The sequence below is a fragment of the Pinus tabuliformis genome, chromosome 2_1 (assembly GCF_031772625.1).
Source record: "Pinus tabuliformis cultivar Carrire ecotype Pingquan chromosome 2_1, CPIR1, whole genome shotgun sequence".
NCBI classification, from domain to species: domain Eukaryota; kingdom Viridiplantae; phylum Streptophyta; class Pinopsida; order Pinales; family Pinaceae; genus Pinus; species Pinus tabuliformis.
In genome coordinates, this window is record NC_142299.1 from 323,393,242 (window position 1) to 323,465,330 (window position 72,089).

Consider the following 72,089-nt stretch of genomic DNA (forward strand, 5'->3'; position numbering starts at 1 on the left):
AAGGCGAGCTCCATGCTCCCTCTGAAAAATAACTGTACCTACACCTGAGACACTATACTTCTCATCATTACCCATCCCTATGAGTATCTGGAGATCTTTCTCCTCCAAAGTACTGAACAATCTCTTGTCATTGGTCATGTGGAAAGAAGCTCCACTGTCAAGAAACCAACCACTTCCCACCATGGATGAAACCATGCATGCGAAGAGTGTGAAGTCCAACTCAAACTGTGAAGCAAGTGCTTCACCTTCAGATCCTTCCCTGGATCCCTTCTTGGATTTCCTCCGTGGACAATTTGCAGCATAATGGCCCACCTCATGACAACGAAAGCATCACACTTTTGATTTGTCAACCTTCTTCCCATCATTGGAAGAAATGGATTCGAAAAGAGAACCCTTCTCCTTCCCCTTCTTTGCTTTGGCAGCCAAAGTGTAATTTTCTTCATCAGATGCCTTTGATGAAGATCCGTCCCTGGTATTCCGCCTGATCTCCTCTTGCACAAGATCCGACCAAAGTCTCTCCCATCCTGGAAATTTCTCACGACCATTGACAGAGTCCTGATAGGAATTCCAACTCTTCGGAAGACCAAGGAGAGCCAAGCTCACCAAGTCCTCATCATCAACAGTTACCCCCACACTTCCCAGCTCATCCCGGCATTGGGTGAACTTTGTGAGATACCTAGGCATACTGTCTCCATTCTCACACTTAATGTTTCTGAGTTTATCCTTGAGTGCCAACTTCCTCTGGTCGCTCTTGCTTTGGAATAGATCTGTCAACGCTTTCCACATCAAGTATGGAGAAGCCTTTCCATGCAGGCTGGACACAATGTGATCCTTCACGCCCTCCAACAAAATCCTTCGACACTTTGCTGTCTTCTTTTGCCAAACCTCAACGTGAGTAGCATCAGTAGGCTTTGGGACCTCAGCCTCTATGAGCTCCTTCAGACCATTGTCATCTAACACCACCTCCATCCTATCTTTCCATGCAATATAATTTGAGCTGCCTTCAAGAGCATACTCCAATCGCAATCCGTTGAAAGACATTTCAACTTTGACACCAAGAAAACACTGCTGCAAATTCGAATTCCACCAGCGCAAAACTCAACCGCTTCTGATCTAAAATTCATGAGAACAAAGTATTTCTCGTACAGAGATTGACTGTATGGGCATTCACCGGATATCTCACCTTCCAAAATAAGGATGAATCCAGATGCTGCCTGGCCCGATTACAGACTCTGCCTGAAGAAATAAAATGTAATCACTTTCTGAATAATAGATCTGATGGTCAACCTCGCTCTGATACCATGTATAAATTTTGAATAATATGACACTTATTCACAGAGACTATCCTGATTATACACTATTGCGGAATGCATGCATAATACATAACCTCCTCTACGTTGATCATCAATTTTGCGGAATTAAAAACAATGAAACATCAATCGCATGCGCACATTAACACAGTATGTAATCGGGGAAAGCATACAACTGAAAACCCCCAACTATCTGTATATTATATTGATTGAGAACATGTAACAATACATAGTACAATACTCCTCACAAGTACTCAATACTATCTCCACCTGTTACACACAAACTAGCTCAGACCTGAATCAATCACAGGTTCAAATCTCCTCCATTGCTTGCCTGCCTCCACTGCGCAATCTTGCATGAGAATTATGATGAATGGATGAAGCAAAACTCGTATTTCCTTGGCTGAACCACACAATCCTCATTGGCATAACTCAATCCCATTGATTGTGCAAGATCTCATGCACAACTATAGTCACAACTGATAGCAATCTCAACCTCTAACACCTGTCTCCACTGAACTGTCCATGCACTGAGTTAAGCGATGTATTCTTTAGTTGCTTTATGAGTTAATAAATAGTGAATTAATTAATAATTAATTCACATCACTCATCACTAGTGTATTTTCAGTTAGACTAAATACAACTAGTTTAACCAAGTCAAACTGAACACAACTCCATCAACTCCTCAGTCAACTCCACCAAACTCAACCACATGAGTTCTAACTGAAGTCCATCATGCAATAGCTCAACTGACCCATAAGAAAGGCGTATTTCCTTCTGACAGTTGCATGTGCCACATCCGTAGCTCGAACTGAAGTGCTCCAAGAGGATAAGATAATGTTTATAGTCCAAATATTATTAAGAGCTAATAATATTCGACTGTTCTATTTTTAGCCCGGCAGTCTAAAAATAGACTCCGCCCATATGTCTAAAAATAGAAGTCCATCTATTTTTACCAACATGACCAATCATCCACAAATAGCATCCTGCAACTCATAGACCATGATCCATATGTCTAAAAATAGACATAGTCTAAAAATAGACTTTGCACCAAAAATAGCCTCCGGGCCCACTTAGTGAAGGAGACTCCTTTCCACTAAGCTCCATCATCTTGTTGCATTTTCAACAATAAATCACCACAAGGATAAGGCTCAACTCAACTACCACATTACATTCTTGGCACAAAACATCCACCTTCACTATTGATTGCACTTAGAGGTATGGAAATTATGAGGATTTATGTTGAGGTAAGGCTGGAAGCATCTGGGATGAATGGAAAGACATATAACCTATGGATGAAGCATCATTGTTGTCCATGATGGCTCTTGAATTTGACACTCTATTTGTAAAGACATCATAGACAAAGATGGATATGGAAAGTTCCCTAGTGTAACTGCAAATCCCAGGCTATGGTGCCTCCTCCTTCGTCGATGACTTTTACCTTTCTAGTTGATTGTTGTTCAGAGCCTATGACTTATAGGGCATTAAGAAACCATTGACTATGGTGGGTGGATGTGAATTGCTTGGTCTCTAGTCTATTTCTAATTGGCGGTTGGATACCTCGCGTCTGTGTTTGGACTGAGTTTTGGCAGGGAAGCTCTAGTAAGAAATTTGGGAAAGGTGTGCCTGCAAATTTAGCATTCATCCATCTGTGCTAGTCTCAGAGGAAACTAACTCCTTGATAGGACAAAGGAACTTATGGGGGGCATTGTTTGACAACTTCAATCTCCATTGAAACAAATTTGGGTCCAATGTTGCAAGTTTCATTGTTGCAACCACGTAAGGGCACTGGTTGCAAATCTAGTTTGGATGGGATATATGTTTCTTGATCGAGCATCACTGCCCATATGACACAATCCTAGGAGAGAGATAATTGGGCATGTCAGGACTTATGGGGGGAAATCATTGAGAATGAATGACTGAGTTGGATGAATTCACCTTTGAGGGGGAAGAATTTGTTGAAACTGATGAGTAGTGAGAATGGAAAATTCACCATGTGGAAAGGCCAGGAAGGCATTGTGGGAACCAACAACTACGCCTGATATACTAGTTGTAGTTGCAAGGGAAAGGTTGTCTAGTTAATGAAGAAATTGTATGTCTTTCAACTTGATTTTATCATGATGAATTTGAATCTCAAGGAGAAGATGGCGTTGAATTGTGAAAGAGATGGAGAAGGTCCAAGTCCTGACAGAAAATAGTGCTAGACAGGGGGATGAATCAGAGGCACTTCACCGATAGATAGTAGAATTGCAATATTAGGTTCAAATGATGAGTACTAGACTAAGTGATTATGACAATATGAATCGGAGCCCAATAGAATATGGTATAGATCTCAATAGACCTCCATTGGAGGTAATGAATCACCTCAATTGAAGTATGTATTCATTTTTTGCTGGGCAAATTTTTTAGATTGTATACCTCTAGAAATGTATTGAATTTTGAGGCAATATGTAGCCTTTCAAGGGTGATAACAAACAATTTTAGATATAGGGACAAGAAAGAGGAAAGTCCAAATGTAAAATTTCCTAAGTATTTCTAATGACCATGCACAAAGTTAATATAATCTATACTCAATTTTGTTTAAAAAAAAAGCTAATCCTAAAATTATGGGATAAGTATGATTATAATATAAATAAACAAATTTACTGTGAAAATACACATATTTGGAAATAAAATGAAAAACCCTTCATGAGATTAGGGAACATTAATGAGAATAAATTTAGGGAACATCAATGATAATAAATTATGTAAATTTAGGAATTGAAAATATGATTAAAAAATAATATAAACTTGAGAAATAACTATTGGATAAGTAAATATAGTGTGGTATTGAAGATAAATAAATTAAATATTGACAAGTTATAAATGATTTTAAAAAAGAAAGGGGGGAGGGGAAGAAATGAAGATAATATGTGATTGAAGAGAAGTAATGAGAAAATCCAAAAACAAATCAACACAAGGAGATAATGAGAGGCTTATTTTATTGATTGAGGGAATGACTAATAGGTTTATAGGAGTGGCTAAGTTTATAGCCATCTTCACAATTGAAATTATTACGATGTTTTTTATTTCAACGACTTCCCGAATGATACATATGGAGATTTTGGTTTGGTCAAAATAGATAACATGTTTAGATTTATGAGATTGTTCTATGATAGTTCATTTGGAGATATGGTTACGACAAGTTTTAACAATCTATTCTTTAAGGTGGGATTTGAAAGATTTTCCAATTTGCAAAATGTAGATTTTGCCATAGGAACCCAAAATTTGGTAAACACTAGGGCCAAGCATAATGTCAAATTTTTCTATAACGTTTTTGAAAAGATGTTTAAGTGTTTTGTAGGGATTAAATATGGTTTCGATATTCTTTCTAGCTAGGATTTTGGAGATTTGGAATGTGGTTCCTTGGATGTAGGGAAGAGAGATGAGATTTGGGGATGATAAGGTAGACTTTGCAATTTAGAATTGTAGAGATTAAAGAGATTTATAAATTTGAGATAGATGAATAATTATTTACCTTAAAGACATTTGTAAAATAATATTTTCCTTTTTCAATAAATTAAGAAAAATATTCACTAGAAATAAAAATTTCAAACCCTTACATATAATCTATATTAAAAAATAACATAAATATTATGAAAACTCATATTATCAAATTTAATATTTATTTTTATTTAATATTAATTATTTTATTAGCATACATATAGTACGTCTCTCATTTCTTAACAGATTACACACACACACACACACACACACACACACACACACACACACACACACACACACACATAAATATATATAACTCTCATTTCTTAACAAATTATATATATATCCCAATTCCTAATAAATTATATATATTTCGACCTTATATCATTAACAATCATCTTAAGCCAACCAAAATCTGACTTGGTAGTTAAGACAACAAAAGTGTGCCCATCTCATAATCTTCGTGCAGAGAAAGTTGCATGGATTTTTCAATAGTATATTTTTACTTTTTTTAAGGATTATTATTTTAATGCATTATATAATGTATGAATAGTTTTAACTTACTCTCTCTCTCTCTCTCTCTCTCTCTCTCTCTCTCTCTCTATATATATATATAACTGAAACAAGTATGTTTTATTTATGATTTGGTTGGGTTGGAGCTTAATCAACCTTGTTACACTGCAATATCTTACATCTTAATACATCTTGATGAACTCTGTTTCTCAGGTTAAGGAACACTTGCTTCAATAATACTATTGTCATTGAAGTTGAGTTCGCCCGATGCAAGAAGGTAGCCTTTGTTTTCCATTATATCCGCTTCACTATTCGAGCTTCTGAGAATGTGGAAAATTTGAAAGGATTCAAAGTCCTTCAGTATGGTCATTAGCCTTTTTAGAGACTTGTTGAGTGTGGCATTGTTGAACTGGTCCTGCATATTGATCTTCTTGATGACGATTTCTAAGTCTTCAAATGCTTGACAATCTTTGATGCCTCTTTCCCAAACAATTTGGTAGGCTTTTGTGAGGCCAAGAAGTTTTGCCTGGTTATTTGTACGATGACCAAGCCCCCAGCTGAAGCAATCTTTTCTAGTGCTGTCTGGCTAGTAGATAACTCTACCAGCGCCCATTGCCCCAGGGTTTCCCTTGGAGGCTCCATCGAAGAAAATTGTAGTTTTGAGTTGATTCCTCCACCAAAGTTGGAAGCTGGCTTCTAGACCTCTTAATCTCCAGTGAGGGTTGGGAAGGGGGAGGGTCAGAGATTTGCCTTTGGGAAGAGGGCTAAGATGATTCAACCAACTCTTTTCAAAAGGGAGGAGAGAAGAATATGATTTTTGCGAATGCTGAAGAACAGATTCTAGGAGAAGAGCTTTAGCTTTAGCAGCTATTTTTGCAGGGAAACAAGGAGTATTATTGAATGTCAAGTCGTTCCGGGTGAGCCAGATTTTCCAACACGCAAATTTAGGGATTGAAAGCCAAATGTGATACCACAGAGAGTTGATGGGAATGAGATGAGGATAATTTTGGAACCATGTGGAGTAAAGATCAGCCACGATGCATTGTTGGGGTAGATTAACTTGCAGATCAAGAAGTGTTATTTTCTAGACTTCTTTGGAAAAAACGCAGTCTAGGAACAGATGAGGGGCTATCTCTCCAACATTTCTACACATGATGCATCGATGAGGTCCAGCAATGTTTCTTTTTAGCAGACTGTCATCTGTCAATTGTTTGTTATGCATGAGGATCCAAAAAAAAAAAATGCTAGGAGAACACATTTTATCTTTTTTTGGCTGCAGAGCGATATAACCTACTGTAGTGGTATAAGTGCCGATGTCTCCCCAGCCCCAGCTATCTGGACTGTCACGATGGATGGGCGCAACATTGGAGAGGAGCGATTTCAACGCTGCCAGCTATGGAAGGAGATGCTCCGATACGATTGGGAAGCTCCAATCTCACCAATTCCCTTTACAATCCCACTCTGTTATGTCAAATAGCTTGCAATACCCTACATCTAGAAGCCAGCATCAGAGGTCACGAATTTCATCATGGGATTTAAGGGGAGCGCTATTCATTATACGATCTTCCCACAAGTAATTTTTTTTTCCATTGCCTAGAATACAATAGAGGTGAGACTTAAAGCGACTGATGTTGTTTCTGCATAAATTCTAGGTTAATGTTCCAGGGGAGGTGTTGTCAATAGATAGATGCCTGAGAGAGACCTCCTGTGCATATTTTTTCCTGAGCGTATCATTGACTAGATGAGTAGGGTCAGAATAGATTTTCTAGAGAAGCTTGCAGCTGAGGGCGAGATTGGAGAGTGCAGGGTCTCTTATCTGGAGTCCTCCATCCGCTATTGGGCGTTTTACTAGATCCCAGTTTGCCAAGTGCATTTTTCTTTGATTGCCTTTGCCTCCTTGCCAAAGAAAGTTTCACAGAAGGCAGGAGATTTGCTCCATGATGTGTTTAGGAGCAAGAAGAAAAGAGGCTTGGTAGATAGGAAGGGCAGAAAGCATAGATTTTATTAAGATTGTTTTTCCTCCCTTTGTGAGCCAAAACCCTCCCCAAGAGGCGATCTTGGATTTGATCTTGCTGATAATACCTTGCCACAAAGTTCTGATATTAACCCCGGAGGTGAGTGGTAGGCCAAGATATTTGATGCTGTCCTAATGGGCGTAGCCCTCGAAGCCAAGGATCTGGGCTATACTGTTCAAATTGCCTTGATCCACATTCCATCCGTAGATTGAGCTCTTTCTATCATTTATCATAGCTCATGAGGCTCTGTAATAGCTTTTTAGGACAAAGTCGAAAGATTTAGCTATTCTCATAGAGGCACCACCAAGAAGGAGGGAGTCATCTGCAAAGAGGGCGTGGTTTATAGGCTTTTGGGCATTGGAAGTGCGAATTCCGGGAAGGTCACTAGAATTTATTTCTGCAGTAAGCTTCCCGCTGAGGGAGTCCGCCATTAGAATATACAAGAAAGGAGATAACGGGTAGCCTTGCCTCAATCCACGCTGAGCTTGGAAGAAGGATGCTGGTCGGCCATTGACTAGAGGGGCAATCTAAGGATTATCAATATAGGCTTTGATGAGATTGATGAACTGAGCAGGGAAGCCGAAGGATTGGAGGACTTGGAAGAGTAAGGATTGGTTGACCCTGTCGAAGGCGTTGGGCATGTCGAGCTTGATCAAAATCCCCTTCTCTTTTGTCAGTTTACTGGAGTGGACAACTTCTTGGACTTGAATGACATTATCCAAGATGTGTCTACTCTTAACAAATCCCCCTTGAGATCTGGAGATTAATTTTTCAAGGAGGGGTTTGACTCTGTTTGCAAGGATTTTGGCCAAGATTTTATAGGAAGCGTTACAAAGTGAAATGGGCCTAAATCTGCTAAAAGTTTATGGATTGACCTCTTTTGGAATTAAGGCTAGGAAGGTTGAATTGATGCCTCCCCCAACCTTGGCTTTGCTGAAGAAACCTTGTATCATTTTCAACAGGTCTGTTTTGATGATGTTCCAAAAGACTTTGTAAAAGTGTATAGAGAAGCCATCTAGCCTAGGGGCCTTATCTGATTCCATTGCCCATATTACTTTGATAATTTCTTCTTCAGATAGTGGTTTTAGAAGAGCTTTATTGTCCTCTTAATTGATGAGGTGAGGGATATTAGAGAGAAGTTCTTCAATATCCTCTTTTCTACCTTCATTCCCAGGCCCCTAGAGGTTTTTGAAATGATTTTCAGCTGCTGATTTAATTTGGTTGAACTTTTTGCAGATCTATCCTTCTTCATTATTTATCTCAGTAATATGGTTGCGAGATAATCGAGGCTTTGTACTGTCGGTGGAAGAACGAAGTGTTTCGGTCTCCGGCCTTGAGCCATAGGCTACGAGATTTGAGCCTCCAATACTCTTCTTCCCGTCTGAAAGAGCAGTGGATGTTGCTTTGGAGTGCAGCCTCTTTATTTAGAATTTCCAGAGTGATGTGAAGGTCTTCTATTCTGATTTGCAGAGTTTCCAATGAGTGAACAACTTCATTTCTCTGTGAGTAGGGTTTTTAGATGGATTCCTTAACCACTCTTTTAAAGCTTTTTTTGTGGCTTTTAATTTTTGTTCCCACACATAGCTGGGAGATCCATTGATGGGAATATCCCAGGTTGATTGAACAGTGTCAAGAAAACCTTCTTTTTCAATCCAAAGAGGGCTGAATTTAAAGGGCATTGGGCCCAGGTCTTCCTCAGGAGCCATAAGGAGTTGAATTGGCTTGTGGTCCGAGGTGAGTTTGGGGAGGATTTTTGTGGAGATAAGAAGATTTTCCAACAGCAAGGAGCTTTGAATCAGAAATCTATCCAATCAGGTAGAAATGTGATCAGTCCCAGTTCGATTATTGGTCCAAGTGTATGTGCCTTTTACAGGTGCAAAATCTAAAAGGTCCCTCTGCTGCATGAGTTCTTCGACCAAGGGTAGTAGTTGGTCTCTGATGTTGTTTCCCCCCCTTTTTTATTTTGGCTTCATAACAATATTGAGGTCTCCGGCCAGAATGATGTTGTTGGGGGAATGAAGGTCTAAAAAGTCGGAGAGAGAATTCCAACATTCTCTTTTTTTTCAGCATAAAAGACAAGGACATATAGATTGAATAGGGCTATAGTTAACTTACTTTCAAGGTGCTTTAGCTCAATGTAGATCCAGTGCCGGGTCTCATGCGAGTTAAGCAGATGGAAGTGGTCATCAATCTAGAGTGTCGCAACTCCTCCTAAAGATCCCCTCGAGCTAACTGCTTTGCTTGCATTCTTTTTCCATTTTGACTTGCTGATTTCCATGAGGGCTTGCCCTTCGATTTTGGTCTCTTGGAGCAAGAGGATATCTGTGGGTTCTATTTTCATCAGATATTTGACGGCTTCGATTTTTGGTTGGGTCCTCAGACCTCTGCAATTCCAAGAGACTATACGCATGCACAATGCAAGAGCTCAGAAGAGCTAGGTCACGCGGCTAGAGCATCCTCTAGGTCAGGAAAAACGTAAAATATCAATAGATTTAGCATGATACCTAACTTACTATATTTAGAGGTACCTAGATAGTACATTTTAAAAATTTTAATAAATTATTTTTTATATATATTATATTTAATTTAATATAATAAAAAAAATGTTTATTAATAAAATTAGTTTAGATTTATTTTAATTTTAGATTTATTAAGAATTCAATATTTAGAGATATAAATATATTTTTAAATTTTGTATTCAGAAAAGGAGATTTACATCTTGAGAGATTTGACTTATTTGGACACTTAATAGATCGAGAGTTAAGATGAATCTCGGTTGGTTATATATATATATATATATATATATATATAAGCCACAAAAATATGGGTCATCAAAACCTGGAGTCTAAATACTACTAATGATAAATTGACTCTATGACCTCAATTTTACCTTAATTATAATAACAATATTTATAAACATTAGTTTGTCATAATTTTTTTTATTTTTATTTTTATTTTAAATAAGTTATATTATTATTTAAAGTTTTATTTGATTAGTCAACATGTTTATATAACATGAAAATACATTTTTTCCATAATATTGAGTTTATTATAATAGGCTATATTTTAAATAATTTTGTTATAATAAATTATCAAATTATATAATAATTTTGAGTAAGTTTAATGATTAAAAATATACATATCTTTTTAAAAAAATCACACGCTGAGATCTATAAATGAGTAGAATATATATATTTTTGTAAACTTAAATAATTAAATCGATGTATAAAAATATTTAACTTAATTATAACTTTAAATTTAATTATTATTATTTATTATTATATTAATTATAAATATAATTTTTTTTAAGAAAATATAAATAACATTGTAAATATCATAACATTCATATCAGTAATGTTATTTACTTATATTTAACACCCACCCATCAAAAAAATGTTTTTTAAAAGTAATAAATATTATAATAATTGCACTAAAAATCATTATGATATCGTAATATGGTGAGTGATATCTTTTGTTGTTCGAATTAAAATCCTAATGGATTCTTGTGAAAGTTAGCCTACACATAAATTACCAATAATTCTAATTGAAGGAACTTGCATTACTAAACCTCAATTGAAATCATTTCTATATTTTTTTCCATGTGAAAAGAAAGCTTTATATTAAATCACTGAAAATGTTGAGCTTACTAGTAAGAAAATGGCACAAATTTAAAAGATGGTTATTATCCTTGGAGCGGCAGGGTATTACACATTCAAAAATGCGTTGACCTAATATTATTTTCAGTTGAACAAAAATTAAACTAAAATTTTATAAAGTAGAAATTAAGGAAGTTAAAATATATATATATATATATATATATATATTTTTTTTTTTAATTTCTGATTTTTGGGCAGCCATGGTATGCCATGCTCTTGTCACATATACGTTATGCTCTTAGAAACATGTCCAATGGCATCAAAAATTAAATTGAAAAGACGTTGCAGTGAAATCATTAGTTTCAACTTTGGTGAGAGCACGCGAGATGAGATCATGGTTGGGATTTCAGTTCGATGGAATATATGCAACATCATCTTTAATGCATCATTAATACTCTTGCAACGTTTTTAATGCAATGTTAATTCTATTTCAATGTTTAATACTCCTCTAGGGATAGAGTATGAGGGTAGCATTAATACTTCTTTGGCATTAATACATTCTTTATAACATGTGAGGGCAACTTTCTTTACAATGCATTCTTTTAATAACGTTTTTAATGGTGCATATACAATGTTCATAATGTATTGGCTAATGGTTAATGTTTAATAGTTAATGGGGCAACATTCATTTAATGATGGTTTCATTCCAATGGCAATGCGATGTAAATAAGAGAAAGTTAGATACTATTAATCCATTAATATCCAAATATATATTATGGAGAGTGTTACAACATGGAGAGCATATTAACATTTCCAACGTAATGATATAATTCATTGAAAATACTATAATTCATTGAAGCATTGGTTATCATTGGAGATGCAAAAGCATTCTTTTCAACTTTGCTGAGAGCACGCGAAATTGGGCCAATGACATCGAAAATTAAATTGAAAGGACGTTGTAGCGAAAGCATTAGTTTCAACTTTGCTGAGAGCACGCGAGATGAAATCATGATCGGGCTTTCAGTTCGATGGAATATATTTTTTCCATCCTGCAAAATCTAAATTTTATGCATTTATTATTATTATTATTATTAAATTTTCAAAAATTCTAAATAATTAAATATTTGTTTGCATCATTGTTATTAACTTCCTGTCCCTCTAGATCTATCCAAATGCAGGTGGATTCAAGCTCCGTGTGTGGACCAATTTTTTGAACTTTGATATTTTATGGAGGCCTGGTAATTTAGCTATTTTTATCTCTCCATTGCAAGATTTTTTTCTCCTTGGAAAAATCGTAATTTTCATTATGTAAGAAAATTACATGTTGTATATGCATGATGCATATGCTATAAGTGAGGCATGGCCTATCAAATATGAATATTGTTCACCTATATCAGTTCAAAATTTGGTGCCTTGAGTCCACAGAGGGAGGCCCAGTTTCAAAAAAATACTTTACAGATTGTTTTTTCAATAAAAATATATGCTTGAGTAAACTGCAATAGAGTTCTGAGATAAAAGAAAATAAACATATGTATATTTACAGATGGAGATTGTAAAAGCATGAAAAAAACCCCGTATCCAGGCTCCCAATGAGCCTACTGAGCAACTATGTCTGTGAAGGGCCTATGATAATACTCATAATGGGCACCTTCCCTCTATTCCTGGATCATCCAAGTGTCGGAAGGCGTGTTCACAACCTCTTTGGATAATCGATTGACAACTACGTTCCTTTCCCTGTGTTATACTCCTATAGTAATAGGTGTCATATTTCATGATTGATTGGTTGAGCTCTATAATATGTTCATCCTTTCCTTGTTGTAAAGGTTTCCATATTATGAAGAAATCAAAAAAATTAAAAAATATAAAGAGGGTATACCCTAAAAGAAAAATCAAAGGGTGGAAAAAAATAAATGGTCAAAAGAAAAAATGAAAAGAAATGAACCCCAAATAAAAGACTAGGAAAGTGTGCAAGTCCAAATGCCACTACTATTTCATTTTCTCTAAATAAAGCATCATGTACAGCTTGTTGAAATTTTACCACAAATTGATGAATGGCCAAACTGCTTAATCTTGGTCAGTTCATGTTTAAAATTCCCGTTTTAGAGATAGAGAATAAAATCTATCCAAACTGTTTAATCTTGGCAGATAAGTAGATAGGTAGAGAAGCAAAGGAGCTCAACTGTTTAATCTGAGCCCTTGGAAGAAATAATTGCAGACTTAGATAGGCTTATCATGCAGAGAAAAGAAAATTGATGAGGATTTGCCAGTCTAAGTGCACCCAAATGTAAAGAAGAAAAAATGTTAGGCAAAGTAGGCAGGGTAGGCAGTATTTGGTGTTGCAGAATGTGACTTGTGATGTGTTGTGTAAATATGTTAACTTTCAGTCCTATTACAAGTACAAAGCAGATACTTTTGATGTAGCTTAAGCAAGACAGATTTCATTTCACTAACTCCCCTTCACATTTTTTCCCAAATCATTTACTAGTTTCTCCAAAATATTAAGAATCTGTTCTTAATATAAAAATCACTCCATCTCATTCCATTTCATCATTGCCTAAGTGAATTCCCATCTTACTTAGGAAATTGACCATATTCCTTGTAAAAACCCCTTTGTCTTCCTTCTAGCCTAAGGTTTACAAGCCAAAAAAGCATGTTAACTTAGCGCTTTCCTTTCAAAATATCATATTAACGATTAACTTTACTATATTAAATCCCATGTAAAGATAACCCTTTCCCGTACTGTATATATAATATATTCCCCACTTATTAATATTTGCCACCCCTGGTTATACATATATAACCATAAACGTGATTTCGGGAATTAATGGTTTATCCGAAACCCATTAAGAACCCTCCCCGCACAACATTGGGACTTATTAACCTTTGGTTAATTAAATAACCAAACCCGCAACCCAGCCAATAAAATCAACCTCGAAAACCATTAAAACCGTGGTTAATTCATCAGGCCTGCCGTGATTAACCGTCCGCCATCTCTGCAAAGCGCCATCCATCGGATTGGCACCCTCACATCCGACGGTCCATATGCATTTCGCTAGCCCTCCATCTGCTGAACGTTAAGCCGTGGGGAATTGGTGGTTTTGGCACCATACTGGATCCACATGTCGAGATCCCATGGTGTTCGTTGCTCCTCCGTCCAAAATCGCCCAAGCCCGAAAGCGGTGCGGGCGAAACAACTTACCACCCTCCCAGTGACCCTACGCTGACATCACTGCCATATCATCCGTCCCATACTCCCGTTGATGTCATGCTAACGTCATCTGTCCTTGAAATCAAATTTTCCCGCCAAAATCATTTTTTGTCCAATAAAGGGAAAAACTCGGTTTTTGTTATATTTTCCTGCAAAAGGCGCTTCGAGGATATAATCCACCGATGTTCGTTGTTCATCCCCGACCGCCTTCAACCAGGAAAAAGCTCCATCGACGAGCTCGGCCTCAGTCAACCCGCTAGTTGAAATACAGTCTTTCTCTTTAACACAGTTTGAAGCAAAATAGAGCGATTTCTAAGTTCGCAGAAGAAGAAAAAATAAAATATTTACAGGGATATTTTGTTACCCCAGCCAGTGGAAACCTACAGAAACACGATTTACCAAAGAAAAGTGGTGATAAGACACCTTAGCGAACAACGGTGGGCATAAATAAAATCAGAAATTGAAGAATATCATATTAAAGTCAAAGAGTATGAGAGGAGCCATAAAGAGTATTAGTGTAGAATTAAAAGCATATCAAATCAGAATTAAAGAGTATTAGAGCCGATTGGGAGAAGCAGATCAGAAGTTTAAAGAGCAGTTAATACAGAGAGTCGGCGCACAGCTACAAAGGACACCAGCAAGCCGAACCCTAAAGAGCCAGCTTCCAGCACAACATAAGTTAGATTTTTTTACTTTGCTTGTAAATAACTTTAGGTTAAACTTAGATATTATCTCAGAGCTTTTATGAGATATTTTTGTACATATTTATGTTGTATAAATACCCCCTTCATCAGAGTTTTGGAGAGGTTGGGTATGTGTAGATTTCTCTAGACTTTGCTGTAACTCTGAACTTTGGAATACAAAGATGTTGGAATCAAACTATTGTTTGACCTACTGGATGAAGAATCGATGCAGAAGACCTGTTACAGAATTCTTGAATCAACCCATGGATCAATGAGTACCTTCTACCTTGTGTTTTACAGTTTCTTGTCTGTTATATCATCTGTCTTTCATAAATCTGAATGATAAAGAAAATGATTAATTCAGAGTTTGCTTAACTGCACTCTGTTTTCAGTCTTTATTACTCTCTGTGTTTTCTTCAGAATTAGTTTAAACAGTGAATTCTTAATTTCTCACGTTTCCAGATTCTTTCATGTCGACTATTTGCTATGGAATTCTTAATTTCTCCTTAACAGTAATCATCCATTTTCCCTCTGTCAATATGTTGAAGGATTCTTAATTTCCCTTCATCCATTTGAGTCCATTCCATCTGATTCCAACCTTTAAATTGTTTGATGTTTGACTACCTTGCTTTGTGATGCCATCCTTTGTTAGAAACCAAATCTAGGAAGCCTGTTTCTTTTGACTCCATCATGCCCAATGGACTTAAACTCTTTAGTTTTACCTCACTGTTCTATTGAATCTCACCACCCAAACTCAAAACAAAACCCTTGAACTTCATAACTAACCTAATACCTTTCAAAACAAAGTTAAATCATAAAGAGAGAGCCCTCTTTGGATGCAGATTGGCTAGAATCTGTATCTAAAAGATTGGTTTGTGGTTACCTCGGCCGTATTCCCTTTCTTACAACTTTTGGGAACAACCTGAGTGATAACATCATTGGCGACTCCACTGGGGAAGTAAATAATTGTCTGTTACTATTGTTTATTTCATAAGCTACAGATGGAGCTCGAAGTTAGCCAAGTAGCCTTTAAAACTGCTTTTGCTTGGCAATTGCAGAAGTAAATAAATGCTGCTTCAGTGTATCTCCGGTCTAGTTTATGTTTTGAACAGTTGGTTCCAAATACTTGAGCAGTTCCTATTTTCAATAAAATCTTTAGGAAAGTTCAAAAATCCCATATCTAAAACTTCCTAGAAGAGGCTGTTAAAAGTTGTATTATCAAAACTATTTCAAGAAAGAACAAAAAAAAAGACCTAGAAACTGGCTCCAAAATAGATTCGTTACACTAGATCGAATCCTGATCCAAATCCTCCACCTGTGTTTGAAAATCTAAATCTGATTCCCAAGATCCTTAGAAGACAAGAGAGCTAAGAAAATTCTGCTAGTTCACACCTTGAAAATCTTTTGCAGAACCCCATTCAATCTGAGCTTACCTCTGAAAAAACACCAAACCTTTCTGTCATTGCTGCAGCTTCTCCAAGTTCCCCATCAGCACCTCAAGCTACCCTTTCCACTCCTCCATCTTCAACATACATTCCCACTGTTATCCTTGCTCTTCCAGTTGTCACATTTATCTCTGCAACCATGGCAAACCGATATACTCCCCTAAACTTACCTGCAAATCCAGGGGCTATGCCTCAAGATTATCAAAGTAAAATCACCTATTTTGATGGTACTGGCACTTACACAGCTCAACAACATACCAAGAAAATGACCGATTATTTTGAAAACTATGAGATTGATGATGATGATGTCAGAATGAAAGTATTTGTTCAAAGTTTAACTGGAGATGTTAGAACCTGGTTTAGAGCCCTCCCTGCAAACAATATCAATGACCCACAAGCTCTTTATCAGACTTTCTTGAACAGATGGGAAAAGAAGAAAGATCCTCTACACATTCTATCAAAGTATGAGAACCTAAGAAGAGGCACACAAGAAACTGTCCAAGATTACCGTACCAGATTCAAAAATGTTTACAATTCTATTCCTCAGAATCTCAGACCTCCTCCAGATTTAGCCTTGATCAAATTCCCTGATGCATATGACTCAGATATGGCTTACTAACTTAGGGAAAGAGCTCCTAGAAACTTAGAAGAAATGCAGAGTATAGCTGTAAGTGTGGAAGCCAACCTAATATCCAAACGATCTCGGGTCAAAGCTGAAAGAAGGATACCTTTTAAAGAGGAACCTTCGACCTTTGAACAGAAACTAGATGCAATTATCAAAGGAATGGACAGACTTGGAGATAGAGTAGAAATAATTGAGAGAAAATCCCCTTGGGATGGTCAACTAAGCAACTCTGCGAGAAATCAAAATTTTAGGAAAAATCAAAATCCTAACACTGGAAAGACAGGGCCTGACCAAAATATCAGGCCCCCATTTCAAGAGAATTATGCTGAAGCCTCAACCTCTGATGAACCAACAAAAGACACTCAAATTAATCTGATGGGACTCAACAATGAACAATAAGTTTTCTTGACCCATGATGATCAAGAAGCTCACATTGTGAAGCAATTCCAAACTCAGTCAGGTGAATCATTTGACTTTAGGGAGGGATATGATACAACCATTTATGAAGTCTAAAAACAATACAATCTCAGGAGTAGAAGGATATATGTCCCTGAAATCAACAAACAGAAAGAAAACAAGCAACCCAAAAAAGATAGGACCAAAAACACCCCTGTACATATTCTGTCTAAAATAGGCCCTAACCCTGATAATCCAGTTATTGAAGATGTGTCGGGCAATCAGCCACCTATTAGACAGTCTTCCACTGCTATTCCTACTGAAGAAAAAGAAGAACAGCCTGTAGAACATGATTTGGAAAAAAATTCAGCCCATAATCCCACTCCTGAAAAAGAGAAAAATGCAGAAAACCCAACTGTCTGAATTACAAAAACTCAGACCGAGAAACCTTTTAATTTTGCGATAGAAGTAGGAAAACTAAAGATAGCTGTTCCCTTATCAAAATTAGCTAAACATGATGTTTATAGAAGTCAAATCGGCAGATCACTCAAATTTTCTGTAAATAAAGATTCAGTAAACGTTTTTGATGACCAGCCGGAACTGACATTTGGCCCTGAAATAAATGGAAAGACAGTAGAGGGACAAGTTCCTTCTTTTTATGTGGCTTTAAACATTCATGAGAAAACACTTCACAACGCCATGTTCGATTCTGGTGCTTCCCATAACTTAATGCCTAAATCTATAATGGAGAAACTTGACCTTGACATAACCAGGCCATACAAAGACCTTTTCTCTTTTGATTCAAGTCAGGTCAAATGCTCGGGTTTAATCAAATATTTATGCGTGTCACTAGTCCAATATCCTACCAAGACTATCTTAATGGACATAGTAGTAGCTGATATTCCTCCGAAATATGGTATGTTATTGTCTAGATCTTGGGGTGCAAAACTTCAAGGATCTCTACAGTTAGACATGTCTTATGCTACTATTTCAGTGTTTGGTCAACCAAAGAGACTATACAGAGAAACCTTAATGAAGTATGTAGTAAGTAGTCAAGAGAAACCTCAAAATTTCTGTTGGGTTGTGTTATATTATTTCCACGTAGTTAATAGGGGGTTTGAAGGGCACCCGTAACCCCACTTTATGGGGTCCGGGGCAGCACCCCGGAAAATTTTGGTTTTGGACCATATGTTAGGTTGGGCGGACCCACCTATGGTTTTGTGCATGATTTTCGCACATGTTTTTTGGACGCGATGGTTTTCGGTCCATGGTATTGGACGCGATAGTTTTCGGTCCATGGTATTGGATGCTTCGGCATGTATAAATATGTATTGTAACATTGAAAGGAACATAATGAAAAATCAAGCTGGTAGTCCCGGTTTTGGGATCCAGGGAAAAATATTTGTGCATATGTGTTTTATGGGTTATGCTCTCGCATTGTTTATTTTCTTTGTTTAAGAATTCGTATGCAGGTAATTTCTGTACAGGGTTAAAACCTACATTTGGTATCAGAGTTGTTTTGGCTTCAAGGGGACGCCTTTGTTGCTGAGGGGTTTCGCTCGGGCCTGTGGTAGACCTTGTTCAGTGGAAGATCTGCGAGATCGATTCTGGTGGTGAAAGAAGATGGCGAGCAGTGGAAAGATAGAGATTGAGAAGTTCAATGGTCAGAATTTTGAGTTGTGGAAACTCAAGGTGGAGGATCTGTTGGTGGATAAAGATCAGTGGATCGCGGTAGATCTGAGTACTAAACCATCGGGAGTGACCGATGAAGAATGGAAGAAGTTGGATCGGAAGGCAAAGAGCACAATACGATTGTGTGTCTCGGATTCAGTATTGCTGAATGTATCAGGGGAAGCTATGACAAAGGCTTTGTGGGTCAAGTTAAGGACTTTGTACCAATCTAAGTCTCTGGTGAATAAACTGTTCCTGCGGAAAAAGCTGTATAACCTGAGGATGAAAGATGGAGACTCGGTGACAGAGCATCTAAATGCGTTTAATACTGTGGTAAGTCAGTTATTGTCTGTTGATATTAAAATTTCAGATGAAGATAAGTGCATCAGTCTATTGTGTTCTCTACCAGATTCATGGGATAATCTGGTTATTGCAATAGGTAGCAATGCAACTGCTTTGCAGTTTGATGAAATAGTCTCAGCCTTGCTGACGGAGGAGATGAGACGGAAAAATATGGACAACCAGAATGGTGATGCATTGTCTGTACGAGGACGGTCCCAGAACAGAAACAAAAATAATTCATCGAGTGGGAGATCTAAATCTAGAGGGAGATCTAAATCTCCAGGAAAACCTACAAAGGTGGTGTGCTGGAAATGCGGAAAGGAAGGGCACTTCAGAAGGGATTGTAAATCTAAAGCTCATGATAAAGGAAAGGGATCTGATGATGCTCCTTCTGCAGAGGCGAAAACCACCTCAGATGAAGGTGGGGATGTGTACTTGGCTTCTTCAAGTACACATGTAGATCATTAGGCATGGTTGATTGACTCAGGTGCATCCTTTCACTTCACTCACCATAGAGAATGGTTCTGCGGGTATGAGAAATACGATGGTGGTGATGTCTTCTTAGGAGATGATAGGAAGGATAGAATCATTGGTAGGGGAAAAGTAAAGTTGAAGTTGCAAGGTGGAAGGGTTAGAACACTTCCGGGTGTTCTACATATTCCTGCATTGGCTAGAAATCTGATTTCTGTAAGCAAGTTGGATGATGTAGGTGTAAAGACGGTGTTCGAGAAAGATACCTGCAAGATGGTTCGAGGAGCACTGATATTAATGCGGGGAGTTCGGATTGGAACTCTGTACAAGTTGCAAGGTAGCACTGTTGTTAATGGGTGCAATAGTTCTATGGTTCCTGAAAATGGAGTAGAGAATCTAGTGGTATCTGGAGAGAAGACCATGTTGTGGCATCAAAGGCTTGGACATATTGGAGAGAAGGGCCTTCGAATACTTCATGGTAAAGGTATGGTAGAAGGTATGAATAATAGCTCTTTGGATTTTGATTTCTGTGAAAATTGTGTATATGGGAAGCAGAATCGGGTGAGTTTCCCCTCTGGTGGTAAGAGGACGAAACAGATATTAGAGCTTGTGCACAGTGATGTGTTTGGACCTGTGAAGGTTCCATCACTGGGTAAGTCTGTGTACTATGTATCATTCATAGATGACTTCTCAAGGAATACATGGATATATTTTCTTAAGAAGAAATCTGAAGTCTTTGACAGGTTTAAAGAATTTAAGGCTCTGGTGGAAAATCAGACAGAGAAGAAGATAAAGGTGCTGAGGACAGATAATGGTGGAGAATTTTGTAGCAAGGAATTTGAAGAATTTTGTAAGAAGTGTGGTATAGCACGGCAAAAGACTACTCCATATACACCTCAGAAAAATGGAGTCGCAGAAAGAATGAACAAGACGTTGATGGAAAGGGCAAGAAGCATGCTCAGTGGTGCCAGGTTAGGACAAGAATTCTGGGCAGAGGCGGTGGATACTACATGTTACCTGATCAATAGATCACCTTCATCAGCATTGGAGGATAAGACTCCATAAGAAGTATGGACTGGTAAGAAACCCTCTCTTTCACATCTAAGGGTATTTGGATGTGATGCATATGTACATGTTCCAAAGGAGAAACGAACCAATTTGGATAGTAAATCTGAAAAGTGCATCTTTATTGGGTATAAGGATGGTTTAAAGGGTTATAAGCTTTGGAACCCAGTCACATGGAAGGTTGTGTACAACCGAGATGTGTTGTTCAGAGAGGTAAACGATGTTATTCAACATGAAGTCCAACCAAAGGAACCTGAGAATATAGAGTTTGAGCCAAAGGAGGAAGAATCAGACTCTGCAGCAGAGGAGGAATCAGAAGATGAAGAGCCACAAACTCCGGCTGTGAGAAGATCAGTTCGAGAAAGAAGGCAACCAGAAAGGTATAGTCCATCTGCTTTCAGTTCAAATTTTGCTTTGTCTGTTACTGATAATGATCCTAGAACTGTGAAGGAAGTAGTGGATTCAGAGGATAGAAAACTCTGGAAAGAGGCCATGGTCGATGAAATGGCATCTTTGCACAAAAATGAGGCTTGGGATCTGGTGGAGTTGCCAGCTGGAAGGAAACCCATTGGCAACAAATGGGTGTTCAAGAAGAAGACAAATGCAGAAGGAAAGGTGGAGAAATACAAAGCTCGGTTGGTAGCAAAAGGTTATTCCCAGGTGTCGGGAATTGATTTTGGTGATATTTTTTCTCCTATTGCCAAGGTAACTTCTATTAGATTACTTTTATCTGTTGCTGCTGCTTTTGATTTTGAGGTAGAACAGATGGATGTGAACACAACATTTCTTCACGGGGATTTGGAAGAAGAAATCTACATGAAGCAACCTGAAGGCTTTGCGGTGAAGGGTAAGAAAGAACTGGTATGCAAGTTAAAGAAGTCTCTGTATGGTTTAAAACAGTCACCAAGGATGTGGTATCAGAAATTTGATACATTTATACGGGGACTTGGCTTCACCAGAAGCCAATCAGATCATTGTATGTATTTTAAATTAATTGGTGACCGTATTATTTATCTGGTCTTGTATGTGGATGATATGTTGCTGGTTGGAAATGACAAAGAAATTATCCAGGATTTGAAGACCCAATTGTCCTCCAAATTCGACATGAAAGATCTTGGTGCTGAAAACTATATTTTGGGCATGGAAATTAAAAGAGATCGATCAAAGAGGAAGCTCTGGTTAAACCAGAGGAAGTATGTCGAGACAATACTCCAGAGGTTTAATATGCAGGATAGTAAACCGGTGAAGGTTCCTATTCCTGTAGGTGTGAGGTTATCTGCTGAACAGTGTCCCAAGACACAAGAAGAGGAAGAGGACATGTCCCGTGTTCCATATGCAAGTGCAGTGGGTAGCCTGATGTATGCAATGGTCTGTACTAGACCAGACATTGCACATGTAGTGGGAGTATTGAGCAGGTTTATGTCAAAACCTAGGAAGGAGCACTGGACAACAGTGAAGTGGGTTTTCAGGTATTTGCGTGGCACTAGTGAGTATGGTTTGTGCTACCAAGGAAGACCAGGATTGGACATAGTGTTGGATATTCATGGCTTTGTTGATGCAGACTAGGCTGGAGATCTGGATCAGAGAAGATCTACAAGTGGGTATGTGTTTAACCTATTTGGAGGTGCAGTCAGTTGGATGAGTAAGAAACAATATGTAGTGGCACTATCAACTACAGAGGCAGAATACATGGTAGCCACTCATGCAAGCAAGGAAGCAGTTTGGTTGCAGAGATTGTGTCCAAGTATGGGGTTAGTACAGGGAGCTATAAGAATAGACTGTGACAACCAAAGTGAAATTTTCTTGGCAAAGAACCCTGCTTATCATTCAAATACAAAGCACATTGATGTTCAATATCATTTTGTGAGGGATATGATAGAAGACAGAAAGGTGTTGCTGGTAAAGGTGGACACTTTGAAGAATACTGCAGATGCATTGAAAAAATCTGTGAGCTTTGAGAAGTTCTCTTGGTGTAGAGAAGCAATGGGAATCTCAGGGCTGAAAAAATGACTAAGCTCTCCTGTGGCCCCCTGTGGAAAGAAAACAACAAGTGGGAGATTGTTGGGTTGTGTTATATTCTTTCCACGTAGTTAATAGGGGGTTTGAAGGGCTGATTTTCGCACATGTTTTTTGGACACGATGGTTTTCGGTCCATGGTATTGGATGCTTCGACATGTATAAATATGTATTGTAACATTGAAAGGAACATAATGAAAAATCAAGCTGGTAGTCCCGGTTTTGGGATCCAGGGAAAAATCTCTGTGCATATTTGTTTTATGTGTTATGCTCTCGCATTGTTTATTTTCTTTGTTTAAGAATTCGTATGCAGGTAATTTCTGTACAGGGTTAAAACCTACAATTTCCCTATCTACTCAGTACATTCAGACATGGACTCTTTTATCCTTTACAATGCTGAAATTGACCCCTCACCTGAAATAAAAGTTTTGGCAGATAAAACAGAAGAAACAACAAATGAAAAGTCTATTGCTCGAATCCAAGAGATCTCTGAAAATCACGAAACGTCGGATAAACCAAAACAATATGAAAAACCAGATCTCCCTGCTGAAAAGATCCCTGCAAATCCAGATGCTAATTATAAACATGAAATCCTTTGGTACTTGGAGTTTGATGGTTCTGTCAACAAATTAGGAGCAGGGGTAGGGGTCTGGGTACACAACCCTAAAAACAAACATGCTGAAGGTCATGCCTGTAGGCTGAATTTTAGATGCACTAATACTATGGCTGAATATGAAGCTCTGCTGCTAGGTCTTAAACTGCTGAAGAAATTGGAAGCAACTAGAGTGTTAGTCCTAGGAGATTCGGATTTAATCATTCAACAAATAAAAGGGAAGTTCTTGACAAATGATATCAGTTTAAAAGAATACAGAGGGACAACCATAGAAATCCTCAACACGTTTTTGGAAATTCAACTTGCCAAAATCCCAAGAAAACGTAACTTGCAATCTACAACCTAGCAATGTTTGCCAGCACCTGTAAATTGCCATTTGAACAAAATCATCATTTCACAACAGAAATTAGACACAGGCTAGCCATACCTGATAATTTGAAGAACTGGCAAGTGTTTGAAAATGATAAACAGATCAACATTTTTTGGACCTTAGAAGAGGAATTTTCCAACACTAACGCGGATCAAGATACAGTCAGTGAATTTGACCCAGCAAATCAGATAAAAGCAGACATTTCAACAAAAAATACAAGTCAAATGCTTCATCCAACAAAATTCACCAAAGAGGAAATACAAGAGCTCAAACAAACAGATGTTGTTGAAATTATTGAAGCAGAATCTGAAATCATCCATTTGAAAGACAATCATTTGCCTAAAGGATTAACTCCTTTGGAAGACCTCTTTGATTTCAATGATATTCCAAAGAAACCCCAGATGGAACCTCAAAAAGTAGACATTGAAGGCTACAACATAAGAACCAAAGACAATCCAAAAATGATAAAACTGTCCAAATCTTTGCCCCCTGATCAAAAGCTAAAGTATGTTGAACTGATCAAAGAATTCCAGGATGTTTTTGCCTCGAGCTATGAAGACCTGAAATCTTATGACACCTCAGTAATTAAACATACAATACCCCTCAAAGAAAATAAAAAACCATTCAAGAAAAAGCTCAAAAGAATCAACCCTGTACTGCTTCCTTTAATAGAGAAAGAAATCAGACGAATGCATGATGTATAGATAATTGCCCCAATCAGATTCTCAGAATGGGTGTCCAATTTAGTGCCTACCAGGAAGAAAACAGGAGAAATCAGGTTATGTGTTGACTTAAGAAATTTAAACAAGGTTTCACTGAAGGACAATTACCCTTTACCTAAGATGGATCATATTTTACAAAGGGTAGTAGGTGTAGGAATTTACAGGGTAAGTTCCTCAGAAAGAACACCAAAAGGACACCGCTCACAACCAGATCTCAAATCAATACACCAGTATTTTGACGTGGTTAAAACCCTCAAAGTGCAAGGAGGGAAACAGTCCACGGCCTGTCCCAACGTGGGTACTACAGACAATTTATTAATCAAAGAATGAAAATTTACATAAGCTTCTCTCATGCACGGATTACCCGAACAATGACCCTCCATGCGCTTTAAATAGAACTCATGGACCAATCGGGTGTCAAGCCACGGATCAAGTGTCGGTAATACCGAGGTGAGAGTGAACCGTCGGATCACTACATATCGTGACCGTCAGATTGTAAGTTACAAAATGTACAACGGTAAAGAAACACACTTTACCTAACTCTAACCTAACTCTATACTAGACCAAGTTGAACTTAACTATATCCTATGTGTCGGAATATCCTAACATCCCCCCTTAAGAACAACTTGGGATAGGATTGAAGGATTTACAAATATGACACAATAGGAGAAGGAAGGAGGCACTAGAGCCTATCCCCCCTTAGTGACAACTTCCTGAACTCCAAGAATATATCGAAGTTTAGTGAACTTCGCCTCTGTGAGAGCCTTTGTGAAGATGTCTGCAACCTGATCATCTGTTGGACAATATTTCACTTCAAGAACATGGTCATGAATGAGCTTTCTGATGAAGTGCATGTGTAGTTCAATGTGTTTGCTGCGCTGATGCTGGACTGGATCTTTGCATAGCTGAATGGCACTTTGATTATCACACCAAAGTGTGGTTGGATGCTGCTGCTCAAAGCCAAACTCTGATAGGATCTAACGAAGCCACAAGGCTTCCTTACTAGCTTCCACGGCACCACGATACTCTGCTTCTGCTGACGAAAGAGAAATGGCAGCCTGTTTCTTACAAGCCCATGTAATAGGTCCTGAACCAAGAGTGAAGACATAACCGACAGTAGACTTCCGATCATCAGGGTCACCAGCCCAATCAAAATCAGTGAAACCAACTAACAGAGGAGCTGCTTTGGCACTGTAATGAATCCCAAACTGTACTGTACCTTGAACATAACGAAGTATTCTTTTAGCTGCTTTCCAATGACTTTCACGGGGGTTTTGCATAAAACGAGCAACAAGGCCAACAACAAAGGAAAGATCAGGACGAGTATGGGTTAAATACAAGAGTTTTCCGACAAGTTGACGGTATAAGGTAGCATCAACTTCAGGAGAAGTACAAGAGACTGAAAGTTTGACTCCAGACTGAAAGGGAGAAGGGGCTGGCTTACAGTCTTCCATGTGAAAATGATGAAGAATATCGCAAGCATACTTGGACCGGGAAAGGAAAATACCCTCCTGGGATTGCAAGACTTGAAGACCGAGAAAATAATGTAAGTGTCCTAAGTCTGTCATTTCAAATTTCTTTTTAAGGCTGGACTTCACATGGTTTATAAGGTTGGGATCACTACCAGTAAGAATAAGATCATCAACATAAAGAACAAGGATGATAAGAGAGTTGCCCACTTTCTTGGTGTAGACAGTATTGTCAGAATGACACCTAGAAAAGCCAGATTCTAAAAGAAAGCTATCCATTTTGGCATACCAAGCCCGAGGAGCTTGCTTGAGGCCATAAAGGGATTTCTTAAGTCGACAAACAAGGCTGGAGTCTGTTTGTATGAAGCCAATGGGTTGTTCCATATAGATTTCTTCCTGCAAGTCCCCATGCAAGAAGGCAGATTTAACATCCATTTGATGGACTTCCCATTTTAAAGAGGCAGCAAGGGAAAGAACAAGGCGGATAGAGTTCATTTTGGCAATGCCTTCAAGGCGGATAGAGTTTCAGTGTAGTCAATGCCTTCAACCTGTGAAAATCCCTTAGCAACGAGACAAGCTTTATGTTTATCAACTTTCCCATCTGGTCCATACTTGGTTCTGTAAACCCATTTACATCTAACAAATTTGCGTCCCTTTGGTAGAGAAACAAGATCCCATGTATCATTTGTCATCAATGAATGATATTCTTCATTCATAGCAGCTTCCCAATGTGGATGGCCTGAAGCTTTTGCAAAAGTGTCAGGATCATGATTTACTGGAGCTTGAGCCAGTAAAGAAGAGGCTCTTTCAAACTGAGAACGTGTACGTCGCTGATCTGTAGGATCACCGGCAAGATCACCTGCTGCATCTCGAGTAGCACAGACCCATCTTGGAAGTTGAGGATCCTGAGAAGATGGGGGAGGATTATCATCCTCACTTTCATCATCTGAAGAAGAAATGTTTTCAAAAATAGAAGAGATAGGAAGAGGTGGCACACCCGCCGAACTAGGCTCGCAGGCCGATTTATTTTCATCAAATTTTACATCTCTTCTAATGATAAAATTTTTGGACTTAAATGGAATAAGTCTATAACCTTTTACATCTTCAGAATATCCAACAAAAGTACATTTCTCACTCTTAGGTTTCTAAAGCTTTATGCTTTTCATCTGGAATATGGGCCCATGCTTCACTTCCAAACACACGAAAGTGACTTACATCTGGTTTAATGGAACTCCAAGATTCTTCTGGAGTGATATTCTCTAGAACCTTAGTAGGAGTGCGATTGATTATATAATTTGCACAATTAATTGCTTCGGCCCAAAAACTAAGACTGAGTCCTTTAGATTGCAGCATACAATTAGCCATTTCTTTTAAGGTGCGATTTTTCCTTTCAGCTACACCATTTTGTTGTGGAGTGTATGGAACAATATGTTGCATTTGAATTCCATTTTCGGTGCAAAAGTTGATGAATGTGTTTTTAACATATTCTCCACCATTATCAGTTCTTAGCTTAAGAATTTGATGTCCAGTTTGTTTTTCAACAAATGCTTTGAAGGCCAAAAAGGTGTTAAATACTTCGCTCTTGAGTTTTAAGAAGTATACCCAAGTGCGTCTGGAGAAATCATCAATGAAAGTTAAGAAGTACTTGCGGCCAGAGAATGAAGCAACAGGGAGAGGACCACATAAATCACTGTGCACAAGCTGTAAAGGGGCTGAGGCGTGCCAAGAGGCACGTTTGTGAAAACTGTCCCGATGATGTTTTCCGAGTACACATCCGGAACAAACACCATCTCTGCAAGATACCATAGGAAGACCTGTCACCATATTTTCTTTACATAGATGCTGAAGGGAGCGATAGTTTAAGTGACCAAATCGCTCATGCCAAAGTTTGCTCACTTCATCATTATGAGCAACAAATACTGAGGGAAGATTTGATGACCCAAAGTTGTGAAACTTATTCAACCTTTTGGAATCATTAGCAAGACCAGTAGCTAGAATCTATTTAGGATCTTTTAGATCCTTGATTACAACATCATGAGGTGAAAATTCAACAATTTTACCTTCACCTGAATGAGTTATCTGATAGACAGATAGAAGGTTGCAGGATAAGGTTGGAACACATAATACATCATTAAACTGACCATTGTCTAGATGAACAGTTCCAGTCCCTACAACATTAAGAGATCTATCATCACCAACATATATATTTTTGGTGTTACAATCATTTAAAGAAGAAAACATGGCTTGGTTTTTGGCCATGTGACAAGAGGCTCCAGAATCAATGAGCCACTCATGAGAATGAGAAGAAGAAGAAGATACATTTAATGCATAACCAGACTGAGATGATTGACAATGACATGCAGAAAGTGCCATTCCGGAAGTTGAAGTTGAAGTAGGCTCCACATGGATGTTATGTTTCTTCATTGCGGCTTCCAAGGCTTCCATCTTCTTAAAGCATTTAGATTCTAAGTGGCCATCTCGATTACAAAAGTTACAATGTCTATTAGTCTTCTTCCATTTGTTTTTATTGGTCTTATCATTTTGCTGAAATGATCTTTCATTTTTGAGGCTGAGATGGTTTAGGACCATTCTTTTGAGGATATGACTTCTTAGGATTCTTTTAATTTGGTTGCTGTTGGGCGGCTAACGCTTTCGTGGAAGAGTTTCCAAGATTAAGAAGACCAAGGTGTAAGAGTTTTTCTTGTTCTCTTATTAAGGAATCACAAAAGGAGTCAAAGGAAGGGGCCTTGTAGTCTTTTCCTTGACAAATGAAAGCTTCCCTTGTAGAATGGAAAGTGGAAACAAATACAGAGTAGGCTGGTCCCAACTTAGTAAGGATGGAATAAATAAGGTTACCATCTTCTTTCTTAACTTTAACACCTTCCAAGAGATATCTAAGGGTCTTGAATTTGGACAAGAAATCTTCAATGCAAGAAAAATTATTAGGATCCAAAGTAAGCAACTCATTTTCAAGTTGATGGGCTCTAATTTCATTTTTAATCCCAAAAACTTTAGCGAGTTTTTCTAATGCTTCATGAGGAGTCTCAAGGTCTGCAATGTGGAATCTAAGATCAGGAGAAATAGACATCCCTATCAAACCACATGCTTGATCTTGTCTATTTTCCCATTTTGCAACCTTGTCTTCATCTTTTGGTTTCTTCTCTTGGTCTGTGGCTATTCTGAAGAGACCTTTACTTCTAAGTAAATCTTCCATGTAGGCTACCCATTGGAAGTAGTTAGTGCTGTCAAGAATGACTTGGCATGGAATTTCCATTTAAAAAAAAAAATTGAAGCTGAAGATGCTAAAAGTAAGTGTTCCAATGGATAGATCTCGAAAAAATAGGCGGTTTAAAAAAAAACGGCTCTGAAAAAGGCTTCCGGATGAAGAAGTTATGGCTTTTTGAAAAAAATTGTTGAAGTTGCCGGCAAAGTGCGCGAATGTGCGGGAATGAAAAAATCCGCCCCCACAAAATGGAGACTTGAACCCAAGACCTCTACTCTCTTAAAATAGATTTGAACCAATTGATCTATACAAAAAATTTGAGAGAGAGAGAGAGAGAGAGAGAGCGGTGGGGGGGGGGGGGGGTCTTGAGAAAGCTCTTTTTCCCTACAAAACACAAAACACAAAACCCAACACGAATATGCAAAGAAAAACGAACCTTGCGGCTCGAAGTTAGCTTTAGCCAAAAAAACTAGAAATTTTTAAAAAAAATCTCAAAGTTAGCTTTAGCCGAAAAACTAAATATTTTTCTCAATGTTTCTGATTTTCCGAGATCACACTAAGGTGCAGGGAAAAGAGCATACGCATGAGAAAAATCCTTCCTTTCTGTTTCTGATTTGCCCAGATCGCACAGAGTCGCAGGGCAAAGAGCATACGCAGAAATGAAAGGTATAGATCCGGTTAAAAAAAAAAGGGCTAAATATACCGGAAACCTTTTCGCGTGAAACGAAAGGGGTTCCTCACTGGAATAGATGCTCCGAACGCAACAGAGCAGTCCTCTCGGCCCGGAAGCAGTCAGAAACAACAGATCTAGGAAACGACAGCCGCATGCAGTTCTACTGGCTTCAGATTTGGATCACCAACGGACGCGGCCCTCAAATAGCTCTGATACCATGTAGGAATTTACAGGGTAAGTTCCTCAGAAAGAACACCAAAAGGACATCGCTCACAACCAGATCTCAAATCAATACACCAGTATTTTGACGTGGTTAAAACCCTCAAAGTGCAAGGAGGGAAACAGTCCACGGCCTGTCCCAACGTGGGTACTACAGGCAATTTATTAATCAAAGAATGAAAATTTACATAAGCTTCTCTCATGCACGGATTACCCGAACAATGACCCTCCATGCGCTTTAAATAGAACTCATGGACCAATCGGGTGTCAAGCCACGGATCAAGTGTCGGTAATACCGAGGTGAGAGTGAACCGTCGGATCACTACATATCGTGACCTTCGGATTGTAAGTTACAAAATGTACAACGGTAAAGAAACACACTTTACCTAACTCTAACCTAACTCTATACTAGACCAAGTTGAACTTAACTATATCCTATGTGTCAGAATATCCTAACAGTAGGTGCTTCTAGGATTTCACTTTTGGATGGATTTTTAGGTTTCAATCGGATTCTAGTTCATCCTGATGACCAATAAAAGACAACGTTTACAACACCATGGGGTACATTCAAATATGTTAAAATGCCTTTTGGACTCAAGAACGCAGGGGCAACCTTTCAACGGGCAATGGACATAGCTTTTGCCAAAGAAATTCACGATTTTTTGGTTGTATATCTAGATGACCTCACTGTGTTTTCCAAAACAGACCAACAACATTTAGATCATTTGAGACAAGTGTTTTTAACATGTAGAAAATATGGTATTTCGTTGAATCCTAAAAAGTCTTTGTTTGGTCTAGAAGAAGGCAAATTGTTAGGTCATATCATCTCCAAAGATGGCATCAGAATTGACCCTGTTAGAATTGAAGCTATTCTGCAAATCTCCCACCCCAGAAATGTCAAAGAACTTTAAGCTTTCCTAGGGAAGATTAAATTTTTGAGAAGATTCATACCTAATTTGGTTGAATTGATTAGATTGCTGAACAACATGTTGAGAAAGGATTCAAAGGTTAAATGGACAATAGAAGCCAAACAAGCATTCGAAGAAATTAAATTGGCTTTGACCCAAACACCAGTCCTCACAAGTTTGAAATTTGACAGAGAATTCATAATTTTCTCATTTGCATCACAACACACTATAGCAGCTGTTTTACTTCAAAAAGATGATCAAGGATGTGAAAAACCCATAGCCTTTTTCAGTAAGGCATTTAGAGATGCACCTTTGAATTACAAAATCATGGAAAAACAGGCTTATGCACTTATGAAAGCCATTCAATAATTCAGAGTTTATATGCTATACTCACATGTAATAGCTTGTGTGCCAAATGCTGTTATTAAAGACATCCTGACTCAAGATGGAATTGAAGGCAAACGAGGTAAATGGATTGCTAAAATATTGGAGTATGAAATTGAAATAAAATCTACAAAGTTGATAAAAGGACAACGATTGGCTAAACTCATGACTGAAACAAACTTTCAAGCCCTAGGCATCAATGAACTGGATAATGAACAAGATATGGCGACTCCACAGATAAGCCAGGCCTTCTTTGAATCACCTTGGTATGCTGATATAATTCATGTATTATTAAACCTGTAGGCTCCTATAGGGTTATCCAGAACAAAGAAAAGATTTTTAAAGATGAAAGCTTCAAAATTCTGTGTTTTAGATAACGCTCTTTTTTGGAAAAATCATGAATGTATTCTGTTGAATTGTTTGATAAAAGAGGAAGCTGGCAAAGTTCTCATAGAATTTCATGCAGGGGACTGTGGTGGACACTTGTATTGGAAATCAACTGCAGACAAAATTCTAAGGGCTGGATTTTATTGGCCAACCTTGTTCGCTGATGTAAAAAAGTTTGTCACTACTTGCCACAAATGCCAAATTTTTGAAGGCAAAAGAAAACTGTTACCCTTGCCCTTGAGACCAATTTCCACTGAAAAACCATTTCAGCAATGGGGTCTAGACTTCATTGGAGAAATCCATCCTCCCTCTTCTGGCCAACATAAATGGATCCTTATTGCCACAAACTATTTCACCAAGTGGATAGAAGCCATTCCTGCTAGACAAGCCAATGATACAATGATCATAGGATTCATAGAAACCAACATCTTGTCTAGATTTGGCTGTCCCAAAAAAATCATAATTGACAATGCTACTGCCTTCAAGTCCAAGAAACTGATAAATTTTTGCAGCAAATATCATATCACTTTAGGCCATTCCACAACCTATTACCCTCAAGGTAATGATCTAGTTGAGTCCTCCAACAAAATCATGATTAACATTATTGAGAAACTGCTGGAAGAGAACAAGAAAAACTAGCAAAAGAAGCTTACAAATGCACTATGGGCAGACAGACTTACTACACAAAGATCAATTGGAACTAGCCCTTATGACTTAGTTTATGGCATGGAGGTTGTGTTTCCTTCGTACTTAGGAGTTCCTATGATGAAATTGCTGCAAGAAGCTCAAGTGGAACCCAATTCTATTCAAAGAAGAATAAATCAGACCATCCATTTGCAGCAGACCAGAGAAGAAGTGCACCGAAGATCCCAAGTGTTACAAGAAAAACTTAAGAAGATATTTGATAAAAGGACCAAAGCAGAAGATTTCTACATTGGAGACAAAGTTCTAAAGTGGGATTCCAGGAGAGAAGACAAAGGAAAACATGGGAAGTTTGACTTCCTATGGAAAGGGCCATTTATCATTCAGGCATTGCAAGGCAACAATACTTACTTTCTCAAGAGCCTGGATGGTACAGAAACAGAAGATGGACCAGTCAATGGTCGAATGCTGAAACATTACTTTGATCCAATTTGTTGATATATTCTAACTCTAACATGTACATAAGAAAGTTCAGGTTCAAACAGCTTGAAAGAAGTGATCAGATTGTTTATTGCAGCAATGAGAATGAGGAGGAAAGTGCAGAAAAATTTTGAGATCAGTAAAGGAACTTTACCATTTTGTTTTACCTCATCCCAGTTTATCAGAGATTGCAGAAAAAGACTTGGGAGCAACAACGACTAATCCAAGTGAAAGCTATCCAAAACAGATGTACAATTGTTTAAATCAGCCCTAGAATAGTGTATATATTTTACAACATCCTTTTGTACAAATTCTACATTCAGCAAAGGAAGATTTCAGAGCACAACAAAAGGTATTCATAAGGCCATCTAACCTGTTGTTCTTGACTTTCCACCAGGGAAAGCCATCCCCAAGTGGAGCCAGTGTTATACTCCTATAGTAATAGGTGTCATATTTCATGATTGATTGGTTGAGCTCTGTAATATGTTCATCATTTCCTTGCTGTAAAGGTTTCCATATTATGAAGAAATCAAAAAAATTAAAAAATATAAAGAGGGTATACCCTAAAAGAGAAATCAAAGGGTGGAAAAAAATAAATGGTCAAAAGAAAAAATGAAAAGAAATGAACCCCAAATAAAAGACCAGGAAAGTGTGCAAGTCCAAATGCCACTACTATTTCATTTTCTATAAATAAAGCATCATGTACAGCTTGTTGAAATTTTACCACAAATTGATGAATGGCCAAACAACTTAATCTTGGTCAGTTCATGTTTAAAATTCCTGTTTTAGAAATAGAGAATAAAATCTGTCCAAACTGTTTAATCTTGGCAAATAAGTAGATAGGTGGAGAAGCAAAGGAGATCAACTGTTTAATCTGAGCCCTTGGAAGAAATAAGTGCAGACTTAGATAGGCTTATCATGCAGAGAAAAGAAAATTGATGAGGGTTTGCCAGTCTAAGTGCACCCAAATGTAAATAAGAAAAAATGGTACGCAAGGTAGGCAGGGTAGGCAATTTTTGGTGTTGCAGAATGTGACTTGTGATGTGTTGTGTAAATATGTTAACTTTCAGTCCTATCACAAGTACAAAGCAGATACTTTTGATGCAGCTCAAGCGAGGCAGATTTCATTTCACTAACTCCCATTCACATTTTTTCCCAAATCATTTACTAGTTTCTCCAAAATATTAAGAATCTGTTCTTAATATAAAAATCACTCCATCTCATTCCATTTCATCATTGCCTAAGTGAATTCCCATCTTACTTAGGAAATTGACCATATTCCTTGTAAAAACCCCTTTGTCTTCCTTCTAGCCTAAGGTTTACAAGCCAAAAAAGCATGTTAACTTAGCGCTTTCCTTTCAAAATCTCATATTAACGATTAACTTTACTATATTAAATCCCATGTAAAAATAACCCTTTCCCGTACTCTATATATAATATATTCCCCACTTATTAATATTTCCCACCCCTGGTTATATATATAACCATAAACATGATTTCGGGAATTAATGGTTTATCCAAAACCCATTAAGAACCCTCCCTGCTCAACATTGGGATTTATTAACCTTTGGTTAATTAAATAACCAAACCCGCAACCCAACCAATAAAATCAACCCTGAAAACCATTAAAACCGTGGTTAATTCATCGGGCCCGCCGTGATTAACCGTCCGCCATCTCTGCAAAGCGCCATCCGTCAGATTGGTGCCCTCACATCCAACAATCCATATGCATTTCGCTAGCCCTCGATTTGCCGAACGTTAAGCCGCGGGTAATTGGTGGTTTTGGCGCCATACCAGATCCACGTGTCAAGATCCCGCGGTGTTCACTGCTCCTTCGCCCAAAACTGCCCAAGCCTGAAAGTGGTGTGGGTGAAACAACTTACCGCCCTCCCGCTGACCCTACGCTGATGTCACTGCCATGTCACTACCATGTCATCTGTCCCCTACTCCTGTTGATGTCATGCTGACGTCATCCGTCCTTGAAATCAAATTTTCCCGCCAAAATCATTTTTTGTCCAATAAAGGGAAAAACTCGGTTTTTGTTATATTTTCCTGCAAAAGGCACTTCGAGCATATAATCCACCGATGTTCGTTGTTCATCCCCGACTGCCTCTAACCAGGAAAAATCTCCATCGACGAGCTCAGCCTCATTCAACCTGCCAGTTGCAGTACAATATTTCTCTTTAACACAGTTTAAAGCAAAACAGAGCGATTTCTAAGTTCACAAAAGAAGAAAAAATAAAAGATTTACAAGGATATTTTGTTACCCCAGCTAGCGGAAAGCTGCAAAAACACGATTTACCAGAGAAAATGGTGATAAGACACCTTAGGAGACAACGGTGGGCAGAAATCAAATCAAAAATTGAAGAATATCAGATTAAAGTCAAAGAGTATTAGAGGAGCCATAAAGAGTATCAGTGCAGAATTAAAAGCATATCAAATCAGAATTAAAGAGTATTAGAGCCAACTGAGAGAAGCAGATCAAAAGTTTAAAGAGCAGTTAATACAGAGAGTCGGCACATAGCTACAAAGGACACCAACAAGTCGAACCCTAAAGAGCCAGCTTCCAGCACAACATAAGTTAGCTATTTTTCCTTTGCTTCTAAATAAATTTAGGTTAAACTTAGATATTATCTCAGAGCTTTTATGAGATATTTTTGTACATATTTATGTTGTATAAATATCCCCTTCATCAGAGTTTTGGAGAGGTTGGATATGTGTGGATTTCTCTATACTTTGCTGTAACTCTGAACTTTGGAATAAAAAGCTTTTGGAATCAAACTATTGTCTGGCCTACTGGATGAAGAATCGATGCAGAATACCTGTTACAGAATTCTTGAATCAACCCATGGATCAATGAGTAACTTCTACCTTGTGTTTTACAGTTTCTTGTCTGTTATATCATCTGTCTTTCATAAATCTGAATGATAAAGAAAATGTTTAATTCAGAATTTGCTTAACTGCACTCTGTTTTCAGTCTTTATTACTCTCTGTGTTTTCTTCAGAATTAGTTTAAACAGTGAATTCATAATTGCTCCTGTTTCCAAATTCTTTCATGTCGACTATTTGCTAAGGAATTCTTAATTGCTCCTTAATAGTAATCATCCATTCTCCCTCTATCAATATGTTGAAGGATTCTTAATTTCCCTTCATCCATTTGAGTCCATTCCATTTGATTCTAGGCTTTAAATTGTTTCATGTTTGACTACCTTGCTCTGTGATGCCATCCTCTGTTAGAAATCGAATCTAGAAGCCTGTTTATTTTGACTCCATCATGCCCAATGGACTGAAACTCTTTAGTTTTATCTCAATGTTCTATTGAATCTCACCACCCAAACTCAAAACAAAACCCTTGAACTTCATAACTAACCTAATACATTTCAAAACAAAGTTAAATCATAAAGAGAGAGCCCTCTCTGGATGCAGATTGGCTAGAATTTGTATATAAAAGATTGGTTTGTGGTTACATCGGCCGTATTCCCTTTCTTACAACTTTTGGGAACAACCTGAGTGATAACACCCTAAAAATGTGATGGCATATGAAAAAATCAAAATTTGAATAAAGTCGAAGAGCCTCATCCAAGATATGTCTCAATGTGTAAGTATAGCATCTTGTCTTTTTGTTAAGCCAGTCACATACAACTTGTGAATCCCCAAACAGTTGCAATGCTCTACAATGTTTTTCCAATGCATATTGAATAATAAATTTAGCAGCGGATAGTTAAACAAAGTTGTTCGAGCCTCCTCCTAGGCCCATTTGTATATTGTAAAGATGGAGGTTAGAGAGATATAGGATGGCTCCCTCCCCACACCTCCCCTCCTACGCGAAACCATCAAATAAATGCCAAGGAAGTGAGTGGTTAATGGATTTAGGTATAAGAGTGCGAGGCCGTGGGGAATTATCATCTTCTGAGATAAGAGTGTAATCAGACAAGATTTGAGCAGCAATTGAAGGCTAGTGAGGGGAAGCATTCAAGAATATGAGTCTGTTGCGCGCAATCCAAATGGCCCAACTGATGGGAAGCGGGAGATTGTGAAGTTTAGGCGGGACAACCCTTGTCCACCAGTTTGTCCAGGCCTCCACATGATTAAAACCCTGCCACCTGATTTGTGTAGAGACTACTGTAGTAATTGTCTGCCAGAGTTCATAAGCAATTGTGCAATCATGAACATATGTGAGACAAATTCATCACTGCTCTTGCAAAGACAGCACCAAAATGGACCATTTCAGGCGCGCTTGAGGAGGTTGTCCCCCGTGGGTATTTTATTGTTGAGGATGGTCCACATGAGGAGTCTGCACCTTAGGGGTGCTTTGAGCTTCCACAAGTGCCTCCACCAATGTTCAATGACTTGTGGTCTTCAAGCATCAGCGAATACCAGGTAGCCCTCCTTGGGTGTATAAGATCCAAATTTCGATAGTGCCCAGATGATCTCGTCTCCGCCATCCCCTAATTGGATGTGGGCGGCAGTGAGAGCCCTAATGTAATCCTTCTAGATCTGCACCCACTGCTGATGAATATTTAAGTTGTGGGCTGATTTCCAAGCTTTCTGGAAAAGGGTGGAGTGCTCAAAATCTCCTATGTGATTGATATCAATGATATTCATTGTACTGAGATGATTCCTGATCTCAATACGTAGTCTGTCGGCATCCCCACAACCGATCCAGGGGTCCTGTCCTATCCTTACAGCCGAACCGGATTGAATTTTCCATGTGATGCCAACTCTGATGATGTCCAAGGATTTAAGAATAGCCTTCCATATAATCAACATCCCAGAGGAGTATCTATGTGGCTGCCTTAACCAATCCATCGCATTGAGAGGGGAAATGTATTTGGAGATCACCACCTCGGTCCATAAGCTATTACATGATATAATTTTCCATCCAAGTTTTGCTGCCAGGGCTAAGGAAAAGTCTTCCAATTTCTTGATGCCCATCCACCCCATTTCTTTGGAAGGTTGAGTGCATCCCATTTGACCCAAGCATAGATTATTCCTTTCTGATTTCTCTTCCAAAGGAATCTGCAACAAAGTGCCTGAATCCTTGGGAGTATACCTCTGGGGATCCATGCGAAGGACATCCAATAGACCGATGTAGCCTCCAGAACGGTCTTGATGAGGATAAGTCTACCTACCTTGGATAGATATTTGTAGTACCAGATATTGAGTCTTTTCTCCATCTTCGCTATAAGGCACGTCCAGTCTGCTATTTTGTGTCCCAGAGGCTTTAGCTTATATCCAAGGTATGTTAACCCATCCTCAAGTTTCAACAGAGTGAACTGAAATCTTTGTAGGGAAAAGTGGATCTCATGTTGGGTGCATCCAACTGTTGTCAAGGTGTATTTACTGCAATTGACCATCATGCCTGTAGCCCCTTGAAATAGGGAGAAAATGTTCTTTATGATGGTTAAGTCCCCTATACCTCCATTGAGGAAAATTAAGACATCATCCACAAATAAAATGTGTGTCAAGATGCAGTCTTCTGTGACTTTTATACCCTGCATTCTGCCCCTTTTGGCCTCTGCTTTGATGAGTCTACTGAGGCCCTCCACTATTAGGAGGAATAGAAGTGGTGAGAGTGGACAACCCTGTTGAGGACCTCTTTCAGAATGAAAGAAAGGAGAGGCCACACCATTAACCAAAACACTGAATGGAGTGTTAGTGATACAACCCATAATCCATTTAATGAAGACAAATGGGAACCCAAGGTGGGTTAAAAGAATTCTAATATACAACCAACAAACTTTGTCAAATTCCTTAGAGAGGTCGACCTTGAGGATCATACCTTTTATTTTCTTGTAATGCAATGAGTGCATAACTTCTTGGGTTGTTCCCACCACTTCTTGGATCTGTTAGTCTTGAAGAAAGGAAAATTGCTCCTGTGAGATGTGGATGGATAGAATGGGCCTTAAGCGGTTGGAAATGATTTTAGCCATGATCTTATAGATGCAGTTACAAAGAGAGATCGTTTTGTAGTCATCGAAGGAGTTTGGATTATCAATCTTGAGGATGAGGGTAATGAAAGTAGCATCGAAGTGTTCACACATCTTGCCATTAGCTCTAGAGTCTTCCACTACCTTCAGGAGGTCTGAGCCCAAAATCTCAAAATTTTTTAAGTAGAATTCCACTGTCCAACCGTCCGATCCAGGACTCTTATCTTTCTTGAACCATTTGAGGGTGGCTTCCAACTCTCCTAAGGTGACTTCCTTAGTTAGTTCCCTTCCTTCCTCCTGATCCAAAAAATGTGGGAATAACTATGCCACTTGTATTATTTCGGCAAGGTTCACTATGGGGGGTGCTCTGTATATTTGCTTGAAGTGAGAGGATGCCAATGCTGCTAGCTGGGGGAAGGTGTTTACAGGGTGTCCCTGTTCATTTGGAAGTTGCCAGATGGTGTTGATTGCCTTCCTCCCATTTGCGAATTTATGATAAAACTTAGTGTTATCATCTCCCTCAAGCATCTAGATCGCTCTACTTCTCAACCTCCATGATTCTTCGCGATCCTTTAAGATTTTCCCTCTAGCAGCATATAGAGATGAGATTCTATCCTTGTGTTCAGTGGAGCTGTACACCCCTCCCAAGTTATTCTCAAAGTCCGCAATTTCTGTTTCAGCCTCTCTGAGGGCTTGATCATCCTGCCTCCTCTTGTTGTGAGCCCAAATTTTGGAGAGTCTCTTCAACTCATTAAGGTTTTGAGCAAACCCTTCCACTATGTGACCTGCTGCAGTAGGGGGGTGCACCTTCCAGAAATCTGTGACCATACAAACGTAGGAAGGGTCCTTCAGCCATGTAGCACAGAACTTGAAGGGACCCTTAGGTTTCCCCTGCCCCCCGTTGATTTCCATATAGATAGGCAGGTGATCAGAGATGCCCCCTGAACCCACCCATTGCCTGTAAATTAGACCCTGATTGAGAAGGCCTTCCTTAATAAGAAATCTATTGAGTCTACGAGCTAGACTGTCTTCCCATGTTCTATTGTTCCGCCATGTGGGTTGCATCTTTGTGATGGGAATCTCCATCATATTGTGGGCTACCAGTACATTATCAAAATAGACTGAAAGGGGATCAATTTGTGCTTTCCATCCCCATGATTTCGTATGTCCTATGGAGAAGTTTAAATCCCCTCCCATGATTAGAAAATCCTTTTGATAGAGTTCAGAGTTAAGAAGGCATTCCCAAAATTCAGGCCTGTGTTGGCATGACCCATAGACATTAATAGCCCATATCTCCATCCCTAGGTCAGCCGAGAACAAGTCCGCCCCAAGATAACCCCCCCCCCCCCCCCCCCCCCCCAAGCAGTTGCAAAGATTGCTAGAGCGCAAGTTGAACCCTAGGGCAATGCCTCCCGAATGACCACTTGCATCAAGGTCAATAAAGGACTAGCCTGGGAGCATCGATTGCAATAATAGAGAGATAACTTCAACAAAGCTAAGGGTTTCCTGGAGTAAAATAACATCAATAGGAGAGGCAGATAGTAGTCTTCTAAGAGCTATTTTTTTATCGGGCCCAACTAGCCCTCTGCAATTGAATGATACAATCTTCATGAGGGGGGCTCAGGTAACGGGCCTCGTGCTCTAAGAGCCCTTAACATGGTAGATTGCCTACCAAAAGTGATTTCATCTCTGACCATACTCTGTGCTTTGGAGAGGGAAGAGGGGAATCCTCGAGGGAGTTTAGGGGGAGTAGGGGAGAGTACCAGGTCAAGACCAATGTGGTTATCCTACTATTTTTTGTCCTTAGACCCGGTCTGGTATCTCAAGGAGGGGGGCCCGTCTTCAGGAACATGGGAATATAGTGGAAGGGACTCCGGGATAGAAGGGGGGGTGATGGAGAACGTGGATGAGGGCGGGCGAGGGGGACAGGATAAGGGGGGGGGGGTGGGGGGAAGAGATACTCCAATAATCTCATGTTCGATGCCAATTGGAGGAAATGCCAAGCCATCGACAATAGAAGATGTATGATAGGGGTAAGAGGAGGATGAATTCTTGCCCGATGATGATGCTGCCCCGATAGATGCTCTAGCCCTTGTGAGTGGAGGAGAGGGTGGCTGAAGAGGTGGTATGTCGTGTTTCTTCAAGACCTCTCTGGAGGGTGTCTTTCCTGCATCCACTAGATCCACTTGTATCCTTGGGTCTCTAATGGGAGGTTGTTCCTCCTGTTCCTGTGCCGACTTAGATGGGGTTTCCCTTTCCTCTTTCCATGATCTTGCCTTATATTGAGTGGGCAATCCTTAAACAGATGCCCAACCTTGTGACAACATCTACACCTAAAAGGTACCCCTTCATAATCCAATGTCCTTCTCCAAGAAAAATTTCTCCACTAAATTGTGATGTATTCCTGCAAGCCATCACTGGTATCCAAATGTACTAATACCCTTGCATAGGCCATCATACCTGTCGTAAGGTAGGATTTGTCATGATCTAGGTATGAGACTAAGACATTCCCAAGTCTCCTGAAAACATCTTCAGACCAAAATTGTAAAGGTAGCCCTGGGAGATGGACCCATAGGGGACCAACATTTAGCTTCTCGCATTCTGGGTCAAATAGGGGCGTCCATCTGCACAGGAGCACCGGAGCCTTTTCTATGTGCCAAACCGTAGAGAGGACCCAATTCGTGTGTTCGGCCCTTGCGAAATGGAGGGAAAACCATCCCCTAACAAAAGTCTGGACGAAAGGAGGATTAGCCAGATGTTGTCCCCAAACCTCTGATGTCCACTACTTCAGCCTAGCTGCACTGTAGTTCCTCCCCCTAACTCTTCCAACCAAGACCCTGTCAGTAGTCTCCATAATATCTCTCAAATGAATGTCCTCCCCCAGCCTCAGAAAAGCCTCAGAAGCTTTCGGTTTCAGGTATCTCTATCTTTTAATTGACCATGGCCTGTCTTCATCTATGGGTTGCAAAGGTTCACTCGAGGATGAGCCCCAAAATTAGGAGGGTCCTGAGGAGGCTCTGCGGAGAAAACTCTAGAAATGGGCGAGATCCCTTTGAAATTACCAGATGGGGGGGCTGTGGAGGGAAGCACAGGTTTCTGTTCCGGAGTGGAAGGCACAGGCTCAATGGAATGAGCGACTGAAGGGACATGGGAGATAGTAGGGTGGAAAGGGTGAGATGCCCGCCAAGATATTTTCCAAGCCAGGATCCAGAGAGTGGTCCACAAAAGTTAGGGTAGATGGTGACAACGACTGAGAAGTGAGGTCCGATAGCAAGGGGGTGGCTTCTGGGAGTGTGGCCACTGAGTTCGAAGAACCCGATATCGAGGGCAGAGAGGCTATGACATCCGAGAGCGCACTGCCAAAAGGGTAACCGTCTGCAGTAATTTTCTAGGGATGGGACCAGATGGGGATTCCCTCCAAAGGGTCCTCTGAATAATCCACGAGCTCATCCATAACCGTCGCTATATTCCTGCGCCGGCTGTCTTCAGAGTCCTTGGGGAGCCCGTTGCTGGTGACCAGGGGAAAAAGTGGCAGAACAGGAAAGCGGAAGGTAAACCCTTGTCGGTGGAGGGGGAAGATAACTGTGGTAGCAAGGCTGTAGCACAGTTGAAACGGGTCTATGCAAGAGAGTAGGTAGGGTGACGGGTAATGAGAACAGTCACCAACATAGATGGTACCATCGAGGGTGGGGTTGTAGTAAAAAAGAATTACCAAGCTATTACACTGAAACCCTCGTCAGGTGCCCTCATTGCCATTGCCGTCCTCCATTGCACTTGACATCTCTTAAGAAGGTTGCAAAGGATTTTCTTGATGAAGGTACTTTTCTTGGCTCCTTTCTTGGTTCGTGATTTTTCCCCTTGTTCTTGCTTGCTTCCTTGCTAATCACATTGCTACCATCTTCTGCTTTAGGTTTTCTAAATGCAGGTGTCCCAGTTTTATTCAGAAGCCATATAACTACCGAATCATCTCCATCGCAACATTATCAACTTGCATGAGAGAAATAATTGAACTCTCTTACCATTAATTTTTTTTATGACATTGATGATGAATGAAGGCTAATCTTGACCTTTAATTTCTTATCGTTTGACCATCAATATAAATAAATGTTATTGTTTATTATTGAAAAAAAACTTTAAAAAAGTAATACATACTCTAATGTAATATTACATTAGATTACATCCAAACAAGGCGCATATTTACATTTAAATTATCTTTTAATTGAATTTCTTTAAACTTTAAAAACAACAATTATAACTATTATATTAAAATTAATGTTATGATCATATGTATTTTTTGAAATAGTTTTTGAATAATATGTTAACACTATACATTTTTGAAAAAAATATTTACATTATATATTTGTATTACTCGAAATTGATATCGCTCATTAATTTGTGTGTATTCAATTGAACATGGACAACAATGAATGCCCGTCCGATCTTTAACTTAACCGATGACTATTGTGCGATGAAGGATCCCATTTCAAATCTGCAGAAATGATGAATGGTACATAAATAGAAAGGTACATATAGAATCAGGTTTAGGTGGGATCAGCTAGGTTTATTATCCTTTATCTTTGCCTTAGTATTATGCAAATGCTGGCCATTATTTCAGACTTGCCATAATAACTACCTATGTATATAAAAAACATTTATTTTGTTAATTTCAAAGTTCAATAATCAAACCAAGCCACAGGGAACGCTAGCTATGCGGCCTTGTTTAAAAAATATAAAAACTCTCATACTTTGATAACAATTTATTTATTATTATTATTATTATTTTTTTTAATTTAAAAGAGATTCTTTCAATTTTATAGCAAGCTATATGCATATAGTCACAAACATCACAATATAGTGCATAGATGTTGTTAGATCCAGATTCAATGACATCTATGCACTCTACTATATTATGCATAGAGATTGCCCTTTTTTACATCTATTTAAATATTGTTATAAAGTTGTCTTAAATTACAAAGAAAAAAGGGGTGATAGGAGGGGGAGGGATTATCATTAATGCCAATAGAATTACTAAAATTAAGTATGTATGGGGTTAGGAAGGAAAAAAAACAATCAGGCTGAGATATATGGCCTCTTTCAAAGACTTTGCATAGCTAAGGACAAAGGTATCACTGACATTGTCATCCTAGGAGACTCTTTAATTTTAATTCAATATCTCATCAACAAAGGAAGCCCAAAAGACAAATTTTTGGCTCAAGTTATTCAAAGAATCAAAATTTTGCTAGACTCCTTCCATACAAAATATTTCTTACATATCCTTAGAATTCACAACACAGAAGCTGACTTGCAAGAAAATAAAGCTTGTTCCTTGGATGATGCCAATATTGTTATTAATGATTATCATGGTTCCTTCCCTATTCCCTAAGGTTAGATGACTCTTAATAAGAATCTTTGTCCCACTATGCCCTTCCTTTTCTATCGCCTGCCCTAAAAATCTCTGCATTGGTGGCGTTCCCCACGTCTGGTTTTCATGTTGCTCCTTAATGTGAGCCACCATGCATTTCATATCCCTCCAGGATTGCATGTGTATTATATCTACTCCACCCTCCATAGATTATCATTTCGTTCTCCATCTTGGTTAATGATGAGGTTCCTTGGTCGAAGTACATGGAAAATTAATAGTTTCAGGTCCAGAAGCGTGTGGCTGAGTGAAGGATTTGAGGATAAAGTTTTCTCCAATCCAAGTATTATTCCCATGCCTTTGTTGGTTCCTTGGTTTGTTCCACCACCCCTGTGACCTGATAGTGGTATGTTCGTTTCAATCTCCATTGTGGCTCCCTAACGCTTGTCTCTCAGGAAGCTTTGTTAAGGGCTTCCCCCCCTCAATATTCTACTGTCATTTTAATTCAATGCTCTCCGGTGGGTTGGGCACTTCTATTCATGGGAAATTTGGCATTGTGGACTTGTCGGTTCCCAATATTTCCTAGTAACACTTGACCCCTCTCTCTCTGTCTTTTTCTGGTGCCTTGCTCCTATGACTGTCGTCCCTCCAGAATTTCTTGTTTCCAATGAGATATATTTTTGTTCTAGTCCTTCTCTTGGCTACTTTAGTGGGCATATGAGTGTTCATCCTCACTTTCCTAATTGAGAGAGGACTTAGCCAATTTCTTATCATTTGGGTTGATATTTTGGGTTTACTTCTCTCTAGGTTTGGTCTAGGCTTGACCTTGTGGTATTTTCATGATGTATGTTCATTGGGGTTTCTAGTATCTATCCCGAAAGGTTGGTTCTTACTAATAGCGATGCATCTCTTGTCTAGAATCTTGTTATTCCTTGCTATTCCCTTTTGCCCTCAGTACTGCATGCCCTTCCCTTTTTTTGGCTCCAGTTTATTATTACAACCTACTCTCTAGGTCTTTGGGTTCAAAGAGCGATGAACAACAACTCAAGTTCTAAGACTTCTTCCATTTCTAGTCCCTTTTCTCACTGCATGCAGACTCATGAGGACTTGAAGACTATTGATTATGTTTTGCAGGTAAAGCATTTCCAATTATACAATATCCATATAAAGAAGTCAGAAAAACTCATGGCCCTTCAACAACATATTTCAAAGATGTAGGATGAAATGGATGCATTCTGGGCTCTTTTTGAGGACCTCAAGCTCAAGATCGAAGAAAATTCAGTCAATACTTCAATACAAGTGCTTTTTGAGAAGAGGAAGCTTGATTTGAACAATTCTGCCTCTAACGAAGACTAGATGTTAACATATCTTTTTAGTTTTGCTTAATGTATGAGTCTTATGATTTCTTTGTTTCTTTGATCAAGAGTTGATCCAAGTCCTAGATTGTAAAGGTTTTGTAATGGGATCTGTAATGGGTTTTTGGGCTTTTGAATATGTATCAATGATGAACAATGGAATGTAATCTCATAGGTATTTGTTGTGATCGAGTGCAAACTTATCAATAATAATACTCATTTTTTATTAAAAAAAATCACAAAGCAAAGAAGATAAGGACAATAGTTGCAATGCATCATATTCTTTGCATTTAATGCTAATTAACTGATTAAAGAAATATGGGGTACATGGTTTTTTTATTATTATCACCTTTGCATTGTGCATAAAATGCAGCATATGCAACTATCTATTGTTCTTGTGCATTCACACTTTTTCATTCTTCATTCTACATTGCGCGCAATGGAAGACGACTCCGCACAATTTTATCCTCACTTCCACATTCCACACATGTGCCCAGTCAACAGAATCTCTGGTTTAAAGTGTGGAGTTGTGGATTAAGTCCATGCTTCTTTCTGCATGGTCTACATTTTCTCGTGTCCACATTTTGGAAATTTTTTGTTATTTAAGTGTTCACATCTCTGTATTTTGTACCACGAAACTGTACTAAGAAAATACTAAGAAATATTATATATTAGTTTATTTATGTGAAGGGGAATGTATGTAGAGGTGCAGGTTCATCCATTGTGCGGGTTGATACATTGTGCAAAGTCTCAAGATTCATATGAAGCAAATATTGAGAAATATTACATGTCAGTTCCACAATGAATTTATTATCCATACAATGAAAGGTTTATTCATGTTGTTCAATAAACCGTGTTGGCACAAGCAACGTTATTGTCATTTCAACTTTCTTATCCATCAAATTTGCACGATTTTTTTTCTTTTACCTTATTTTATTTTTCCAAAAAAGTTCGATATGTAACTAAGACAACACCATGAAAAATGCCCCATGTTATATTGTTACTGATATCTTCAATCAATAATGGCATAGAGTTGGTCTCTTTTTGCCGAGTCATGAGCATTGAATTGAAATTGATTCAAGAAAACAAATAATACATTTGATATACAATTAACTAAACCTGGGTAGAGCTGCCCTTTTGCTTTTGTTTTTGTGCACAATAAAAACTTTGACTCCACCTCCGCACATACCTGTTCTCTAGACACAGTTTCTCCACACACCCTTTCCCCTTCCTCCATATATCATAAAATTAGCCTTTTTGTTGATGCCTCAACTTTGCATACTAGATTAACTTTTCGTGGAGTGCAGAGGAAGAATGCTTAACTCAATATAGTCCTTATTATTTAATAGACTCCCTCGCTCACATAGACTACTCCCACACAATGAAATCTTATCCACATTATGTCAGGCATAGCAACGTCAAAGCACTCACTAATGAAATGGCTACTCACAAAATTATCCCTTTTGTCTATGTCTCGATTCCGCATGCTAAATTGGCTTACTGCTAATTAGTTGATTAAGATAATATGGGGTAGATGTTTTTTCATTATTCAAACCTCCACACAGTGCACAAAATGTGGCATATGAATTTTATCGTTACTCGAGAATTCTATATGTTGTTATTCTTGTGTTCACACTTCTGCACTATGTAAAACGAAAGACGAGTATGCACAATTTTCTTCACAACTCCACATTCCGTAGATGTGGCCAGTCAACAATATGTCTAAGAATTTTTGATACATTGTTTGAATTGAGGAGGTGCAGATTCATACATTGTGCTGAGTTCGAAAATTCATATTAAGAAAATACAAAGAAATATTATATATCAATTTATTTGTGCAGAGGGGAATGTATGCAGAGGTGCAAGTTCAATTATTGTGGAGAGTTTAGAAATTCATATTGATGGGCCTCCAAATTAGACATAAATTAAGGCCCATCTGAACATCCTTCAGCACATTAAACCTCTCTTTTTGCATTAGATATTATATTTTTAACTTTATTATGTTCATTAGGAAGGTTTACGGATAATTGTATATTTGTACTTAATATTATTTATTTTTGTGGAATATTATGATAATGTTGAGAAGATTATGGATATTTGGAGGAGATAATCTAGGGACTTACTCCCTACTATAGGAGGATCAATATTAAATCAAAAACCAAAAATATATTATGGAATTATGGCACAGATTCTGGAGCTCCAATGATTGAGAGAATCCAGGAATGTGTTCCCTGCCATTTAAGGGATTTGGTGGGGAAAGCTTCATCCTTTCATGGGGGATGTTTCCTAATACTTTTGTATAAGTACCAAGTCGAATTTGCCTCTAGGGCTTGATTTTTCTTAGCCTTCTTGTGGGGATAACTCGTATTTTTTCAGCTCCACTGTCATTCTTGCAGGGATGTAATTGTATTGATGGAAATAATGAAGATTGATGTCATGTTCAGCTTCTAAATATTGGTCTCCTTCATAGAAATCTGGTTTTCCTTGGGATTGGCCATCCCAGGGGCCTCAAATCCCTTTTCTATCATTTACTTTTCTTCCTTTCACTTCTTATTCACATGCATCTCTTGTTCTTGTCTCTTTTCTATTTCTGCGTTTATTATTAATGATTTCTTGTTGTAGGATTGGGTTAAATGGTTGAAGTAAGTTATTTTGTAGGATCAAAAACATCATTTCATCATTGGAACAACTTTGGGATGTCATAGTAATCATTGAACTACTTGGATTAGTTTGCTTATTCCCGAATCTAGATTTCGGGAAGTCCTTTGTGGCAAATAACAATAAATTTATGCTATTCTTTAGAGAATGCTAACGAGATTCAGTCGATTTTATTCCACTTGAATTATATCACAAAAAAATTCTAGTTAATAACAAAAATTTCCCCATTTCATTTTCACTTGATTAGGTTAGGCATTTGATAGATTTACTAGGTCACTAGTTCTCGAATTTCTAGATTTTAGACTAGTAATTTTCTGCTATTTTTTAGCATGGGTTAACATATGTCTTTTTGAGTGATTCCACTTGGAGTGGAGACCTAAGATATCATAGTCAACAAAAAAATTTGTCCCATCCAATTTGGATTTGATTTTCTTGGTCATTCATTGAATTATAGTTTCCTGTAGTAAATCTGCAGTTTCCTGTAGTAACTATAGGATCTCCCGTAGCAACCTTCCAACATGTATTTACTTGCATAGATTCACTCAAGAGGCTTGGTTATTGTCCCTTAGGATTGAATCAAGATCCCTAGGCTCTAAATCAATGACTAGGGAAGACTAAAGACCACTTAGGACTTGCCTCTTTACCCGTGCAAAACATTTCCACGATTTGGGCTACTGGACAGATCTATGAAATGGATAATACACTGATGATTGCCACATCGAATGAGCTCTATTAATGGACCTAAAATATTTGAAATGTAATTATTGACATTTACTTCATGATATTTACTTTATGCAATTAGAATAGGTTTCTTTCCTTGTATTTTATTTCTTGCAATAGGTTAAGGTTTCCATTTCGAGCATTTCATTTTCTGTAATTAGTTTAGGATTTGATTTTATTACATTCACTCCATTACATCATGACATTAAAGGAATGACACATTGTCTATTGCGCATATAGTGCCGATACCTTTTAAGTTTATATGAACCCCAGGTTGATAATTAAATTTGGTAGCCTTGGGAGTTAGTTGCAGCGCTCTTGTTGCAATACTAAGGCTCATCACGTATTAAGCATATATCAAGGCATACTAAGCCCTAAAAATTACAATATTCCTTGTGTAGAGTCTTGAGATTCATATGAAGTAAATACGAAGTAAATTATATATTATTTCCGAAATGAATTCTCTGTACAATAAAAGGTTTATTGAGCTATTTGTGCACAATGAAATCTTATCAACATTGTGCATAACAATTTTTTTTTCCACTTTGGCGCAACGAATGCTTCCTCTAAATATATGAATTTCACATAGTAAAAGACTCTCTTGCATTGAAGCTTATGGAGATATGAAACATTGGGTGGAAAGAGTTTTTGTTCCTTTCTCCACACACCTGTTCTCCTGTACAACACTTATTCCTTACCCGCATTTAAAAAACACTTAAGTGAGTATTCGATAATAAGTATTTAGTTTAAGTATGGGGGATTTACGCAGTGCATTATATTAGATATCATTTTTGGGATTCAACTGCGTTAAGTAAGTCATTCAAACGTATGACCATTTCCATGAGAGGTAGTCGTAACTGACTAATTTCTCATGATTTTTGAATAGTTCACTTAGCACTCATTGCATCGGGTGATGCTCACAGGGGTGAAGAAGTGGGATTGAAACTAGTGAAATGTGGAGAACGAATCACATAGCATCAATCATCACTTCCGGGGCTTGCACCCGGTAACCAGGACTTCCCAGGAGGTCACCCATCCCAGAACTCCTCTGGCTCAAGCGCGCTTAACTGTGGAGTTTTTCCCCACAATCAAGCCCACTTAGCTTGCTACCCCATTTGCAAAACCTTAGCAAGTATTGTGCCTCATGAACCATTCAAGTAGAGATCCCTTGACTCTTTTTGAATTTAAGTATGGGGGATTTACGCAGTGCATTATATTAGATATCATTTTTGGGATTCAACTGCGTTAAGTAAGTCATTCAAACGTATGACCATTTCCATGAGAGGTAGTCGTAACTGACTAATTTCTCATGATTTTTGAATAGTTCACTTAGCACTCATTGCATCGGGTGATGCTCACAGGGGTGAAGAAGTGGGATTGAAACTAGTGAAATGTGGAGAACGAATCACATAGCATCAATCATCACTTCCGGGGCTTGCACCCGGTAACCAGGACTTCCCAGGAGGTCACCCATCCCAGAACTCCTCTGGCTCAAGCGCGCTTAACTGTGGAGTTTTTCCCCACAATCAAGCCCACTTAGCTTGCTACCCCATTTGCAAAACCTTAGCAAGTATTGTGCCTCATGAACCATTCAAGTAGAGATCCCTTGACTCTTTTTGAATTTAAGTATGGGGGATTTACGCAGTGCATTATATTAGATATCATTTTTGGGATTCAACTGCGTTAAGTAAGTCATTCAAACGTATGACCATTTCCATGAGAGGTAGTCGTAACTGACTAATTTCTCATGATTTTTGAATAGTTCACTTAGCACTCATTGCATCGGGTGATGCTCACAGGGGTGAAGAAGTGGGATTGAAACTAGTGAAATGTGGAGAACGAATCACATAGCATCAATCATCACTTCCGGGGCTTGCACCCGGTAACCAGGACTTCCCAGGAGGTCACCCATCCCAGAACTCCTCTGGCTCAAGCGCGCGTAACAGTATTTAGTTAATAGTATTTGATTTTTTTTTCCCTTTCTCTGTACACTTATTCTCGCACACAATACTCCTTTCTTACACATTTTTTTTTCTTAAAGACCTACATTAAAAGTACACTTAATTGAATATGACAAAAGGAGTGTGCGGAAGAAATTTATGTGGAGGATCGCAACATTCTAGATGAAAGTTTTTGTTATTTTATGAGTTAAAATTTATGTTCCCTTCTTCGTACACTCGTTCTCCTACACAACTCTCCTTTCTCACACACATAAAAAAGACACTTCATTTAATATTGGGTACTAAGTTTCTGCGTAAAGTTTAAATAATTTCATGTCTACTAAATAAAGTTCCCTCTGCAACACCACCTGACATTATTAATTACTTAATAATATTTATTTGTGTGCAAGACAAACATGTGAAAAGGGAGGACCGAAACATTGCGGATGAAAGTCTGTTTGTTTCTCCTTGTTGTGGTGTTCCTTGATATTTTGTATTGGTTATGAAATATAGCTAGTATTGCAACCCTGAAGATGTCACTATATCAAGTAATTGGTCTCTCATTCATTTCATAATGTTAATATTTATAAAATCCAAAAATAAATTATGATATTATTTTGTCGCTGAGTGCTATGACAATGTTATATTTGAAACTGCTTGCTTAGTCCAATGATGCCAAAACTAACAGGGTTGTAGGGCCCTTATGTAAACAGGGGGAGGGGGAACTAACTACTATTATTTTGTTGTGTGGAGAAAGGGTGTGCAAGAAGTGTGGAAGTAGGGATTATATCGAGTTAAACTTTATTCCTCTACATTCCATATAAGAATAATTTAACGCTGTAGGAGAAATTTACTTAGCAAGAGGAAGTGCTCAGAGAATATCATATTTTAAATTAGATAATTTATGACTTATATTATTGTGTGGGGGTGCAGAACAAATAATGTTAATACATTGTGCGGAGTGCTTAAAGATTATATGGACCCTTAATACAATTGTCTATTTTTTAGTTACATATACAAAGCGGTTGGATATAAAAAATTCCAAGGAGACAGGGCAAGTTTTGGAGTGGCAAGACTTTTTTCAATTTTTTGGAAACATAATCAATTAATATGCATATGCATAATTAATTAATACTAATAATAAATTCGAAGGAGATGGGGCAAGTTGTGGAGTGGCAAGTCTTTTAAAGGAGGAAGTACTCATGGAGAAATGTTCATGAGACATTGATGCAAGGCTATTGAAAAATTTACATTTGCTATTTCTTAACAAAAGTGGAAAAATGGTGTTTTTATTCGCAATTTTATGCAATATTAAGTGAAGTGTATTTTTTGTGTGGAAAAATTGTTGTGCGGGGCAAGGAACACAAATATTGTTTCATAATGTTTCGTATGTATATATACATTTGTGTATGCCTTCCTCTATACAACATTACATATTGCAGAGTACATAAAAAATATAGCAAGAAAAACACAAATCTATATAATGTAGTAATAATCAAATGAGAATAAATCGAATAGAGACACACCTCTTAACAAAGTTATCATTGTTTATCATTGTCTTAATTGAAACAATTGAAAACACTAAATACACTTAGACAATCAGGATTAGAAAAATACTCAACAATAATGCCTATGGCTATCGCTTTTCGTTAACTCCTTCAATACCATGTAAAATGTTTCTCTCTTCTACTATTTTTCTCCATTTTCCCTTTTTATGATATTTCAAATTAGCATCATGTACTAGGGAGGGAGATTTGATTGTGCAGAATGTGGGAGTGCGGAGGAAACATAATGAAATCTTCCTATGAACTTCTGTATTCAACACAATGAAATACTAAAGACATCGTGTTATCATTGTATTATTCGTAGATGTATGCCTGAGATCCAAAACTGTTGTCAAATGATCATTTTTTTAATCAATAACACAACATTAGATATAATACAAAATCTCAAAGCATATTTTTTACAAGACATTATCAAAAAATTGGTACAGATTGAACTTTGTGCTTGAGAAGCATTGAAGAGTAAGCGATACATTTATAATAAGAACAATTGTACCCATATTCAAATTCCAATCACCATAGCTATAATTCATATATATACAAGGTCATATTCAAAACATAGTCATAAAAACAAAATTGTTGAACAGAGTTACAACTGTAGCAAAGAGAATTGAAAATTTTGATACAAAATTGTAAACGTAAATGCAATTTTCCTAATGAGAATTGGGATTGGGCTCCCATGAACCATAATACGAAAAATTCATCTCTAACAAAAAAAAGGATTTGTATACATGAATTAGCTAAGGTCATGGTAAAATAATCGACAAAGCTTAATTATATAATACTAATAAACAAAAAATCGAATGTTGAATTATTGGAGAACACTTACAATATGTAAAAGTGTTCAGCATGACTGTGTATTTGTTAGAGGTCTATTTGCTTCATGATTTCTTAAAAAAAAAATCCATTGTAGTTTTAATGAAATCTTTGTTAGGAGCAACTATAATCTCCATTTTAACATTTTTATTGAATATCTCCTTTTCAAATTTTCTAGCCTCTTCTTGAAATTGTGCAACAAAGAAAAAGTTCTAGTCATTGATTCTAACCAAAGTAATTAGCCATTTTGTAATTTATTTTACAGTAAAATCAATTATGTCATCAAACTTTGTTGCCTTTGATTATTTTAGCTTGCCCCATTCAGGTTTTAGCATGTGTTAGGTCCCTATAATACTAGTGTATTCCCCCATTATTATTGTCATTGTAGCCCTTATTGTTATTGTTGTGCCCATGTTGTTCCCATATTGTTGTTATTGTACATCATAGAATCCCACTATTGTTATTGTTGTGCCCTTACAATATTATTGTTATGTCGGCTTTGATTATATTGTGAACCCGTAGACTCCTATATATAGAAAGGAGGCTATGTCATTTGAATCATCCAAGAATTGTTCATTTATGTAATTTAAATGAGGTTTCCGCCTCGAAGAAGCTAATTTTGAAGTCGTTGATCTATCTCTTATTCTATTTTGTGAGCTGGTTGCATAACATTTGGTATCAGAGCTTTGGATTCTAGGGTTTCGTTGCTTCCAACAAGTCATCATGGAATTTTTGCTATAACATTATTTCTACGAATCTTCAAAATCTAAAAACAAATCCCATTTTAGAAGAAACCTTGATGAATGTTGTGTCCAACTTTCACATCTTGTATTGCTATATTTTAGGAGATATGATCCAAGGAAGTTAGGGTTTTTTCAGGCTCCTGAATTCCATCGCAAACATGAAACCTTTGGAAAATCATCATAAGTTTATCTTTGAGCATTAGATTCGAATTTTGTAAAACGTGATAGAAAAATGATGGAATCTAGTTTGTTAGGTATCGTTTTCAGGTCCGAAGGTCAAAATGGTGACACGTGGCACTTCATACAAGTTCGTTCTACTCAACTAGTCTATAATCATGCCATTGTGGGAGATTGGGCATAAATCTTTCTTGGAGAATCCAATATTGATCAAACTTGTGGCATTGGAAATAGTACTCAGAGGGCTATCACAAGAAGAAATTTCAGAGCTTTAATATTCACAATTACAAAGATAAAACATATTCAATATCGAGCTCCTACAAAGAGAAATAAAAGGTGTGTATTTTTTTGAAATTTGCATAAGTTTTGTTTGAAAAAATAATTTGAAGTGATTCAAAGGGAATAGTGAAGCATAATAATTATTAATTTATGCCCCAAATAAATAAAATAGAAATACCTAATAAGCAACTCGAATTTTCTACTATGATGCATGAAGAAAAAGAAGTAATGCAACATGATATATCAAAATTACAAGACCAAGTGCAACAATTTTCGCTCTCACAAAGAGTAACCAAAAATGAAATGGAAGCTAAGATGGATGGTTTGAAGAATAACTTAAAATCAAACATGGAAGGATTGAAGAATGGCATGAAATCTAATATGGATGACATGAAAGATAATATGGAAGATTTTAAGAATGGTTTAAAAGCAGACATGGAAGGTTTCAAGGAAGGTTTGACAAGGTTGCTACAAGAAATGCTTCCTAATGGTGAAAAGGTATTAGATGAAACTCATGATGAGAATAAAAGAAATGTTAATCATGATTTCATAGACTCTAACATTGGATCAAAGACCCACCATGTTCCAAAGATCGATATGAGGAAGTTTGATGGAAAGGATCCCGTAAAATGGATACTACAGATGGAGAAATATTTAGATCTCCATAATGTGCAAAACACGCAAAAGGTACGCATTGCAATTTTATATTTGGAACCCAATTAGTTTGTATGGTATCAATGGATTTTATCTCATAAAACAATTGTCACCTGGTCAATTTTTACGGAGGAAACGATAGCACATTATGAGGATACAAAGAGCAACACCTTCTTTAGTCAATTGATAAATCTCAAACAAAAGGGTTCAATGGTGGAGCACGTTGAGGACTTCCAAAAATTGAATATAAGGGTAAATGATATTCCAAAGGAGCACAGGATTGATGTGTTCATAGGGACTTTAAAGGATAACATCCAACATGAGGTTCACCTTTGGGAACCTAATTCACTGGAAAAGGCATTTAGGTTGGAAAGAAAATTTGGAAGAAAAATTATGGAAATAAGGAAGCCTACCACTCACAACTATAAAGACGGAAGTGTTGTTGCCACTAGCCTTCCACAACCTACAAGGTTGACACCACAACAATTGGAAGAAAAAAGAAAAAAAGGGCTTTGTTATAGTTGTGATAACAAATACACTAAAGGTCATAAATGTGTTGAGAAGAAATTATTTTACATAGATTGTGAAGAGGAGGAAGAAAAGGAACAAGAAACGTCAAAAGAAGAGCATATACACCAGGAACCAAACCTAGAGAAAGAAGAAATGAATCCAACAATATCTTGTAATGCATTGGCAAGAATTACCACTCCTCTAACTCTCAAGATAAAAGGACATATCAAGAAGAAAAAGGTAATAGTTTTGATTGATTCGGGTAGTACCCATGATTTTATTCATTGTAAGATAGCCAAGGAATTGAATTGCTTCCTATATCGAACACCAGAGTGTCAAGTGATGATTGCAAATGGAGGAGCCATAAATTTCTCTAGAAAGTGACATAATATCAAGTTATCCATGGGAGAATATGTATTGAATAGTCCAATGCTTTCCATTCCAATGGGTGGTGCTAATGTTTTACTATGATTCCAATGGCTATAATCTTTGGGTACAATAAATTTTAATTTTCAAGAACTTTTCTTGAATTTCTTTTGGGAAGGAAAGGAATTTGAGTTAAGGGGTATCATAGGGAAACCGAGAAAGATAATCAACTCTAACGGCATGAAAAATCTTCTAAATAAAGAACAACGGGGCATAATTGCACAATTATGTTCGCTAGAGGTTCCCACATCGAAATCATCTATTTCTCCAGATCTCCAAAAATTCTTGGATAATCATCCCAACGTATTTGAGACTCCCAAAGGCCTCCCACCTATTCGTGATCATGACCATGCTATTCATTTGATTCCAGGAAGTGTTCCTCCAAACATCAAGCCTTACAGATATCCCTATGCCGAAAAGAGCGAAATTGAACGTATGGTAGCAGAAATGCTAAAGGTTGGTATAATTCAACCTAGTCAAAGTTATTTCTCTGCTCCAGTAGTATTGGTGCACAAGAAGGATGGATCATGGTGCATGTGTCAGGATTATAGGGAGCTCAACAACCTCACTATTAACTATAAATTTCCTATTCCAATCATTGATGAATTATTGGATGAATTACATGGAGGAATTTACTTCACCAAGTTGGATCTTCATTAAGGATATCATCAAATCAGAATGAAGACTCAAGAAATTCTAAAAACAGTGTTTAGAACTCATGAGGGTCATTATGATTTCTTGGTCATGCCTTTTGGCCTTACTAATGCACCTTCTACATTTCAAGTTTTGATGAATTCCATTTTCAAACCCTTCCTTAGAAAATTTGTTTTAGTATTTTTTGATGATATACTAATCTACAACATGTCTTGGAAGGATCATGTTCAACATGTTAATAAGGTGCTCACACTATTGGAGGAGAAACAACTATATGAAAAAACCTCCAAATGTTTCTTTGGAGTACAAGAGGTGGAATATATGGCTCATATTGTATCTCATGAAGGTATTAAGGTAGACCCTAGAAAAATTAAATCCATTAAGGAATGGAAAATTCCCACATCCATAAGGCATCTGTGAGAATTTCTTAGGTTGACAAGGTATTATCAAAAGTTTGTTAAGAATTATGGGCGAATAACAACATTAATGAAGAAATATGCTTTTTCCTGGACTCTAGAAGCAACGATGGCCTTTGAACATCTTAAAGAGGTAATGTTCCAAACATTGGTATTAGCTACAACATACTTCACAAAAATGTTTATTGTGGAATGTGATGCCTCAAGAAATGGAATTGGTGTTGTTTTAATGCAAGAAGGAAGACCCATTGCTTTTGAAAGTCGTCCAATCAAAGGAAAGTATTTACACGAAGCTATTTATGAGAAGGTTTTGTAGCAGCTACAACAACCCTCCAAAATTTTTCCTTAGCCCGTTTTGGAGCCTCCCTGCCAAACTTTCACAACACTTTGTCTTGCTTCATCAAGTACACAAGCTTTAGTGTTTTTCATGCACAAAGGCAACCTATCGATCACAGTTTGATCCATCCCCCTCATAGGTTGTTCACCTGGACTTGGTCCAACTATAGGCTGAGCAGATTCCCCTAGAAAATTACACATTTTTGGAGGGAAACCGACCTTCCATCCAAAAATTATGCAAACCTCTCTTGTAGCCTGTTGGGCTCTAGGATTGCACAATCCTGCCAGTCAACAATCCTAGCAGGATTTGCGTAAATTTCCCCAGCAGGGCTGCTCAGCCTAGAATTTGTGAAAATATGGTAGTAGTTAGCTGCTCTACCAAGAAATGGCATAATCCTCCTAGGCAGCCAGCCCATCTGCCAGCCAAAAATGCACATTTTTCTCAAGTAGTTGAGTAGTTGCATGCATGAGCAGTCTGGTTGACCAGTTCCACCTAGGACCGAGGAAACTTGACTTGCATGCATGCATGACTGGTTCTTCCCGGAATAGAAAAAGGAAACATGCAAAAGGAATCCCATGATTCAGGGAGCTATTTTTAGCAGTCGGGGGTTACATGCAAAGTTGTTTTAGAAGTTTCCCTCCAAGTGTCACTTTTTCCTAGATTTGTGGCATGCGCGTCATGAGCCCAAACTTATTTATTCGATGCATCAGAGCTTATTCTTTCACATTGATCATGGAGCTTTGACATCCCACAACACATCTAGGACTCTTCGACACATCCAGCTTAGCTATTCACGGGTAAGTGGCCTCAACTTGTCTTTTTCAACATTTTTGTCATTTTTTATGTATTCACTTGTATGAGTGTTGTTTGCTTGATTTCTTTGAATGCTTACTATCATTTACATGTATACTAGCTTTTCTTAGCTCTGTTTCAGTTTTCGTTGCTATCTCACTGCTATCGCATGCATGAAATTGTTTTGCATGAATGTTCGCCCAACCAGCGAACTGCTTCACCTACATGCATGTTGATCTATTTGTTGAATCTTTCATTCATGTTTTTCATGCATTGTCAATCACTTCTACTTTCATGTAGTGTCACCATGCATTCATTGTCTTATTTTCTTTCAGTTTCCCATTGATGAGACCAGGCCAACCTTGGCCCGAACTCTGCCTCACAGAGACTACTTTACGCAATCAAGGAAGGAAGGCTCTGCCATCCTCTCTAGAAATGTGCATTTTTTCCTAGCACTGGTCTCCTAGACTATTTTTCACATGTTGGAAATAATAGTGAGAGTGGGGGTGAATCAGTATTATCTAGCAAATTAATAAATCTTCCTTATTTGATCTTTGAATTATTTTTGCATGTTAGTACCATAAAATAATGAGCATGAAAAACAGACAGTCACACCAAAGAACACAAGATGTAAGGTGGAAACCCAATGTGGGTGAAAACCACCTGCTGCAATATGTCTCTATCTTCTTTCAATTTAGAAACTTCTTTTACAATGATTTTGTACTGGTGCAGTCCTTTACCAGTACGCAGGCTGCAACCTGCAGAGAGCTACAACTCTCTCTCGTTTTCCAGTCTACTCCTGGAAGGGAGCTACAACCCCCTACTTCTTTTCATAAAGCATCAGATGATCAACAAGTACATAACAGTTACAAATTACTACAGATATCAGATCAGCAATAACAGAATTAACCCAGAACACCTTATCAACAGAGAAATATAATCAACAGAACAGAGACGCAGTTTTCCCTTCTGTGGCCTGCGACCAGACGCAGTTAACCTTCTGCTGCCTTGCGTGCCCACGCACTGTTCCTTCAACTGTACTGCGTCTTTTTCCACAGGGACGCACCCAAAAACACTATCGCGCCGCGTCCTGTTAACCCAAAGACGCACCCAGAGATACTATCGCGCCGCGCCTTTTACCTCAGGGACACACCTGAACCTGGTTTGTCCTGCGTCCCCACGCAGATCTCCCGTTACTGAGCTGCGTCCCGGCGCACTTGACCTTTACAGTACCTGCGTCCCGGCGCACTTTCTCTTCACTGAACCTGCGTCCTTTCAGATATAAATGATATGAAGACTTCAGGACTAACCCAAACAGTCAGATCTACAGATCTGATCATGCGCCATAGAGATCACAGTCCATTAGAAGATTCGCCCTCTTAGATCTGGACTAGATCTCACCAAGTAAGATATTCAACCCAAGACCTGAATTATCCAAATGAACTCCTTTGCTTTATATAGGCATGCTCCTCCTCAAAACATGGAACAATACCACGAGTCGACACCATAGAAACACAAAACCGTCGGCTAGATACCACACAAGAAGCCCCCACGTGCTTTTTCTCTGCCTTGAAATGTGTGCACTGGGTGGACGCACTCCCTGAACGGTTGGCCTGCGTCCTTGGACGCGGGTTCTACATGGTATACCTGCGGGGACGCACTTTCTGAACCGATTGCCTGCGTCCTTCTTAATTTTCATCAAACTGAGAGCTTTACCACTGGAGTTGCCATCAAGTACAACATCTGAAACATACAGTCATACCAGAAAACATAATGCCAACAATCTCCCCCTTTGGACTTGATGGCAACTTCACAAACTTCAGCTTCATTCTCCCCCTTTGACATCAAGGGCAAAGGGTATGCTCCCCCTAAGCTCATGCTCCCCCTGAATATGAACCAGATCTGCAGCAACGCACCACCATGAAAGAGATAGAGACATATTGCAGCTATTTCCAAGATCTCCTTCTCCATAATGCCAACAATGCATTATGTGCTCCCCCTGAGCCTGTACCACCAATAAGAAGAGGTTCAACAAGATGATGCATCAACAACCCCCAGCTTTTTCCTGAGGTATTCAAACGTGTCCCTGGGCAATGGTTTGGTAAGAATATCAGCAACTTGTTCCTTGGAAGGAACATACTCCAACTTGACTTTTTGTTCAAGCACTTGTTCCCGGAGAAAATGGTACTTGATTGGTATGTGCTTGGTTTTTGAATGCATAACCGGATTCTTTGATATGCTGATTGCACTTGTGTTATCACATAAGATGGGAATAGGTGGTGTACAAGTGATTTGAAAATCCTGCAAAGTCTGCATCATCCAAAGGAGTTGAGTGCAACAAGATGCAGCAGCAACATATTCTGCTTCAGCTGTAGACAAGGCAATCGAACTCTGTTTCTTGCTGAACCAAGATACTAGTCTGGAACCCATAAAGAATGCACCACCACTTGTGCTTTTCCTTTCATCCACGCTTCCGGCCCAATCTGCATCTGTATAAGCATGAAGAGTAAGATCTGTATCTCTAGGATACCATAAGCCATAATTTTGAGTCCCTTGAAGATATTTGAAAATTCTCTTTACTGCCTGAAGATGAGTCTCCTTCGGATTTGCCTGAAATCTTCCAACTATTCCAACTGCATGCATGATGTCCGGTCGGGTACCTGTCAAATATAGTAAACTTCCAATCATAGATCTGTAGGTTGGTTGATGTACTGCTGCAGATTCATCATTTGCACTGAGACTACATCCTGTGACCATGGGTGTACATACTGGTTTTGCATCTTCCATGCCATATTTCTTCAAAATCTGCTTGAGATACTTGGTTTGAGATAAAAAGATTCCTCCTTCCTTTTGTTGGATTTGTAAACCAAGGAAATATGTCAGTTCTCCTAGCAAGGACATTTCAAATTCTTTCTGCATGACCGAGGCAAAGCTTTGACTCATAGCTTCTTCATTGCTGCCAAAAATAATGTCATCTACATACACAACAAGTATTAGCAATTTGTCATTTTCAACTTTTATATACAGATTGCTATCTGCTGAACCTTTTGAGAAACCTTGTTGATGAAGATATTTGTCCAACCGGTAGTACCAAGCCCTTGGAGCTTGTTTGAGACCATAGAGAGCCTTTTTTAATCGGCATACAAGATTTGGATCATTTCCAAGAATGAACCCATCTGGCTGTTCAATGTACACTTCTTCTTCCAAGTCTCCATTCAGAAAGGCTGATTTCACGTCCATTTGAAATACTTTGAAGTTTTGAAAACTTGAGAGAGCAAGGAACATTCGAATGGCCTCAAGTCTTGCAACAGGAGCAAAAGTTTCTTCAAAGTCTATTCCTTCTTGCTGCGCATACCCTTTACAAACAAGTCTGGCTTTGTTTCTAATTACTTCTCCATTTTCATTCAATTTATTTTTGAAGACCCATTTTGTTCCGATAACATTCTTATCCTTTGGTCTAGGAACCAGCTCCCAAGTGTTGTTCTTTTCGATTTGCTCAAGTTCTTCATCCATTGCTTTCACCCAACATTCATCTTTGCATGCTTCTTTCACATTTTTTGGTTCAGTAGAGGAGAGTAATGCCAAATAGCTTGAGGCTTCTGCAACTGTTCTTCTTGTTTGTACACCTGCTTCTTTCTGCCCCACAATCTGAGATTCTGGATGATTCTTCTGAACATATCTGGATGGAGTTTTCTCTTCTATTCTTGTATGCTCCTCTGGTTCTTCTTGAGGTTCTCCTTGGGGTTCTTCTTCTTCATCATTCTGTCTTTGAGGGTAGCCTTCATCTTCTTCTATATCTTCATGATGTACTTGTCTAGGAATATATCCCTTCTCATCAACCACTACATCAATGCTGTCAACAATTCTGCCAAGTCTTTTATTGTAGCATTTGTATGCTTTGCTATGTGGAGAATAGCCAAGAAGAATGCCTTCATCTGCTCTAGGTTCAAGTTTGCCAAGCTGCTCATCAGTATTCTTGATATAGCATTTGCTCCCAAAGATTTTGAAGTGCTTTACCGAAGGAGTTTTACCACTCCAGAGCTCATGAGGAGTTTGAGTGCTGTTCACCCGGACATTTGTCTTGTTGAGAATAATAACCGCAGCATGTGCAGCTTCACCCCAGAAAGTTGCGGGAGTTCCTGATTCATCAAGCATAGCACGAGCCATTTGTTGGATTGTTCTGTTCATTCTTTCAACAACTCCATTTTGCTGAGGAGTTCTAGCTGTAGAGAATTCTCTCCTTATCCCATGTTCATCACAGAAATCGAAAAATTCATTTGAAGTAAATTCCCCACCTCTGTCGGATCTGAGGCACTTAATTTTGTGACCTGATTCATTTTCAACCAAGGCTTTGAAGGACTTGAATTTTTCGAATGCTTCATCTTTGTGCTTCATAAGTCCTAACCAGACAAACCTGGAGAAATCGTCAATAAATAATATCAAGTATTCCTCTCCTCTAGGTGTTCTTTTCCTGAATGGACCACATGTATCTGTATGTACTAGCTCAAGAGGCATGCTAGCTGATCCTTCTTTCTCTGGAAAGTTAGTCCTGGTTTGTTTTCCAAACTGACATGATCTGCATATGGTGTTGTCAGGAATTTTGATATCTGGAAGATCGCGAACTGCCTGATATTTGCATGCTTTCCTTATTTGTGAGAAGCTTAGATGTCCCAACCTTCGATGCCATAACCAGTGCTCTTCATCCTTGCTTAGATAGCATTGTTGTTGTCCTTCTTCAAATATGTACAGATTATTTGGAGTTCTTTTGCCTTTGAGTACTGTTTTACCTGTATCAAGATCACGAACGAGACATCCATCTGATCTGAAAATAACCTCGGTTCTTTGATCACACATCTGGCTGACACTTAGTAGATTATGCTTCAATCCATCAACATACAAAACATTTCCAGCCTTGACCTTTTCTTTTAAAGGAGCAATACCTTTTCCTTTTATAGTTGCAGGAGTATCATTTCCAAAAGAAACTTTCTTTCCCTTTTCTAAAGTAGAATAAGATTCAAGTTTTTCTTTATCACCTGTCATATGTTTCGAACATCCACTGTCAATGTACCATAGATTTTCCTGTCCTTCTGCATAAAATGCTATCCCACATCTTTCTGTTTGAGGTTCCTTTATTCTCCATGTTTTGGTGCTTGTGGCTTGTTCCTTTTTCCCTTCTTGTTCCTTTTTCTCCTGAAACCTGCTCCTGCATTCAGAGTCTTCATGACTAAAATTATTGCAAATAGAACATTCAACTTCATTTTCAAGAGCCGAAAAGTTGTTATAGGTCCTTTTTGTAATCATACTTCTTTGTTTTTGAGCTTCCCTAGTCATGATTGTTTTATATGCAACACATTGAGCTGCTTTGTGACCAAAGTTATGGCAAGAAAAGCATTGTCCATTGAAGAAGCTTCTGCGGTTATTGAATCTACCAACCAACTGATTGTAATTTCTATTTTCATCTATTCTTGAACCAAACTGAGAAGATTTTACCTGTGGCTGGTTGTAGCTTTTGTTCACCCTTAAGATGGATTGCCCTTGATAGTTTCTGTTTGTAATTCGTCTCTTCTTTACCTGATTATCTTCATTGTTCTTTTGCTCATTTCTTCTTGCTGCATCAAGATAACTCTTTGAGGTGGATGCTTGAGAGGTTTCTCCATTATAGCCCAAACCTGTCTTGTTTAGAGGAGACCGCTGCACATTGATAATCTCATCCAAAGTTTCAGATCCTTTGACAAACTTAAGATTAATAGCTTTTGTTTTCTCAATTTCTTTTCTGAGACCAACAATTTCACCTTCTAGTTTTTCAAGATGTTTTTCCTTTTCATCAATTTGAAATTGTAGAGTATCAATGATCACATTCTTTTCTTCTATACATCTCTTGAGTCTAGTAATTTCATCATAGAGATAGTTCACATCTACAACATCCTCATAATCATCATCTTCAAATGCCATTAACAGCGTATATTTATTACCTTGTTCATCTTCATCACTGTTTGATAAGCCATCACTATCTTCATGGGTGTAGTAGCTTTTCTTATTTGCACTTTGTTTCTTGTTCCATCTAGCAGGTTCCTTTCCTTTATCTTTATAAGGACATTTTGCAGCATAATGACCTACTCTTCCACAAGCAAAGCATTTGAAAGGTAGCTTACCTCTGAACCTTCCAGAACCCCTTTGAAGATTTCTGACAAAATTTGATTCTTCTTCCTCTTCTTCTGGAACATGTCTTGCTTCATAGTAATCTTCTTTGCCTGATGCCTTAAAAGCAGCTTCCCTTCTGTCTGATGGACCTCCCTTTCTCATTTCATAAGCAGTTAGAATTCCATGTAGCTGAGACATAGTGAGAACACGGAGATTTTCCTTTTCTTCTATTGTAGATACTTTAGATTCAAACTTGGGGGATAATGATCTTAGAATCTTTTGAACTACTATAGTCTCTTTTATTTCTTCACCCAAAATTTTCATACAATTAACAATCTCATCTACCCGAAGAAAATAATTAGCCACACTTTCATCATTATACATCTTGAGAGTCTCATATTGAATCCTGAGAGTTTGAAGTTTAGCTTGTTTTACCTGTTCATCTCCTTCATAGCTCATCACCATTTTGTCCCATATCTCTTTTGCTGATTTGAAGTGCATTACCTTCATGAATTCTGTTTGGGATATACTTCCTAATAGAGTGCTGACTGCTTTTGCATTTGTTTCATACTTCTTTTTCTCAGCAGGATCTGTAGGAGTAGCTGAAGGAAAAGCATAGCCTGTTTCTACAATGTCCCAAACTTCTGTACCAAGGGATTGAAGATATGCAGTAACTCTTACCTTCCAATAATTGAAGTTCGTCCCATCAAAAACCGGTGGCCTGATTGATGCTTCTCTCTCGTAGTTGCTCATGATGAACGATCTACCTTCAAGCGATCAAGCTTCTCTGAAGGACCGACTCTGATACCAATTGTTGGAAATAATACTGAGAGGGGGGGTGAATCAGTATTATCTAGCAAATTAATAAATCTTCCTTATTTGATCTTTGAATTATTTTTGCATGTTAGTACCATAAAATAATGAGCATGAAAAACAGACAGTCACACCAAAGAACACAAGATGTAAGGTGGAAACCCAATGTGGGTGAAAACCACCTGCTGCAATATGTCTCTATCTTCTTTCAATTTAGAAACTTCTTTTACAATGATTTTGTACTGGTGCAGTCCTTTACCAGTACGCAGGCTGCAACCTGCAGAGAGCTACAACTCTCTCTCGTTTTCCAGTCTACTCCTGGAAGGGAGCTACAACCCCCTACTTCTTTTCATAAAGCATCAGATGATCAACAAGTACATAACAGTTACAGATTACTACAGATATCAGATCAGCAATAACAGAATTAACCCAGAACACCTTATCAACAGAGAAATATAATCAACAGAACAGAGACGCAGTTTTCCCTTCTGTGGCCTGCGACCAGACGCAGTTAACCTTCTGCTGCCCTGCGTGCCCACGCACTGTTCCTTCAACTGTACTGCGTCTTTTTCCACAGGGACGCACCCAAAAACACTATCGCGCCGCGTCCTGTTAACCCAAAGACGCACCCAGAGATACTATCGCGCCGCGCCTTTTACCTCAGGGACGCACCTGAACCTGGTCTGTCCTGCGTCCCCACGCAGATCTCCCGTTACTGAGCTGCGTCCCGGCGCACTTGACCTTTACAGTACCTGCGTCCCGGCGCACTTTCTCTTCACTGAACCTGCGTCCTTTCAGATATAAATGATATGAAGACTTCAGGACTAACCCAAATAGTCAGATCTACAGATCTGATCATGCGCCATAGAGATCACAGTCCATTAGAAGATTCGCCCTCTTAGATCTGGACTAGATCTCACCAAGTAAGATATTCAACCCAAGACCTGAATTATCCAAATGAACTCCTTTGCTTTATATAGGCATGCTCCTCCTCAAAACATGGAACAATACCACGAGCCGACACCATAGAAACACAAAACCGCCGGCTAGATACCACACAAGAAGCCCCCATGTGCTTTTTCTCTGCCTTGAAATGTGTGCACTGGGTGGACGCACCCCCTGAACGGTTGGCCTGCGTCCTTGGACGCGGGTTCTACATGGTATACCTGCGGGGACGCACTTTCTGAACCGATTGCCTGCGTCCTTCTTAATTTTCATCAAACTGAGAGCTTTACCACTGGAGTTGCCATCAAGTACAACATCTGAAACATACAGTCATACCAGAAAACATAATGCTAACATACACTCACTTGTATGAGTGTTGTTTGCTTGATTTCTTTGAATGCTTACTATCATTTACATGTATACTAGCTTTTCTTAGCTCTGTTTCAGTTTTCGTTGCTATCTCACTGCTATCGCATGCATGAAATTGTTTTGCACGAATGTTCGCCCAACCAGCGAACTGCTTCACCTACATGCATGTTGATCTATTTGTTGAATCTTTCATTCATGTTTTTCATGCATTGTCAATCACTTCTACTTTCATGTAGTGTCACCATGCATTCATTGTCTTATTTTCTTTCAGTTTCCCATTGACGAGACCAGGCCAACCTTGGCCCGAACTCTGCCTCACAAAGACTACTTTACGCAATCAAGGAAGGAAGGCTCTGCCATCCTCTCTAGAAATGTGCATTTTTTCCTAGCACTGGTCTCCTAGACTATTTTTCACATTTATGGAGGATAGTGACTACTGGCCCAGAAAATTGCGTAAATCTGTCCCTAGGCCTACAATCCTTCCTAGCTGGAATTGCACATTACGTAATCGCAATAGCCATCAACTAGCCTGGATTGTGCATTGTGCAGATCCAACAACCAATTCTACCTCCCAGATAGCCAAGGCTGCCTTTTGGGCAGTTTTGCAATCGAGTCACCCAACCTCCCAAAAGAAATTGCACAATCTTGCTCATCAGTTTCCTAGGTATGTGCTGTGTCATTCCCCAAAATTTGCTTTATTTTCCCTGACATATTTCTTGCCCTTCATGTTTCTTGTCTCCAAATATTTCAGGTGTTCATCTGTCTCAATGGCTTCCAATTGAACAGGATCTCAAGACATTGATGGAAATGCAGCTGGAGCAGTAGCTAAGCAAGTGTCATTTAGTCTACCGATCTATGAAGACACAAAGCTGTATCTAGACAAGGACATCAAACTGAAGTGACAAGAAGTCAATGAAACATTTGCAGGCAATTTTGGGGAACACCTTGAAGATCGTTAGGTGTACGTGAACATTCACAAGTACGACTTATATTAGATTGCAAACAGATATCTTGTGTTCCCATCCGCTGACATGATACACTAGATCGTCTCTCACACTGATCCCGAGACAATGACCTTGAGCAGTGTTAGTGGGATGAAGCTTGCAACCTTCTAGGAACAAGATTATGATGAGATGTATCAGATGTCAAAGCCCGTGACTGTCATGGAGACTCCATTCAGCTTGCCCAACAACAATGCTAACTCCAGAGACATTTTGAAGTATTGGGTAAAGGATCCAACTCGTTTCAGGATGACACCCAACCAGGTCTATAAGACAAAGATACTGAGGAAGGCGTACCAATACTTGATCACATTTGCTTGTCTACTATGTGGCCAAGCAAGCACATAAACCTTACCACAAAGTTGGGTGGCTGCACTGGACCAAGTGGCTAGAGAAGGAAAACCATGTAACTGGTCCGAAATATTGGCTCATCAGCTAAAGGAGCAAGTCACGAAGGCTCTAGAGTCACCTGTAGGTATGCATGCAAAGATTTACATGTCTGCCTACATCCTAGATGCAGTTTGTGCCTGACATGAGTTCCTCGGCTTGGAGTGGGTATGGTCACTGACATAGACTACTGTGAACACATATTTCAAGTTGTTGTCCGAATGCAGCTTCAAAGGAGTAATCACCCGACTGTCCGATCATTTTTTCGTCCCTTTTTACAAAATTATATTCGAACAAGATCCACCCTACATGTCAAAAGAAGCAATGGAGGCATTGATAGGTATTGCAGATTGGTATGCCTCACCATTCGACACTTTCATCCAAATGTTCAGTGTGGAGTGTTAGGTTGTGTTATATTCTTTCCATGACTAGCCCACATAGTTAATTTGGGGTTTGAGGGGTGCAAGTAACCCCAATTTATGGGGTCTGGGTAGTGCCTCGGAAAATTTTGGTTTTGGAACCTATGTTAGGTTGGGCGGACCCACCTATGGTTTTGTGCATGATTTCACACATGTTTTTTGGACACGATGGTTTTCGGTCCATGGTATTGGATGCTTCGGCATGTATAAATATGTATTATAACATTGAAAGGAACATAATGAAAAATCAAGATGGTAGTCCCTATTTTGGGATCCACGGGAAAATCTATGTGTATATGTGTTTTATGAATTATGCTCTCGCATTGTTTATTTTATGTGTTTTAGAATGCGTATGCAGGTAATTTTTGTACGGGGTTAAAACCTACATGGAGAAGCCTTCACGTGTTTTTCCAAAGTTTTCCTTGGACATACTTGTCATGCAGGAAGTAGCCTATCACATCTTGGCAGGATTGGTAGCTAGACTGCAGTGGAAGAAGAAGGCACCTTGGCCCACTCTTCCATTGTAGATTGGGTTATATGAGATCCAGAGTATCAAGCAAGCGGATATCGAAGCAGAACTGATGAAGAAGTACCCTTTCAACCACCGAAGCTAAAATCCGTATGACCCACATCGCATTGTGAAGGATCACTACACGAGAGTTCAGCTCAACTGGATCTACGGGGTGTTTCATTGGACCAAGGAGGACCCATGGAGATATTGCTACAGTTTCTCCAGACCCAATGAACCAGTCGGATTCACTATGGAGTGGTTAGCGAAGAAGCATCAAGGAGATCACCAGTAGTAACACAAGTGGCAACAGAGTCAAGCATACCAGTGCGTGACAAAGGGAAGAGGAATATTTTTGATCGCATGGAGGAGGAGCAAAGATGCAAGTTTTGAGCAGATCCACTTGTAGAGAAAGAAATTATGGCTATAGAGGTAAAGAGACAGCAATGTGACAAATGAATTGCGCGAAGGAAGAAGGATAAGAAGAGAATGGAAGAAACATAGAAGGAGCTGCATGAGCTGAGAGAAAAACTCCGAAAGGAACAAGAGCTGCACAAACAGGAGAGGGAAGCGCAACGACAGTAGATACAACAGGGGGCACATCACATGAAAACAGACAAAGTAGTTCCCATACAAGTAGTCAATTCATCAAAATAGCTAGCATCAAGCGAACAGGGTGGACCATCACAGGGGCAAGACTTTTCTCATGAGATAGAACATTCACTTCAACAGTTGAATGTAGACATGGAGCAGCAGGAGTTGGAATAGGACACCAACCTCGTGCCTCACCACAAAGAGGTCAACTCACCTGCTTCAATGCATCCAGAAGAAGAGCAAGTATCGGATGACCAAGGAGACACTAAGATCCTTGGTGATTAGCCAGAAGAAGAGATGCACAACATCTCGTTTGATGAATCCCAATATAGAGTTTTGCATTCTCGCAAAGTGTCAACTCTAGAGGATCAAACATCCCCTGCGCAAGTTGAAAAATGAGTGATCGTTACTGATGCGCGCAAGCATCCAACTACTTTGGCCGACGCAACCAGAGTGTATGCCGAAGCCAATAGCTCAAGTGTTCATTTTCTTATAGCTGAGAATGAGTGAATGGCGAAGGAACTACAGGTGGCAAAGCAAGGAGGAGACTTGGTGAAAATGACCACCCAAGCTAAATTGAAGAAGGTAATACTAGATGAAGTATTGTCCCTTGACATAGTTATACGAGCATTGTACTCCAAGTTTGGTACTGTGCACAAGGCGGTAGTCCATCTCAATGGATGGAAGCAACGATGTGCTAGGAGAGCATGCATCTTGAAGAACATACATGTTGCTGTTGATGACATGCAAACATGAACAATGAAGTACAAGGGAGACCCACTCCACTTTCCAAATATGATGAGGCCAAATGCTATCAAGTTGAAAGCATGTATCCAAAGTCAGATCCAGAACTATGAGGACCTCCTGCAACTCATCACTAGCATACAGGCTTCTCATGCACGAGTATTCAAGAGCATGGATGTTGTGGTGCGCACACATGTGATCCCATCACTTGGGACTCTCACCCAAGTGAAGACCAAGAAAAAAGTCCAACTAGAGCTTGACTCGTACTTCGACGAGTTGATGCACATCGCCACCATCCCAGACTTGCCTATCAGTGTAGACATCATGCACAAGTATGTTGCTGGTCCAGCCACATTGAAGACAATGATGTTCATGCTATCAAACGAGTTGGACAGAGTATCCCGAGCAGTGTACCCAGATGATATGGAGGCGAAGGTCAGGTTTCAGCCGGATGTCACCGTGGAACACACGGACACTATCAGAAACTACAAAGCTTGGCATCAATATGTTGTTGTTGATCAGCATGAGGATGTTGACCAGTTGGACTTTTATAGTTGTCTAAGTCAGAGTGATGTCTACTTTTGCTTGCTCAAGCCATTGTGTCACATGGGTACGTGTGCATTGTAATGTTGAGTCATGTCAAGTGTAAGTCAATGTCAATAGTGAATGTAATAGTCATAGAGTAGATGAAGAGTCATGAGGGTAGTTGAACAGTCACAAAGGGGAATGTCAAGGGCCACCCCACCATTTTCTATAAATAGTCCCTCATAAATCATTGTACAGGATTTTGGTCAGCCAAGCTTCTAATAAGACTATCTTGGAAAGAGCTTGGACAATATTGTAACATGCCTTGGCTTCTCCACTGCATAGATCTAGTTCATCTCTTTGGAGGAGCAGGCGGATGTGGCTGTAATGTTTCTCTGTTGGGGCTAGCAAGTTTACATGGATGTATTGTATGATTGGAACTTATACTTTTTTATATAATAAGAGCCAACACATTTTCATGCATATATTGTTATTGTAGTTGGACTGCTCCAGTTGCTTTAATGGTGTATGTTGTTTAACTTACGTATTTGTGTATGAACTTCTTCGTATGCAATTATATGAATCTTGTTGCAGATGTGCTGTTGGTTTAACCATCACTTTGGATTGTCGATTGATATTCTTTCCAGCTTGTGATGCATCTTCACTCATGTGTTCCCTTCCTAGTTGAGTACTGATATAGATTTTCAAGGGGTGCACTCATCCCAACCCACTTGTGTTAGAAACTCTCATTCACCTTCCTTGACTCACTGCAATGATCACACCCTTGCTACTGACAAAGTTATCTTACTTGCCTCTATGCGACATCACAATCAAGGAATTACCTTACGATCCACTGCTGGGACTCTTACACCAAACGGTCTGAGATCTAATTGGGACTTCTTACTGGGGAGATCCTCTTGACATGTTGGTGAGTCCAACACCGTCAACATTTCTAGCGCTAGAAGGAGGGCTAGATGACAAACTGTGCCCTCTCATCTAGTTTTGAACCTTTGCATACCTTTCATGGAGTCTTGTACTCTTCTTCCCCTGAAGTGTTTTCCGAATCATGAAGATGTCTCCCTCATGGCGGAGTTTTTCAATCTGTTGTCCACTTTCATGTATGATGGTGAAGGTGAAGTGGCCTAGCCTTAGTACTTACATGCCTTTATTTCCATGCTTCATGAGGAAGATGGGTTTTCTGACGAATAGACAAACTTTCTACTTGCACACACACTTCACGAATCTCCACATCGTTCGCTGCTCAGCCTACCGACTGACAGCATGCACTCACTTGAGAACTTTTGTGATCTCATTGAAGACACTTTCTATTATTTTGATCCAGAGCATCTTGACCGGAAACTGTTACAACAATGGAAGGTTCCA